The sequence below is a fragment of the Oryx dammah genome, unplaced genomic scaffold (assembly GCF_014754425.2).
Source record: "Oryx dammah isolate SB20612 unplaced genomic scaffold, SCBI_Odam_1.1 HiC_scaffold_12, whole genome shotgun sequence".
NCBI classification, from domain to species: domain Eukaryota; kingdom Metazoa; phylum Chordata; class Mammalia; order Artiodactyla; family Bovidae; genus Oryx; species Oryx dammah.
In genome coordinates this window covers 46,128,599-46,196,882 of record NW_024070196.1, presented here as the reverse complement: position 1 = coordinate 46,196,882, position 68,284 = coordinate 46,128,599, and the positions used below count along the sequence as shown (strand labels likewise).

Here is a 68,284-nt window from a genome sequence, read left to right as displayed (position 1 = left end):
ACACACACACACACACACACACACACACACACACACACACACACACAGGATACAGCTCTAAGTATATGGAGAGAAAGAGATAGAATGAGATTCTGGAGAATAAAGGAGAGGAAGAGAGAGATACTAAAGAAGGATTGTCTTACACAGAAGTAGCTTTTCAGTTCAGTTCAGTTCAGTTCAGTCACTCAGTTGTGTCCAACTCCTTGCTACCCCATGAATCGCAGCATGCCAGGCCTCCCTGTCCACCACCAACTCCCGGAGTTCACTCAGACTCACGTCCGTCGAGTCGGTGATGTCAGCCACCCATCTCATCCTCTGTCGTCCCCTTTTCCTCCTGCTCCCAATCCCTCCCAGCATCAGTCTTTTCCAATGAGTCAACTCTTCGCATGAGGTGGCCAAAGTGTTGGAGTTTCAGCTCCAACATCAGGCCTTCCAAAGAGCACTCAGGACTGATCTCCTTTAGAATGGACTGGCTGGATCTCCTTAGAGTCCAAGGGACTCTCAAGAGTCTTCTCCAACACCAAAGTTCAAAACCATCAATTCTTCGGTGCTCAGCTTTCTTCACAGTCCAACTCTCACATCCATACATGACCACAGGAAAAACCATAGCCTTGACTAGACCGACCTTTGTTGGCAAAGTAAATGTCTCTGCTTTTCAATATGCTATCTAGGTTGGTCATATTTTTCCTTCCAGGGAGTAAGCGTCTTTTAATTTCATAGCTGCAGTCACCATCTGCAGTGATTTTGGAGCCCAAGAAAATAAAGTCTGACACTGTTTCCACTGTTTGCCCATCTATTTCCCATGAAGTGATGGGACCAGATGCCATGATCTTCGTTTAGTAAGTGAATTGTGTACCTTTTTCTGGATGCCAATAAACATAGGCCTGCACATAAATTTTAACAGCTCTGTAAATTACTACCATCCATGGCTTAATTCACTCAAACATTCTCCACCATTTTCCACAGAGCCAGTATTTCAACAACATTTGTTCTTTGTTGTTTTTAGGTAGAAGTTGATTCACACTGAGTTCTTCTTGGAGGTAATGACTAGAAGTCAGATTGAGTGGAATAATCAATTATTTCATGCTTAGCTCTTATCAACTTAGGGTGTAAGAATCATTCCCTTAATTTATTATATCAAATCTCCTCAAGGAACAAGAAGGATTGGCATGGAAAAGAAATGAACCTGATCTAAAAGAGAAGAGTAGCTCGTATTCACCCGTGGTGGATTCATGTCGATGTATGGCAGGGCCAATACAGTATTGTAAAGTAGAATAAAGTAAAAATGAAATTTAAAAAATAAATAAATAAATAAAAAGCATAAAATTCCAAACAAAAATAAATAAATAAATAAATATTGAATATAAAATAAATAAATAAATAAAAGAGAAGAGTAATGAGGTCAGATTTGGAAAGCCCTCTAAGATCCTAACAGGAGTTGAATATATAAGTATGGTAAATATAGAGTGTACATCTATGAAATTAGTATATTTTGCTTGTGTTCATAATATTGTCAATCACCTGCTTCATTATGGTCTCACATCCCTCAAAAGTGTTTCATTTTTTTAATAGTTCAGTTGGTAAAGAATCCGCCTGCAATGAGGGAGACCTGGGTTCAATCCCTGGGTTGAGAAGATCCCCTGGAGAAGGGAAAGTCTACCCACTCCAGTATTCTGGTCTGGAGAATTCCATGGACTGTATAGTCCATGGGGTCATAGTCAGACAGGACTGAGTGACTTCCACTTTCACTTCTTTCAAACCCAAATCAAGTAACAGTCAAGGAACGCACGAGTAACATTAATTACTTTATGTGAATTTACACATTGTCATTTCTGTGTATTAATAGATTCATACAGAACATAACACCCATCAAGTATTACATTGAGATTTGTGTGAGCATGGTTACAATATCTTGATGTTCTGTGCACTGAAATATGTGTGTTTATTTAAGCAGAGAAATACAAACATGTGTGCTGGCTTTTTTGCTTAAAAGGGTGGATCACTTAGCAATTAAGAGCATGCACTTTAGGCTCAAAGAGACCTGGACTCAAAAATCTCCAATTGTCTCTATGGACAAATTGTTTCTTCATCTGAAAAGTAGAGATAATAACAGGGCTTAGCTGGCAGGGGTGTGGTGAGAAGTAAATGAATCCTATTCCTAAGCCACTTAGCAAGTGCCTGATACAAAGCAAACGTTCAATAAAAAATTCTATATTATCAGAACGGTGATGATGCAAACAATGAAGGCATAGTTTAAGTGGAAGTTAATGATAAATGTTGGACACGCTGAGGGATTCAGGTGAGCAGTGACATAGTCCATCCTGTATGACCTAAGTTAACTAAATACTGGAGTGATTCACCATCATTCTTTTAGATGGAAAAACTAAACTTTATAAAGATGTCAGTTTCCTCTAAATAAATACATCAGTGTCATACATCACCAATCACAACAGGACTTTTCCTGGAGCTTAATGCTCTTAATAGCATCTTCACAAGTTATGACAGTCTTTTAATGGGAATTTTGGGTCTACCAGATACAGTGCCAAACATTTGTCTACATTCTCTCATTTTATCTCCATAACAGCTTAACTGGGGTCTCCTATCATTTGCACATTGAAAGTGTATAATTCAATGGCTTTGAGTATCTTCAGAGCTGTGAGGTCACCACAGTTTTAGAACATTTTCATTACCCACCCCCAAAAGGAACCCTGCGTACATTAACAGTTGCTTCTAATTTTACCTCAATTTATTTTCCTACGCAATAAATAATCTAATTTCTATCACTATAGATTCACATATTCTGGGCACTCCTATACATAGAATCCTATAATGTTTTGTCCTTTGTCTTCCTTCATTTAGCATCATGTTTTCGAGGTATACCCAACAAAGTAGCATGTGTCAGCACTTCATCCCTTATATTTCCAAACAATATTCCATTGTATGGAGAGACCACATTTTGTTTATCCATGCATCGGTTGATGGATATTTGAGTTGTTTCCATGTTTTTAGTTTTGTAAATAATGCTGTTGTAAGTGTTCCCATATACGTTTTTGCGCAGGTGTGTTCTCATTTCTCTTGGGTATAAATCTAAGTGTAGAATTGCTGGGTCATGGGTGCCTCCATGTTTAACCTATTGAAGAAATTTTAGACTATTTTTCAAAGCAGCTGCACCATTTACATTCCTGTCAGCAGTGTATGAAGGAATCTATTTCTTCACATCCTCCTGAACACTTGTTTTTTTATTATAATTCCCCAGTGAGTGTGAAGTGGTATCTATCTCATGTGGACTTGATTTGAATTTTCTTGATGTCTAATAACATTGAGTATCTTTTCATATGCTTTTTGGCTCTTTCTAAATTTTCTTTCTCTATGTCTTCTTTGTCCATTTCTAATAAGGCTATTTGTCTTTTTTATTATTGAGTTATCAGAGCTCTTTATATATTCTAGATACCATTCCCTAATCAAAAATATGATTTATACATATCTTACCTTGCTCTGTGATTTGTCTTTTCACTTTCTTGACAGTGTCCTTTGAAGCTCATTTTTTTTTAAATTGATGAAGTTCAATTTACCTCTTTCAAATTGTGTTTGTATTTTGGGTGTCATAGTTAAGAACCCATGGCTTACTCCAAAGTCAGGAAGATTTACTTCTATGTTTTTTCCTGAGATTTTTATAGTTTTAGATCTTACATTTAGATCTTTAATCCATTTTGAGTTAATTTTTGTAAGCTATGTAAGATAGGGTTTAGTTTCATTCATTTGCATGTGGATATTCATTTATCCTAACACTGTTTGTTGAAGAGATATTCTTTCCTCATTGAATTATTGTGCCAAACTTCTGAAAAAATAGTTGACTATATAGGTAAGGGTTTATTGCTGAATTTTCAGTTCTATTTCACTGATCAATGTCTATCATAACACAATTACTACAGCTTTGTTCAGTTCAGTTCAGTTCAGTCTCTCAGTCATGTCCGACTCTTTGAGACCCCATGAACTGCAGCACGCCAGGCCCCCCTGTCCATCACCAACTCCTGGAGTTTACCCAAACTCATGTTCATTGAGTCAGTGATGCCATCAAACCATCTTATCCTCCATCATCCCCTTCTCCTCCTGCCCTCAATCTTTCCCAGCATCAGGGTCTTTTCAAATGAGTCAGCTCTTCGCATCAGGTGGCCAAAGTACTGGAGCTTCAGCTTCAGCATCAGTCCTTCTAATGAACACCCACGGCTGATCTCCTTCAGAATGGACAGGTTGGATCTCCTTGCAGTCCAAGAGACTCTCAAGAGGCTTCTCCAACACCACAGTTCAAAAGCATCGATTCTTCAGCACTCAGCTTTCTTTATAGTCCAACTCTCACATCCATATATGACTACTGGAAAAACCATAGCCTTGGCTAGACGGACCTTAGTCGGCAAAGTAATGTCTCTGCTTTTTAACATGCTGTCTAGGTTGGTCATAACTTTCCTTCCAAGGAATAAGCGTCTTTTAATTTCATGGCTGCAGTCACCATCTGCAGCAATTTTGGAGCCCAGAAAAATAAAGTCAGCCACTGTTTCCATTGTTTCCCCATCTATTTGCCATGAAGTGATGGGACCGGATGCCATGATCTTCGTTTTCTGAATGTTGAGCTTTAAGCCAACTTTTTCACTCTCCTCTTTCACTTTCATCAAGAGGCTCTTTAGTTCCTCTCCACTTTCTGCCATCAGGGTGGTGTCATCTGCATATCTGAGGTTATTGATATTTCTCTAGGCAATCTTGATTCCAGCTTGTGCTTCATCCAGCCCAGCATTTCTCATGATGTACTCTGCATATAAGTTAAATAAGCAGGGTGACAATATACAGCCTTGACATATTCCTTTTCCTATTTGGAACCAGTCTGTTATTCCATGTCCAGTTCTAACTGTTGCTTCCTGACCTGCATACAGATTTCTCAAGAGGCAGGTCAGGTTGTAGTAAAATTCAAAATCAGGAATTATAAGTCCATCAACTTTGCTCCTCATTTTCAAGACTGTTCTGCCCATTTGGGAGTCTCTTATATTTTCATGTATGTTTAAGAGCTATCTTGTCAACTTTTGCAAAGAAGCCAGGTGGAATTTTAATAGGGATCATTTTAAATGTCTAGATCAGTCAGGGGGTATTTTCACCTTAACAATATAAGTCTTCTGAACCATGAACATTGCATACTATTCCTTTTCTTAGATCTTCTTTCAAATATGAAAATATTGAATATTTTTAAATAGTCAAAGTGAAGTGAAAGAAAATAGTGAAAGTGTTACTCGGTGATTTGTGTCCAACTGTTTGTGACCCCATTGACTGTAGCCTGCCAGGCTCCTCTGTCCATGGGATTTCCCAGGCAAGAATACTGGAGGAGGTAACCATTCCCTTCTCCAGGGGATCTTCCCCGCTGAGGGATTGAACCTGGGTCTCCTGCATTGCAGGCAGATTCTCTACCATCTGAGCCACCAGGGAAGCCCCAAAGTATGTATTTTATACTTCTTTTGTTAGGTAATTCCTAATTATTTTATCCTTTTTGATGCTATGTAAACAGAATTGTTTTTAAATTTTATTTATGGTTTATTCATTGTTGGTGTATAGCAATACAACTAATTTTTGTATATTGATATTGTATCACCTGACTATACTGAACCTCTTTATTAGTTCTAATAGTTTTCCCTGGATTCCTTAGGGTTTTCTGTATACAAAATTGCAGCATCTGAAAATAGAAGAAGTCTTATTACTTTATTTCCAGTTTGAATGCCTTTCCCCTCCATTTTCTTGCCTAATTATCCTGACTAGAACTTCTAACACAATGTTGAATAGAAGTGGCAAGAGCAGACATTCCTGTCTTGTTCCTGATCCTAGGAGGAGAGCAGTCTTTTACTTTACATATATTAGCTGTGGGTTTTTTCATGGATTCCCTTTATCAGATTGAAGAAGGTCCTTTCCATTGCCAGTCTGTCAAGTGTTCTATCATGAAAGAATGTTGAATTCTGTCAAATCCTTTTTCTGCATATATTAAAATGACCATATGGTTTTGGTCCTTTAATCTATGGATATGGTATGTTACATTAATTGATTTGTGGATGTTAAATCTACCTTGCATCCCTGGGATAAATCCCACTTGGTCATGGTGTATAATCTTTTTTATATGCCCTGGATTCAGTTTGCTAGTATTGGGGATTTTTGTACCTATTTCATAAAGTATATTGGTCTGTAGTTTTTTTGTGATAGCTTTGACTGATTTTGCTAGCTTTGTAAAAACCAAAACAAAACAAAATCCCCAAAACTTTAGCAAATGATCCTGTCTATTTTTTTCAAGTCTGTGAATAATTTATATTAATTCTTCTTTAGGTATGTGGTTCAACTCATCAGATATCAAAAATACATTTAAAAAACCCAATAACAATTAGAACAGTTTAGCACTGACACAGTTTTATATATAGCTTATTAGAAGAGATTCAGTGATCTGGAATGCACACATACACATATATATTCATAAATGATTGTAGTGTTGGAGCAGATATTGTTCCTGGCTTAACCAGCATCCAATACCTTCTTCTTACTGCCAAACAGAACCTGACTTTGTTCAACACTGTATGCACCTCCACACCTCCCCCATTCAGCTCGGGAAGTGAGGCTGTATCTTAGGGATACATCACATGATTGGTTCATAAAAGGACATGTCACACTTTCTGGCCAATGAGATGTGAAGAAAGTTGCCACTACCTCTGAACCAATGGGTCTTCAAGGCTGCACAACCACAGTTGTCTCAAGTCCTCCTCAAATTATCATCTTGGAATTTCCCTTAACTATTATTCTGTAATAGTTAAGGTACTTTCTCAGTATATTCCTTTATTGATTTGGTGAAACACATTCTACAGTTGCTTCCTGAGAAAAGGAAGTAAATTATTGATTCTCTGCATTTCTCAAGTATCTTCTTTTCACCCTTTGACTTGATCAATAGAGAGAGTAAGCAGAACATTTTAGGTTGGAAACCACTTTCCTTTGAGATGTTGAAGATACTCTTCCCTGACTTCTAGCTTTCAGTGTTGAGGTTGAATCATCTGATGTTGTTTTGATAAGCAGTCCTGGAGACATGACTCTTTTTCTGCCTTGTAGTTACTTTCCTTTTTGTCCCTGATGTTATTTACTTTTGCATCTTACTACTTGGGAGATTTAACATCTTATTGGCCATTTTAATGTTCCTTTTCAAAATGTTTATTCATATCCTTTTCTTGCTCATCTATGGTATAGGTTGTTGCTCCAAAACATCATTTGGTCTTGTATTTTATTTATGATACACTTTGCTGAACAAAATCTTAGATCTTTAAATATCTTTATATACACGCACATATATACTCTGTACATACACACACACACACATATACATATATATTGTGCTGTGCTAAGTTACTCAGTGGTGTCTGACTCTTTGCGACCCCATGGACTGTAGCCTGTCAGGCTCCTCTGTCCATTGGGATTCTCCAGGCAAGGATACTGGAGTGGGTTGCCTTGCTCTTCTCCTGGGGAATCTTCCCAACCCAGGGATCGAACCCAGGTCTCCTGCACTGCAGGCAGATTCTTTACCATCTGAGCCATCAGGGAAGCCTATATATGTTAGGTAGGTAGAAAAGTAATTTTGACTTTGCATGGTTGAACGTTGCTGTTTGATAATGGAATACATACTTAGATAAATGTGGTTACTTATACATCATTTTAATGTTCATTTCTTGCCTTATTCTTTTGCTAAGGCCTTCTTACTTGCTGTTCATTTTATATTTAGACTAGGAAAATGATGTTAGACAAAAGGAAAATTCAAGTGATTTTCTTATTTGAGTTGAAAATGGGTCATAAAACACCGGCGACAACTCGCAATATCAACAACGCATTCGGCTCAGGAACTGCTAACAAATACACAGTGCACTGGTGGTTCAAGAGGCTTTGCAAAGGAGACGAGAACCTTGAAGCTGGGGAGTCTAGTGGGTGGCCATTGGAACTTGACAGTGACCAGTTGGGAGGATCATCAAAGCTGATCCTCTTACAACTACATGAGAAGTTGCCAAAGAACTCAACATGGACCATTCTCTGGTCATCTGGCATTAGAAGCAAATGGGAAAAGTGAAAAAGCTTGATAAGTAGGTGCCTCATGAGCTGACCACAGATCAAAAATATCGTCATTTTAAAGTGTTGTCTTATTAAAAAAATAAAAAAATATAAAAAAGAAAAAAGAAAGAAAGTGTTGTCTTTTCTTATTCTGTGCAACAATGATGAACTATTTCTCGACTGAATTGTGACGTGCGACGAAAAGTGGATTTTATGTGACAACCATTGACAACCAGCTCAATGACTGAACCAAGAAGCTCCAAAACACTTCCCAAAGCCAAACCTGCACCAAAAAGCGTCATGGTTACTGTTTGGTGGTCTGCTGTCAGCTTGATCCACTATATATTTCCGGATCCTGTTCTTCTGAGAAGAACGCTCAGCAAATTGATGAGACGCACCAAAAACTGCAGTGCCTGCAGCCAGTGTGGGTCAACAGAATGGGCCTAATTCTTCTCCATGGCAAAGCTCGCAAGTCACACAACCAACACTTCAAAAGTTGAATGAATTGGGCTATTAAGCTTTGCCTCACCTGACTCCTACCAACTGACTCCCACTTCTTCAAGCATCTTGACAATTTTTTGCAGGGAAAATGCTTCCATAACCAGCAAGAGGCAAAAAATGCTTTCCAAGCATTTGTCAAATCCTCAAGCACGGATTTTTAACCTACATGAATAAATCAACTTATTTCTCATTGACAAAAATGTGTTGAATGTAATGGTTCCTATTTTGATTAATAAAGATATGTTTGGAGCCTAGTTATAATAATTTAAAATTCATGGTCCTAAACCACAATTACATTTGCACCAACCTAATATATTTCCTGGGTTTTCTAAGTTATAAAGACCTCCTGAGCCCTTAGGCTGCAACTTAAGAGTCTCCTAAATTTTCTTCAAATATTTGTGTTTATTTTTTACATGCAAATCTTTAATTCATCAGGAATTTGAATTTGTCTACATTGTGAGTTAAATACACAATGAGGTATTACACTGATTGTGCCACTCATTTATTTAAAAATCTTTTTTCTTCTTATTCAACTGAAAAATCACCTTTGCTCTATCAGATTTCATTTATACTGAGATCTATTTCTATTGATCATTCTTCCCCAATGGTCTATTTGTCAATTCCAATGTCAATACCATTTTGTTTGGAATCAATTTTTCATACTTGGTGAGAAAAGCTAATATCTTGTTATTATTTTCCTTTCTTTATGAGGGCTGTTCTAATTTATCCTCTGATATAAATAATATGATCACTTAAAAAATCTCCCCAATAAAAGATTTAATTGGAATACTTTCAATTTATGAATTAATTTAGAAGAAATTACATTTAAAATGGTTGGAATTTCCCTGCTGATCCAGTGGTTAAGAATACACCTTCCAATGCAGGGGACATGGGTTCTAACCCTAGTCCGGGAAGATCCCACATGTCACAGGGCAAGTAAGCTCATGTGCCACAACTAGAGCAGTCTGCACTGCAACTAATGAACTTGTGCAGTCTAGACCCCGTGCTGTGCAATAAGAGAAAGCCATGTTGCGACTAGAGAGAAGCCCCCACATGCCACAGCTAGAGAAAAAGTCCATGTGCTGCAAAGGAGGAGCCCACATGCCACAACGAAGACCCAGAGCAGCCAAATAGTCTTTCCATCTTAGAATGTGATATGGCCTCCCATTTATTCAGGTCTTATTTTATGCCCTTCAGTGTGATTTTACAGTTTCTGCGTCTAAGTCCTATGTGCCCAGTCCCCAGTTAGTCACTCGGTCATGTCAGATTCTTTGTGACCCCATGAACTGCAACCTGCCAGGTTCCTCTGTCCATGGAATTCTCCAGGCAGGAAAACTGGAGTGGGTAGCCATTCTCTTCTCTAGGGGATCTTCCTGACCCAGGAATTGAACCCATGTCGCCTAAATCGCAGGCAGATTCTTTATCATCTTTATCTATCATCGAGCCACCAGGGAAGGCCCTACACTTTTTTGCTAAATGATAATACCCAGTGCTAGAGAGGATGCAGTGAAACTTACATCTACTTGGCTGGCAGCAACAGAAAGTAGCCCAATCAACAGTAGCTCTTTATAAAGAGCAAGTTTACAATATACAAAGGGTCCTAAAAAGTGAACATTTTCCTGGGAGAGAATACATGCATTAGAGAATTTATCCTCAATACATTTCCAGGAGAAAGAAAAAGCTATAGGTTAGGTGTGGCATTGTTTACAATGTTGAAAACTTAGAATCAGTACAAAAATGAATTCAAAAGGAGACAGTTTTTCAGCTTATGGCAAACTCACTTAATAGCATAGGTCCTTAAAGTGGCATATGAAATGTATGTAACAAGATTGCTACATAATAAGAGGGAAAATGGGATAGAAAGTTGAATGCATAGGGACTTCCCTGGCTGTCCAATGATTAAGACTTTGCCTTCCAATGCAGGGGGTGGGGATTTGATCCCTGGTTGGGGAGCTAAGATGCCACATGCCTTGCAGACAAGCGACCAAAACATAAATCGGAAGCAGCATTGTGACAAATTCAATAAAGACTTTAAAAATGGTCCACATTTTTAAAAAATCTTTAAAAAATTGAATATGTAGGCTACAACTGAAAGAAATATGCTTAGTCACTTCAGTCGTGTCTGACTCTTTGCAACGCTATGAATCATAGCCCGCCAGGCTCTTCTGTTCATGAGATTCTCCAGACAAGAATACTGGAGTGGGTTACCATTCACTTCTCCAGGGTATCTTCCTGACCCAGAGATCTATATGTATATAAATGTAGGAGAAAGAACAGATGACAATGCACCAAAATGTTTCAAAGCAATATTGGTTTCTTGAGATGATAGATGAGCTTTTTCTTCTATTTCCCACACTTTGAAAATTTTCATTATTTATTTTGACAAAGAGTTGGACATGACTGAGCAACTAACACTGCTATTAAAAAGAAAAAGCATTAAATGTTACTAATAAGGATTAGGGCTTCCCAAATGGCTCTGTGGTAAAGAACCCACCTGCCAGTGCAGGGGATATGGGTTTGATTCCTGAGTCAGGAAGATCCTCTGGAGAAGAAAATGGCAACCCACACCAGTATTCTTGCCTGGAGAAGAGTCTGGCAGGCTACAGTCCATGGGGTCGTAGAAGAGTCAGACATGACTTAGTGACTAAACAACAACAATAATCAGGATTAAATGGAAGAGCAGTGGGCTTGAGTTAGGAGGGATGAAGGAATTTTGGAATATTTTCTTTAAAAAGCAATTTGACTAATTTTAAATATATGTAGCAACAAGGGTAAACTGCTAATGATGAGTTTACAAACAGAGGCTCACCTTAAACAGATAAAATTAATGTACTAGTAACAGTTTATATGCAATATATTATGCAGTTTGAGAACAGCTTTCTCTCTTAAGTAGGTTAAATCTGTCTCTGTAATCTTGCTTGCACCATTGCTTTACATCTGACCCCCTCTTTAAAGTACAAAGATAAACTTGAACCCAATTAAGATTGCATTATCCCTGGTTCTTGTTAACAAAATTTAACACAGCAAAAATTTCTCATGCATCATCACTTATCAAATGATTAAGGTTTTGTGTTCATTAAAACAAAACCAAAGTAACTGTAACTTTGTCTGCCTTCAACACAGGTTCACAGACCCCCATTCTCAGTCCTACACTAAGATTTATTGTGCACCTTCTAAAGCGACTTAGCAGCAGCAGCAGCAGCAGCAGCAGCAGCACACTATATGAGGAATAGTTTTAGGTATTTTATGTATTTCATTTAATTTTCTTGACAATCCTATGAGGCTGGAATTTTGGGTTCCAATATAATAATGAGACACTGGGTATTAGAGAGCTGTGACTTGCTCAGGGTCACACACCCATAGATGTGTATTCCATCATTTACTCATTCAGGAGATGTTAACTGAGCCACTGTTTTTGTTTTGTTTTGTTTTCTTAAGTATAGTTGATTTACAATGTGTTAGTTTCAGCAAAGTTAGTTTCACACAGCAAAGTGATTCAGTTATGAGTGAATGTTAGTCACTCAGGCGTATCTTTTGTGACCTCCATGGACTGTAGCCCGCCAGGCTCCTCTGTCCATGGAATTCTCCAGGCAAGAATATTGGAGTGGGCAGCCATTCCCTTCTCCAGGGGATCTTTCCAACCCAAGGATTGAACCCACATTCCCTGCATATGTGTGTGTGTGTGTGTCTATGTGTGTGTGTGTGTGTATATACATTCTTTTTCAGATTAATCTCCATTATAGATTATTAAAAATACTCAATTATTTCCCCATGCTATACAGTAAGTTCTTGTTTATCTATTTTATGTATACTAGTCTGTATCTGTTAATCCCAAACTCTTATTAATTTATCCCTCTCCCCTTTCCCTGTAGTAACCGTGACTTGTTTTTGTACGTTTGAGTCTACTTCTGTCTTATAAATAAGTTAATTCATATTGTTGCTTTAGATTCCATATAAAAGTGATATTATATGATATTTGTCTTTCTCTATCTAATGTATTTCACTTAGTCTGATAACCTCTAGGTCGATTCATGTTCCTGCAAATGACATTATTTCATTCTTTTTTATTGAGCAACTATTAATATTTTTGTGAGGTTCTAACAGTGGCAGCAAGAAGTGAGAGCATAAGAGGGCTTAGCTATCCCCATAATCTATCAGCTATGACTAGGTCAGTCCACGTACATATAAGACTTAGTCACAGCAGTGTGCTTGCCATGCAAACAGGCTTCCAGACGTGGACGCCAGGCCCCTTCCCCTCCATGTGTTCCACCACCTCTTCTAAATAGAAATTCTATCGACATCACTGGTATAGATTAGTGCTTAGGCTGCAAAAATACCTAGTGTGGTCAGTCTAGTCCACAGCCAGAGTCTAGAATTCACTAGCGTCCAAAACATTCTGATGATGTTTAGGAGATTACACGCACATTCATGTACATATACATATGTCTTTCTAAAACTGAGTCCACAACTTCTAGATTTCCAAAGATTGCGAACTCCTGATTTCACACACTTACTCCATGGTCTGTCTAACGCTAAAGTCCAAGCTCTGCTCACCATACTGTACAAACTGTCTCAAAGGTATATTTTCAGAGTAATACTCTATGATCCTTCTGACTAATTTAGGAAGAAAATCCTCATCACCTACAATTCTTTACAATAGACCAGTGAAATTTCATGTCATGTAGTTCAATCTAATTGATCCTGATTTTTGTAGCAAACAAAACAGCAAGTGTTTGGCTTTTGCTCTTTGAATTAAAGAACTGAAGTGAAGATGGATGAAATTTCAAAGATGCCAATACATAAATAATTAATAGTACAGGTGGGGTTGGCCCATTCATGACCCAACTCATTTCTGCCACTGCTATGGGTCAGTTCATAAGCTTGACTAATATTTATACTGGTTAACAGCCTAGAGTAGATCAACTATATTATTAAACATAGGGAAAAACTGAAGATTTTACCAACCAATTTAATTCTGTATATGTGATTTTATTAGTCATTCGAAACAATCTGAACTGTTTTTTGAATATTTTTTCAAAGTACAATACTCTATAATGTGTGGCTTCCATGTACTACAGACGCTGAAATGTGACAATTTTTACCAACGTACAAAATAACCTGGATATCAATACAGGTGGAGGTTCATCTCTGTTCAGAATAGAGGCTAATAAATGATGGGTAAATATAACAAGAGCATATATTTTAGGGTATTTCTTTACCTCAAAATAGTTACCCTTGTAGTTTACCAAGGTAGTAACATGTTTGTCAAAATGGAAGTTTTCCCAAATAAATTGTGAATTTTATTTCTGCTTCAAAACTCACTCAAAATCATAACTTGGATCCTCACACTCGATCTTTTCTACTAACATCAGAATCAATTAGAAAGCCTCCTAAAATTTGAGATCACTGTAATCTACAGGCAAAGTTCAATTCTATGGAATCTTTGTTCAGGTTTGGAGCCAGGAGTCTGTACATGTAAGCTTCTCAGGAGGTTCTGACTCACATCCTGGGGTGGAAACATCTTGATGTAGGGTGTCTTGGGCTGTAAGAACAACCTGAACTTCCTGATTCAACTGGCTTGAGCCCCGAAGAAGAGTTGCCCCTGGGTTACCTTGCTTAGAGTCACAGCAGGTCTGGACATCACCTACTTCAATGCCCCAAGGCAGGATAGATCAACTCTTCATTTTTTTTCTTTATTTTAGTGACCCCAGCCAACAGCCTCTCCTGGGTATTTGGCCAGAATTGTCTCACATGTCAACATCTAGAAGCATCCACTGGTAAAGATTTTGGGGCCATCACAAACAGTTAAGACTAATTTAAAGTGAACCCTAAGTTCTTGGGGGAGGGGTTATGGGTTATGACGGTAACAATGTGGGCCCTTGGGATCCCTGAAGTGAAGGTGCTCAGTTGTGTCCGATTCTTTGCGACCCCATGGACTGTAGCCCACCAGGCTCCTCCATCCATGGAATTTTCCAAGCAAGAGAACTAGAATGGGTTGCCATTTCCTTTTCCAGGGGATCTTCCCAACCCGGGGATGGAACTCGGGTCTCCTGCATTGCAGGCAGACGCTTTACCGTCTGAGCCACCAATAGCATTTCATCTAAGTCAGGAGCAACACAGCCAGTGGTTACTGCCACTTCCAAACAAAACAGCATGGTACAAAACAAAAAATGCACGGCTATTAGCAAAAGACAGAAGAAAAAAAAATTCAGAGAGTAGGGTCCGCTATTTGAAGGAGAATTAAACACACACGTGAGAGAATGAAAAAGCCGATCATAAGTGACTTACACTCTTCACCTGATTTCTGAAAGGCATACAAGGATGGAAATGAGTGAACTGTTGTTTCTAATCTAAAAGCTATTTGTTTATTTGGCTATGTTGGGTCTTAGCTGCTGCAGGCATCAATCTTTGTGCTGTGCGTAAGTGCAAGGGCTCTGGAGTTGCCCAGCAGCGTGTGGAATCTTAGTTTCTCCACCAGAGATCAAAGCTGATCCCCCACATTGCAGAGCACATTCTTAACCACTGGGCCACCAGGGAAGTTCCTGAATAAAGTGTTTGTGCTGCATACCAAGGTGCTTCAGTCATGTTCAGCTCTTTGTGACCTCATGGACTATAGCCCACAAGGCTCCTCTGTCCAGGATTTTCCCAGCAAGAATACTGGAGTGGGTTGCCATGCCCTTCTCCAAGGGATCTTCCTGACCCAGGGATCGAACCCACATCTCCTATCTCCTGCATTGGCAGGCAAGTTCTTTACCACTAGTGCCATCATAAGCTGAACACTGTCAACTGGCTTATTTATTCAAGAAACATTTTCTGAGTTCCTACTCATGTGAGGACTGTGCGATGTGAAGCTTTGTGAGATGGGGATTCTGTCCTCCATGAGCTTTCAAAATAATGAAAGAAACTAACATCCATGCACTTCACTGATAATAGTGAGTGTGATCCTGGATATACAACAGAGAGGAAGGGTTTCGAAAGGAGGGTGCTAATCCACAGGGAGAAAAATTAGGGAAAGAAAACTCGGAGGGCTGCCTCAGAGCTGTTTTGAAGTTCATTGCTGCGGGAACTCAGAGTTGGCTTGTGGGAGACAAGTAGGGAGAGAAAGAGCTGGACAAGCAGCAGAAGGCAGGCACTCCAGGTTGCAGACACGGACCTCAACTCACCTCCCAGTAGCCTCCAACCAATTTTGATCATGCACCTGTAACAGCAAAATTTGGAACGTGTATATTCAATACTTGTGTATTATTATACATATAGTAAGTTTCCTACATATGAACGAGTTCTGTTTCAAAGAGCACATCCATAAATCTAATTTGTTTGTAAGTCCAACAAATTTAGCCTAGGTATCCAACTAACACAATTGGCTATATAGTACTGTACTGTTATAGGTCTATAATAATTTTCACACAAATAATACATGAAAACAAACACAAAAAATAAACAGAACATTTTTAGTCTTATTGTACAAGACCTTGAAAAGTACATTAGTACAGTAGAACAGCTGGCATACACAGGCTGGCATCCAGTGAACAAGTAAGAAGAGTTACTGACTGGGGGAGGGAGAGGAGATGGGAGATAGTAGAGCGGAAGGATTGTCAGCAACAGGAGATGGAGGGTAAGCTGCACTCATATCCTGGGCTTGAAATAAAGATACTGCACTACTGTACTCTATATGGAACTTGTAAAGTACACAAAAGCATAACCACTTATAGAAGTTGCACGCATGTGACAATGTATGCCAGACACATAAACTAACTAAAGTGATTGGACTTGTGAATGCACATGAACATCTTTGAAAGCTCAAAACTTCAAAGTTCGCATATAGGGGAATTACTGTATTTACCATGTGCTGTGCTGAGCTTTTTTCATGATGTTCAGTTCAGTTCAGTTCAGTCGCTCAGTCATGTCTGACTTCTTGTGACCCCATGGACCGCAGCACTCCAGGCCTCTCTGTCCATCACCAACTCCCGGAGTTCACTCAGACTCACGTCCATCGAGTCAGTGATGCCATCCAGCCATCTCATCTTCTGTCGTCCCCTTCTCCTCCTGCCCTCAGTCCCTCCCTTTTCAAATGAGTCAGCTCTTCGCATCAGGTGCCTAAAGTATTGGAGTTTCAGCTTCAGCATCAGTCCTTCCAATGAACACCCAGGACTGATCTCCTTTAGGATGGACTGGTTGAATCTCCTTGCAGTCCAAGGGACTCTCAACAGTCTTCTCCAACACCACAGTTCAAAAGCATCAATTCTTCGGCACTCAGCTTTCTTTATAGTTCAACTCTCACATTCATACATGACCACTAGAAAAACCACAGCCTTGACTAGATGGACCTTTGTTGGCAAAGTAATGTCTCTGCTTTTTAATATGCTATCTAGGTTGGTCATAACTTTCCTTCCAAGGAGTAAGCGTCTTTTAATTTCATGGCTGCAGTCACCATCTGCAGTGATTTTGGAGCCCAGAAAAATAAATTCAGCCACTGTTTCCATTGTTTCTCCATCTATTTGCCATGAAGTAATGGGACTGGATGCCATGATCCTAGTTTTCTGAATGTTGAACTTTAAGCCAACTTTTTCACTCTCCTCTTTCACTTTCATCAAGAGGCTCTTTAGTTCCTCTTCACTTTCTGCCATAAGGGTGGTGTCATCTGCATATCTGAGGTTACTGATATTTCTCTAGGCAATCTTGATTCCAGCTTGTGCTTCTTCCAGCCCAGTGTTTCTCATGATGTACTCTGTATATAAGTTAAATAAGCAGGATGACAATATACAGCCTTGACGTACTCCTTTTCCTATTTGAAACCAGTCTTTTGTTCTACGTCCAGTTCTAAATGTTGCTTCCTGACCTGCATATAGGTTTCTCAAGAGGCAGGTCAGGTGGTCTGGTATTCCCATCTCTTTCAGAATTTTCCACAGTTTATTGTGATCCACACAGTCAAAGGCTTTGGCATAGTCAATAAAGCAGAAATAGATGTTTTTCTGGAACTCTCTTGCTTTTTTGATGATCCAACAGATGTTGGCATTTTGATCTCTGTTTTCTTTACCTTTTCTAAAATGAGCTTGAACGTCTGGAAGTTCACAGTTCATGTACTGTTGAAACCTGGCTTGGAGAATTTTGAGCATTACTTTACTAGCGTGTGAGATGAGTGCAATTGTGCAGTAGTTTGAGCATTCTTTGGCACTGTGCCCTTCTTTGGGATTGGAATGAAAACTGCAGAGTACATTATGCATTATATGCAGAGTACATCATGAGAAACACTGGACTGGATGAAGCACAAGCTGGAATCAAGATTGCTGGGGGAAATATGAATGACCTCAGATACGCAGATGACACCACCCTTATGGCAGAAAGTGAAGAAAAACTAAAGAACCTCTTGATGAAAGTGAAAACGGAGAGTGAAAAAGTTGGCTTAAAACTCAACATTTGGAAAACTAAGATCATGGCATCTGGTCCCATCACCTCATGGCAAGTAGATGGGCAAACAGTGAAAACTTTATTTTGAGGGGTTCCAAAATCTGCAGATGGTGACTGCAGCCGTGAAATTAAAAGATGTTTACTCCTTGGAAGAAATTTTATGACCAACCTAGACAGCATAGTGAAAAGCAAAGACATTATTTTGCCAACAAAGATCCATCTAGTTAAGGCTATGGTTTTTCCAGTAGTCATGTATGAATGTGAGAGTTGGACTATAAAGAAAGCTGAGCGCCGAAGAATTGATGCTTTTGAAATGTGGTGTTGGAGAAGACTCTTGAGAGTCCCTGGGACTCCAAGGAGATCCAACCAGTCCATCCTAAAGGAAATCAGTCCTGAATATTCATTGGAAGGACTGATGCTGAAGCTGAAACTCTAATACTTTGGCCACCTGATGGGAAGAACTGACTCCTTAGAAAAGACCCTGATGCTGGGAAAAAATGAGGGCAGGAGGAGAAGGGGACAACAGAGGATGAGATAGTTTGGTGGCATCACTGACTCAATGGACATGAGTTTGAGTAAACTCCAGGAGCTGGTGATGGACAGGGAAGCCTAGCATGCTGCAGTCCATGGGGTCATAAAGAGCTGGACCCGACTGAGTGACTGGACAACCGAACTGTGCTGTGCTTAGTTGTTCAGTCATGTTCGACTCTTTGCGACCTCGTGGACTGTAGCCCGCCATAGGGGTTCTCCAGGCAAGAATACTGGAGTGGGTTGCATGCCCTCTTCCAGGAGATCTTCCCAATCTAGGGAGTGAACCCAGGTCTCCCACATTGCAGGCAGATTCTTTACCATCTGAGCCACCAGGGAAGCCCAGGAATACTAGAGTGGGTAGCCTATCCCTTCTCCAGGGGATCTTACCAACCCAGGAATTGAACTGGGGTTTCCTGCATTGCACATGGATTCTTTACCAGCTGAGCTACAGGGAAGCCCGGTATTTACCATATACCACTGTATTATGCACATGATAAAACACACTACAAAATGAAAATTCAAAATAAAAATTTGGGTGCAGTATACTCCAAAACGAAGATCTTTCATTTTATTTTATTTTATTATTTTTTTTTTAGATCTTTCATTTTAAACATGAAGTTTTTATCTACTAAAAGCTATTTGTCCCTGAAATAATTAATAATAATAATAATATTTTTAGGAGAGCAATGTGACTGTCAGATCTAAACAATTCAGCATTTAGGACTGCAAAGCGCTTGTACCATGAATAGAGATGTCAGCTCTATGACACCCTTGTTGTTTGCTTATGTTTGCTTTTTTTTGTTGTTGTTTTTTTTCTCTCCCACCCATAGTTTCTATAATCTTTTCAAGCTGCTTTTGCATTTCATGAGGTTTGCTTCGGAGAGAGTTAGATCTTGTTACACGAATCACTGCACACTGGGCCACAGGCAAGCTGCAGCCCATCACAATAGTCTGACAACAGGTGGGAGGTAGGACGTCCCTTACCCTCTGTACATGGGTGTCTCACGCATAGACACAGACATCCCAGAAGGCACCCACTGTCATCTACAGCTTTAATATTATTAAAGGCTAATTTCTCTTATTTAAAAAAGCAACTAATTAGAGTAGAAGCTCTTTCCTTACCTCCTACAGCTGTCTTGTACATCCTGCTTACAAGAGCACTGCCAAAGCAACTGAAGACAGGGTTCGTTAGGGAGAGTACTGCTACAGGAAGCTACCAATACAAAGCTTGGGAGCCAAACATAAGCTCAACAGAGACTTAAGGCCCTTTAAGCTGAAAAGAACATTTAACATCATGGTACCCCAAAAGACAGAGGAAGGTGGTAAGCTTAACATCTTAGCCCAGTGGTTAATACAATGTTTCTTACACTATCTGGTGGATTTGGTTAAACATACATTTCTAGCCCCACTCCCAGAGTTCCTGATTCAATGGCTCTAGAGTGAGATCCAAGAAGTTGTATTTCCAATGGTTTTCCAGCGAAGCTGATGCTGCTGACCTGGAGACCACACTTTGAGAACCTTGATCCATTGACCTTTAGGAGATGGGCAGAAGAAACTCTCATGAATCATATGTAGAAGGACCAACTTGCATAGAGGAAGAAAACCCAGATCATAGGAAGCAAGACCGGACGTTGTTGGGATGGACGGAACCAGCATCACTCTCAATAGGTGCCGAGAAGACAGGTAGGTCTAACAGGTGTCCACTGGATTTGGAAACAAGGAAGGTTCTAGTATCATGGAGGTCTCTTAGAGCAGCCATTGCTAAACTTTTTGGCACCTGGGCATGGTTTTGTAGAAGATGATATTTCCATGGCCTGGCATGGTGCTGGTGGGTGGGATGGTTTCTGGATGATTTGAGGCCATTACATTTATTGTGCACTTTAGCCCATCTATTATTATTAACACATTGTGATACTATGGTGATGAGAGGGATGGGGAGAAGCTGTAAGCACAGATGAAGCTTCACTCACTTGCCCATGCTCACCTCCTGCTGTGCAACCCAGCTCCTAATGCCACAGACCAGTATTGGTCCGTGGTCAGCGCTTGGGGACCACTGTTTTAGAGAATTAAAATCCCACTGTGGGAGGGTAAGAAGTGGATGGGAGGGGAGGGGGCAAAAAGGAACAGTAACCCGTTCTTTCAAAGAGATGCACTTGGAAGGGGAAAGACGAAAGAGCAGCGGTAGTGATTTCTTCTGTTTTGCTTTGCTTTTTAAGATGAGGAAGACTAGACACTGTGGACACGCCAATGCCAAGGAGAAAGCCCTGGCAGAGAGGAGGGCAGAGGATAAAAGCAAGGACTTGTGATAGAGAGAAATCTTTGAGGAAGCGAGAAGAGGGGTACAGAGCACAGGTGAAGGGGTTCAGCTGAATGCAGCTGATGGAAGTGTGGCCCGCAGACGTTCATGGCAATGACCTCACCTTCCTAGGGGCAGCAGAAAGGCCAGTGGGGTAAGGACTACACAGGGGGTTGGTGGAAACTGCGAAGATTCAAGATGGCCTGGAGAGGTGAGGCAGGTGCAGTTAACCAAGAGGAGGAGGCACGTGATGGGCAGAAATGGTGCCCAGCTGAAATCCCAGCTGTTGGTAGAAGGACCACAGAGTAGAGAAGCTGGAGACATGGAGGCAACGGGAGAGAAGTGATTGCCCCAGGGGCTGGCAAAAGTTGGAGCAAAGGGAGGGATTGTAGACTGAATCCATTAATTTGTTATTTAGTCAATGAAGTTTCTTACAAAGCTTGTTGAGGGCTAAGCACCATTGAGTAAAGTGGGAATACCCACGTGGATGTTGGACTTCCCTGGTGCCTCAGATGGTAAAGAATCTGCCTGCAATGTAAGATACTCGAGTTCTATCCCTGGGTCGGGAAGATCCCCTGGAGAAGGAAGTGGCAACTCACTCCAATATTCTTGCCTGGAAAATCCCATGAACAGAGGAGCCTGGTGGGCTACAGTCCGTGGGCTTGCGAAGAGTCAGACACGTCTCTTTAAGCATGCAACTAAGATTAAGCAACGAATACTTTCGCTTTTTTCAAATGTGGATGCAACACATTCCCTGACCTCATGGAGATTATATTCTATCAGGCTGGATGATAATAAATAAACTTGTAACGCCAAGTAACAGAAATGACCTTGACAACTGATAGAACGGGTGTCAGGTGTAAAATGTGTGCAGGCGTGCTAAGTTACTTCAGTCGTGTCCGACTCTCTGCGATCCTATGGACGGTAGCCCAACAGGCTCCTCTGTCCATGGGATTCTCCAGGCGAGAATGGTGCAGTGGGTTGCCATGCCCTCTTCAAGGGGATCTTCCTAACCCAGGGATCAAAGCGGTGTCTCTTACATCTCCTGCACTGGCAGGCAGACTTTTTACCACTAGCGCCACCTGGAAAGACCCACAGGAAGTAGAATACTGTGCCCTAAAAATGCATGGCCACCAGGAACCTCAGATTGTGACTTGACTTGCAAATACGATCTCTAATGAACTCATTAGGCACCTCGAGATTAAATCGTCCTGAATGTAGGGTGAGCTCTAAATCCAGTGACATATGTCCGCATAACGAGAGAAGAGGACACAGGGAGAAACCCAAGGAAGTCAAATGGAGATGGAGGCAGAGATCGAAGCAAGGCAGCCAGAAGCCAGGGAACACCTGGACCTACCAGAGGCTGGCAGAGGCAAAGATGGATTTTCCCCTACGCGTCTTCAGAGAGCATGCCCCTTCTGGCCTTGATTTCAGACTTAAGCCCTCCAGAATTGTGAACCAATAAATTTCTTGGTTTTAAACTACCAAGTCTGTGATAATTTGTTATGGAGCTCTAGGAACTATAAACCAGGGCAAGGACTGAGTGATAGGAGGTGGGTAGAGGGCTCTTTTAGATGGGCTCCCAGGGAAAGGGCCCTGGGAGGAGGCTATATTTGTATAGAAAGCAGTGATGGTCAAGTGGAAGAAGCTTCCAAATTGAGAAACGGGATGTGCAAAGGCCCTGTGGTAACAGATGATGGGCTGGTCTGGAGAGTGACCGTGTAAGGAGGGAAATCCTGTGGATAGGAGCTCAGGGAAGGGCCTTCTGAGGAAGGGACATGTAAACAAGACCTGGATGGGAGAAGAAACCTGGAGGCAGGTGCCCTCATAGAGGGAAGAGCCAGGTTAGAGCCTCAAGCAGGACTGAGCTTGGCATGTGTGTGACCTCAAAGACTAGTGTGGCAGGGGTGCCATTGACTGCAGAGGTGGATGGAGGGGGGCACCCTGTGGGCTGGAGGCTACTGGTACTGATTCTGACCGAAAAACGTGCTGGAATTCACAGCTTTTTTTTTTTTTTTTAACGATTCAGAGGAACTGAAAGCAAAGATGAGACCACCAAGGGGACGGTTTCAGCACCAACACTTCTCAGGCTTAAGTGGCACCAGAATGACATGGACAGTGTTAATGCAGAACCCTGTGCACTGCCCCAAGAGATCGGGGTTTAGCGGGTCTGTGCAGGGCCTGAAAATGTGCATTTTGTACAAACTCACAGGTGAGGCTGCTGCTGCGGGGCCATCGACGGCACTGTGAGAAGAGCTGGTCCAGATCAATGCCTCCTTTTCTAGAGAAGAGAAAACTCTGGAGAGCACAAGTGGTGACCAGGCCACTGCTTAGAACAGAATCGGACCGGTTTTGTAGACCCAAGTCCGTGCTCTCTTTCCCTCACCCTCAAACATCCTGCCTGTGGCCAGACAGTGATATTTGGAGCTCAATGAAAAATCTGTACTTAGGGGACTTCCCTGGTGGTCCAGTGGTTAAGAATTCACCTTGCAATGCAGGTGACTCAGGTTCGATCCCAGGTTGGAGAGCTAAGATCCCACAGGCCTCCGAGCAACTCAGCCCATGCGCTGCAACTCCTGAAGCCTGAGTGCCACAGCTAGAGGGTCCGTACCCTGCAATGGCCTGAATCAGCTCTAACGAGGTGGATGAAACTGGAGCCTATTATACAGAATGAAGTAAGTCAGAAAGAAAAACACCAATACAGTATATTAATGCATATATATGGAGTTTAGAAAAATGGTAATGATGACCCTATATGTGAGACAGCAAAAGAGACACAGATATAAAGGACAGACTGTTGGACTCTGTGGGAGAAGGTGAGGGTGGGATGATTTGAGAGAAAAGCATCAAAACATGTATGCTACCATATGTGAAATAGATGATTAGTCCAAGTTTGACACATGAAACAGGGCACTCAAAGTCGGTGCACTAGGACAACCCTGAGAGATGGGATGGGGAGGGAGGTGGGAGGGGGCTTCAGGATGGAGGACCCATGCACATCCATGGCTTATTCATGTCAATGTATGGCAAAAACCATTACAATATTGAAAAGTAATTAGCCTCCAATTAAAATAAATTAATTAATTTTAAAAAAAGAGCCTGCATGTTGCAAGTAAGATCCAACATGGATAAATAAATATTTTTCAAAATTATGCTTAAATAAACTCGATCCTCACCCATCGCCCTTCCCTTTCAACAAACATGCCCAAGTATTCAGTGTGTGTGTGTGTGCGTGTGTGTGTGTGTGTGTGTATCTTGGGACACACATCCACCTTTCCATTCTGCACCTCTGGTTAGATCAGTATTTAAGGAGATGGGGAGAAGCTGGATAGCTCTGTAGGAAAACAGAAATAGAAAACCAAGGTAAATATGAAGCATGAGATAATGGATTTAGGAAATTACAATTAAGGACTACACGGTAATTTTCTCTGCATTTTTTCTTTTTCAAAGGCTTCATCCATTGCTTTACCTACAAAACCTGGATTAAGATTTTAAAGAGGTTTTATAATCTTGGAATGAAAGGAACTAGGTCAAAATGTGCTCTGATTATTTGGTTTCCAGCTTTAAAATTTTCAGAAGCTGATGGGTTACAGAGTATGATCAAAACTCGTCCACAAGGGATTCTGAACTCTCGATGACTGGACAACTTTCCTTTCCAGCCAGCAGCTCCTACCACCACCTACTAAGACCATGTTACCTAAACTAGTTTCAGGTTAGTTTTGTACCTAAACTAACTTGAGATTTTTTTTTTTCTTCATTGTGTTTCCTTCCACTGGAAAGCTCTTCAGAGCAACTGTCATGAACTCAATGGCCATGGACTGAACAGAAATCCACAAAGGTTCCTGTTTCTCTGTAAAAACATTAGACCCATCCTTTGGTGGATGAAAGGATTAAAAAAAAAAAAAAAAAAGATGGTCTGTTTGTACCACAGAATACTATTCAGCCTTTAAAAGGAAGTAAGCTCTGACACGTGCTACAATGTACATGGATGAACCTTGAAAACAGCTGCTGGGGGAAAGAAGCCAGACACAAAGGACCACGTATGATTCCACTATACGGAATGAACTAACTAGATAAATAGATTGAAACAGAAAGTAGATTTGTGCCAGTCAGGGGTTGGGAAGATGGAGGGGAGGAATGGGGAGTGATTGCTTAATAGGAACGGGACTTAATTTGGGGGTGATGAAAATGTTCCAGAACTAGATAGAGGCGGCGGTTTCCCAGCACTGTGAATGTACAAAATGCCACTCAATTCTTTGCTGAGAAATGGTTAACTTTATGTTATGTGTATTTCCTTTCAGTGAAACAAAACAAGCAGCCACAGTGAATCTAGGACCTCATTCCGCTTGGTGAGGACAGCCTGGGACCCAGAAGTCACTGACCTTTTCAGGTGTGGTGTTTACGCTCCTGCTTGCCGAGCATCGGCTTCTCTTCCTATTTGGTGATCGGTCCACTTCTGCAGTCTAGCTGGCCTGGGCTTAGTATCAACAATAAGAGGACAGAGTATATTGTATTCATAGCAGCTAGCAGGGTGCATTGAGCAGTGAGGACGTTTGGTTTTTATTGTCACTCAACGTCTAGAGCCTGGTCTGTCCCTTCAGTGTTATCACCTGTCCCTCCTCTACGTGTCCCATCACTCCTGCTGGCCCAGCTGCAATTCCCTGCCCAGGCCCTGTCCATGTTTTGCCCGTGGTTCCCTGCAAACTCCATTCAAGGCTTTAACAGCGTAATTTCCCTAAGGCATCTCCCAAACCACCCTCTCTCCAACACTCAGATAATTTTCCCCACCCTATTCACGTTCAGTGTTGGTTTGCCCCTCCTTGACCCAGTTCCTGGAATGAGAATGTACATCCATGTGGTTTCCAGTCTCCAGAGTCAGGCACATATATCATCGCTCCCCAAAACTGATGCCACTGGGGCCCTGATCCTGTGGTCAACACAGGAACTTAAAACAATGTTTCCGTGACCTCTCTTAGTAGCTTTTCTTTCCAAACTGTAGGTAAGATTTGTGAGATGTGATGTTTGAGACATCAGAAGAAAGACGGGTTTTGCCCCCATCCCACTGTATCACAGCTTTTTTAGAAACCAATTACATTGCACATGCAAAGATGCTCTGTGATATTTCAGGCAAACACTGTATCTTCAGAAATTCCAAGGAGGGACTTCCCTGGTGGCGCAATGGTTTAAAAAAACCCACCTTCCAATGCACGGAAAGTGAGTTCAATCCCTGGTCAGGGAACTAAGATTCCACATGCTGTGGAGCAACTAAGCACACGAGCTGCAACTACTGAAGTGGGCACCCTCTTGAATCCATGCGACACAACCAGAGAGTCCCTGCACCACAACAAAGATCCCGTGTGCTGCAACTATGACCCAATGCAGTCAAATAAATATAAATAAATAAGAATAGTTTAAAAACTATTTTTTAAAAAAAGTTCCAAGGCATACCAAGTATATAGAGACTTATACCCTCTAATGTTAGTTTGTGATATTTTTCTACCCTATCTTGAGTTGATGCCCTAAAGATAGATTTCTTGTTCTATTGCTCCATCTGCTGGCAAAATTTCACAGAACAGCTTTCTACTAACATTTTAAGTCTTTCCTAGGAAAGGAGAAGGGCACGACAAAGGATGAGATGGTTGGATGGCATCACCGACTCAATGGACATGGGTTTGGGTGGACTCCGGGAGTTGGTGATGGACACGGAGGCCTGGTGTGCTGCTGTTTATGGGGTTGCAAAGAGTTGGACACGACTGAGCGACTGAACTGAACTGAGTAAAGTTCAAATTCATACTATATTCCAAATTGAGCCATAAAAAAATAAAAGCAAAACCTTTAAAGGCTATTTTCCCCCAAACTACTTCTCACTTCAAGTGCCTTTCTCATGAATTCTTTAACTGTGGGAGATGTCAAGATCACAGATCTTTTTTCAAATTGTTCAAACTCCTCTGAGCATAAGAATCACCTGGTGTCACTTGTTGAAAGAAAATTCCTTGCTTCCAGCCCAGGAAGCAAGATTCCTAGGCTCTTGACTCTAAAGAATCAAGATTACCTGGGAATGTGTGTTTTCAGAACCACCACCACTGCCCCCCAGTGAATTTTTACAATTAAGCTACCATGAGAAACATTGAAATCTAGCCTGTTCCTTTCAGCGCACAGATGAAGCTGTGAGGCTGTGGACTTGGGGAGACTGCAGCCCTCTCCAACCCCATCCCGACTCTGACCGAAGTATACACTCTTAAGAAGGAATAAGAAAATGTTTATTGTATAAGAGTCCCATTAAAGCCAGTCCCTAGAAGCACTCCCCTTTGTTTTTGTTCAATTAAGTCATGTCCAACTCTTTGCGACCCCATGGACTGCAACATGCCAGGCTTCCCTGTCCTTCACTATCTCCCAGAGTTTGCTCAAACTCGTATCCATTGAGTCAGTGATGCCATCCAACCATCTAATCCTCTGTTGCCTCCTTCTCCTCCTGCCCTCAATCTTTCTAGGGTCTTTTCCAGTGAGTCGGCTCTTCAAATCAGGTGGTCAAAATATTGGAGCTTCAGCATAAGTCCTTCCACTGAATATTCAGGGTTGATTTCCTTAAAGATGGACTGGTTTGATCTTGCTGTCCAAGGGACTCTCACAAGTCCCTCTACACCCCACTATAAGGAAGTTACTGAATTGTTACTGGACTTAACTAGTCACATGGGCACCATCCGCCTCACTTTCCAGCCTGACAAATAATCCCACTCTATTTTACAATATGTAGTTCTAACTGTTTTGGTTTTGTCCAGTGAGGAAATGAATTTCTACTGAGGTCATGGAGTTCACTGTCTCTGCTGTCAATGCAGACATTGGTCCAGTTATATGAACATGTTCTGCAATTTGTCAGACATGTAAATTAGTGGGTCCCACCTATGGACCTACAGATCCGGAAGCTCTAGTGGTGGGAGCAGTGCGATCTGTGGTTTTAACCAGCCCTCCAGGTGACCCTGATGCAGAACAAGTTTGAGAACCACTCTCCTTCGTGGGAACATGCATGCACTCAGCACCCAAGTTGTTGATCCGAAAAGTTATATGTGTAGGTACACAGCCAGCCACCTGGCGTTCCAGCTCGAGAATGCAGTTTTATCTCTTTAGAGGCAAAATTCAAATCTCATTTGTTTATTTGATAAATGAAATACCCTATTTTAACAGACCAACCCAAGAGTAAATTTCTTCTTTTTTTTAACAGCAGGGCGCTCAAAACACACCTGGTTACAATTTCAGTTTCTCAATGGCATGTTGAGTGCACAGCTTGGCTTCATGAGCAGGAATAAATCAAGACCACTGCAATCTTTGCCAACTGCTCATCACAGGTGTTCCAGGTACAACTCAGGCACGGTGTGGGCGGGGTCTGGGCGGAGCTTGTCTGGCCCAGCCTCCCTCTGCACCCTGCCGAAACTGCCATTCCCTGGCAGCCAATCAGTACCTAGCACGGGCCGCTGCCCGCCATGCCGTTAGCTCGGTTGCCACGTGCCGAGCAATTTACTGCTTGAAGTCAGTGTCCATCCGCCCTGAAAAAAGAGGACCCTTCCCATTTCCATTGGCCCCCAGGCCCTTCAATCGCCCAGAGGGGACATCGAAGTAAGAGCAAACCCAGCAGCTCTGCGGAGTCGAGAGGCACAGGGTTCCGTTTGGGCCGGCATCGTGACTCAAAGTCCCAAGTTCCGGCGCGGAGGAATCTGATGTGAGAAAACCGTTGGCTGTGCCGCGGTAACTGTTAGTGGGGCCCAAGCGTCCGCTAGCTTGGGGAGGTTGCGAGTGCGTAGTTGCAGACCAGCACCGCACGGTTGTTAGCCTCGGGCTCCAGCCTGCGTGCCTGTGGTGGGGCAACCTCCACCGCGGTCGGTTAGCCTGTGCTGAGTCCTGTATTGAGGTGTCCTCTGCCGTCAGTGGGCGCGGGTGGGGGCGGGGAAGCGAGCGGGATTGGGAGGATTGGGGACCGCGGCGGGCAGCCTTGGGGCGCGGGAGGATCGGCTGCATGTTTGAGGTGGACACTAGTGTCTTTGCCCCTGGGGTGGGTACCACTTGACCTGGATGTCCTTTGTAGCTGGTGTGGTGCCTTTGAGCACCAGCTCGGTTTCTCACCTCCAGGTGATGGGAGTGGCTTGTGGTCCAGCCTGGGGGATGTTGAAGTGGGGAGGAGACAGCTGAGTCCAGCTCGTATGCAGTGGACCCGGGTATGGGGTCGACCCGCGCGGTCTTGCTTTGACGCTGTGGGTAGCGCACTCCAGGACCCTCAGGCTCAGCGATCATCGGAACCACCTGCAGTGAACAGGGTTTCTCTCTGGGGACTGGGAGTGGGACCCCCCATTCCAATTTGCATTTCAATCGGGTGCTGGGTGTTGGCAGTCCAGGAGCACGCTGAGAACTACTGAAGTAATTTTTTTTTAAATCCCTTATTGGGATGGCAGTTCAGCTTATTATTAGGTTTTTACAACATATGCACATAGACACTGCTGGGTTGCCATGCTTTGGGCTTAGGTGCAAAGGACTAGACTGATCAGCAGCCGTGTCTAGAGGAGCTCTTGAAATGTGTGTGAGAGGGAGGAGGAACTGCCTACCCATGAGATGTGGTAGTTGCTGTAATACACATACAAACAACTTGGTACAAGAAGGTGGAAGAGATGGCCTTTGGGCTGATCCTTAAAGGATAATCTGAATTCTTCCATTTCAGTGAGGAGAGTAAGGTGCTTTAGCAAAGGATGTGTGCGCCCTGGGACAGAGTGCATCAAGGAATTTATCATAGCTGGTGCGTGGAGGAAAGTAGTGTTTGCTGGAGTCTAAAGCAGAGATCTCCAGATTTGATTCAGTTGACCATCAGTAAGAGACTTGGGCATATATGCCTGTGTGCTCCATGCGTGAGTCACATATGTATGTATGCGTACATGCTTAGCTGCTCAATCGTGTCAGTCTCTGACCCTATGGACTGTAGCCCATCAGGTTCTTCTGCCGGGATTATCTCGGCTAGAATACTGAAGTGCGTTGCCATTTCGTCTTCTAGGGGATTTTCCTGACCCAGGGATCAAACCCACGTCTCCTGGGGCTCCTGCATTGGCAGGTGAATTCTTCACCGCTGAGCCACCTGGGAAGGCCCAAGTTATGTATGTATAACAATTGTCATAATAACATAATGTAAATTCAGAATACTTTATAATGGCATTAAAATTAGTTCTAATATGCTGGTTTCTCAGCAGATTATATTGTGTAACCTGCTTTGGAAATTGCTGATTAGATCATTAAAGTTTTTACAGGCGTGTGAGCTAATGTATTTTTAGTCCTTTAGTGTTTGATAAAGAGGTCTTTAAAAGTGTAGTGTCATTAAATTTGTCTTCCTAGGAAGATTTCCATGGAACAAAAATGTTTAGAAGCTGAGAAAACTCAGAAAAGGCTTATCCTGACTTAAAGCGGAGTGATTTAATTGTAAATAGTGTCATAATCTGCCCCTCTTTAGAACCTTAGGTAGTCTCTTTGTGAATTGAATGTCAAATCCAAGCTCATTACCCTTCAGTCACAATGGGTGTCTTTTAGTCCTGCAGACAAGCCAAGCTCTCAACACATAGTCACGAGCTATTCACTCTTGTCTAAAGAGTGGCCCCACTGCTGCTGCTAAGTCACTTCAGTCGTGTCTGACTCTGTGTGACCCCACAGGCAGCCCACCAGGCTCCCCCATCCCTGGGATTCTCCAGGCAAGAACACTGGAGTGGGTTGCCATTTCCTTCTCCAATGCATGAAAGTGAAAAGTGACAGTGAAGTCGCTCAGTTGTGTCCGATCCTCAGCGACCCCATGGACTGCAGCCCACCAGGCTCCTCTGTCCATGGGATTTTCCAGGCAAGAGTACTGGAGTGGGGTGTCATTGCTTTCTCCGAGTAGTCCCACCCAACCTTCCAATTCCGAGTCCTCCTGCATCTCAGTTTAAATGTTAGCTTTGTTGCAGACAGACCTCTTCAGTATGTAAATTAGTTCCTGCTGTCCTCTTTGTAAGAATATTCTTTGTTCCTCGTTAAACTTAAATATTTGTAGCTATGATTTTTTTTCTGCTGTTTCCACAAAGGCTCACGTGTGTTGAACGCTCATGGTACGCCAGGCACTTTGTGCTCTATGTGTGTGCGCATTGAGTTGTTCTCAGTTGACCTGTGTGGTATAGGTTGTTATTGGCTATTTTACAAATAAAGACACGAGTCACAGGTTATGTGATTTGCTTCACAGGTTATGTGAAGAAGAGCCAGTCTGGCTCTGATAGTAACCTGATGATACTGCTTTCTACCCTATAGTTGGGAGTGACTTGGTGGAGAACCTTTTATACATGTTAATATATTTGATGCCTGACAGATCCTGGGTTACATTAGGTACTCATCTACAGGGTGCTGTTGAAAAAATGTGGGGAATTGTTGATCATGTGTGGTAGGAGCAGTAAAGGAGTAGTTTGGAGATGAATGACTCTGTTTCCTTGGAGACAGAGTGGATGCCACTCATCAAGAATGAAATTATGGGACATAAATGATGTGGTTAAAAAAAAAAAAAGCTACATGCAATTGTGGAATGATCCAGGAAGACACAGTAGTGTATGTATGTATAATAATTACTTAAAGGGCCTGGCATAAAGCTTACTATAAGAGCCCTCTTTCATAGATTACATATCTAGATGTGAAAGAACTATTCACCAATATCTTAAGACTTTCTATAATTAATTCAATTGAAAGATGACATATTACATAAAAATAAGTCTTCTACTTCAGTGCTCTCACCTAGCACAGGAGCACTGAAGCTTTGCTGAAGGTGGGGATATTGTCTTAAGAGGCAATATTGGATAGTGCCTTCAGAGGCTAGGAAACTCTGTGATTACCCAGGAGCTTATTTTAGAATCTTAACCAAATCAGTTTAAAGATAGCATTGTAGAAACACTCAAATATAATTGCAAACACTGAATATTGTCTTCATGATTATTTCCTCTTAAGAAAAAGGAAAATGACTGGGAGAGCCAGAGCAAGAGCAAGAGGAAGGGCTCGTGGTCAGGAGATGGTGCAGCATGTGGGCGCCTCTGCGGTGAGTGTGCCACTCTTTTCTAACTGCAGGGAGAGTCCTTGAGAAACAAACTGGCTAAGCCTTCATCAGCTTAGGCTGTCAAATTTAAAATCTGAGTCCTGTGAAGGAAGTAGGAACTGAACAAGGAAAATCGTGTTCTATGTCCTGAGGGTGTTGGAAGCTGGTTCTTGACTTCACTTGGTAACCCTTCTTGAAGAAATTTCTTCATAAGATATTTGATTACTAATTTAGATCAGTTTTGGTTGAATGCTTTAGATTTGTTTGACTAGTTATTTCCTCTGATGTCTGTGACCTCTTGACACAAAAAGAATGCTGTTCTTTATTTGCATATAACTGCAGAGTCAGCAGCCTGGTTACATCCAGCCTCGACCTCAGCAGCCGCCAGCAGAGGGGGAATTAGTTGGCCGTGGACGACAGAGAGGGACAGTAGGAGCGACAGCGAAGTCACAAGGTGAAGGGAGAGGGAAAGGGCTTCTGCGTGTGTGTCTGTGCGCTTGTAGCAATAGATGGGGAGCAGTTACCAAAATTCTGTTTAAAGAAAAAGGAGTCCCAGCATCTCCCTCAGGCTGTGCAGCCTGCCATTGATTGCAGTGCCTCAGGATTTCTTTTCTTAGCAACAAAAAAGAGCAAACACTAGAGCCCCACACGAGCTTTTACAAAGCAGGTAAATTCTAAACTGATTATAAATGTGCTTATTATGCATTAATCAATTTAGAACATTCTCTTGGCTTCTTTAGTGGTTTTATCAAAGCTGTACCAACTTTAGTGTTTGTAACTTTGACTTAATAAAATATATTTTCACGTGTGTAGTATTGGTTCATCCTGTTTCTCAGACGGAGAAACTGAGGTCAAAGTTGTGACAGCCAGTAGAGTCAGAATGCCGGTTCTGATTCCAAAAATTGTGCTTTTTCCCTGCATTGTTGCAAAAGCTAATTTTTTCTGGATGCTTGGTATAAGATTTTAATAGTTACTAAGTTTGGTTTTAGAATTGGAAAAAAAACCAAACTCATATATATACATAGAGAATTAATGTAGTAACAGTGGCTTTTAAAACCCTGGGATTGGCATGGGAAATGGGCAATAAAAGTGTTGATACAAATGGAAAACTTGAGAACAAAGTTGGTTCCTTACTTTATGCCTTGCACCACAATATGACCAAATATTTAGTCATCACAGATGAAACCCATGAAATTTAGAAAACATGGATAAATCTAAAATGAACTTGAAGTGGTACGAATTGAACTGTGACAGATACTGGCAGTGTCAAGAGACAACCTGGAAACTTACTGAAATTAGAGAACAGCTCATCTTTCTGATGCACAGAGCAGTCTTGTGAATCTGTGATGGGAAAGGGGACAAAGGAAAGCGCAAATCATTGAAAAGTGCAAAGGGCAGTGAAAATGCTAAGCCTTACCATTAAGTTGAAATTGAACTGGAGCATTTTTTAATCCGGTTATTCTCCATTTTATTTTTTGCCAGTTTTGGCTATTTAAAAACTGGAACTTGTGTTCCATGTAGGATTGTACCAACTTTTGGATGGCGTTTGTAATGTGTAGCAGCATTACACTTTTAGTAGCAGTTATGTTCGTGGTAATTTATCCAGACACTGAATAAGTACATGATTGTGTATGACTGTTAACTACATTCAGGATCCCAACACTGTAAAAACCTATTCAGTAAGGGTAAAACCCGCTGTACTTTAATAACAATGGAGTACCAATTAGCCATTTTCAAGAATGTAAAAACTTGACTGAAATGAAAACAAGTTGTAAAACAGCTTTGTATTTTCAGTAAATATGTGTTATTGTTGGTCAGTTGCTAAGTCGTGTCTGACTCTTTTTGATCCCATGGACTATAGCCCGCAGGCTCTTCAGTCAACAGGATTTTTCAGGCAAGAATACTGGAGTGGGTTGCTGTTTCATGGATTGAACCTGCTTTTCCTGTGTTTCCTGCATTGCAGGCAGATTCTTTTATCGCTGAGCCATTGGGGAAGCTCCAGTGGGCTACATGATGTTTTTAATTTTTAAGGTCCTTGATTACAGTTCATTCATGGGAATCTCCGACTCAGTGGACATGGGTTTGGGTGGACTCCAGGAGTTGGTGATGGACAGGGAGGCCTGGCGTGCTGCGGTTCATGGGGTTGCAGAGTCGGACATGACTGAGCGACTGAACTGAACTGATTGAATCACTTTCCCTGGATGAACTGATTGAATCACTTTCCTCAATCTTTTTTTAAACAATTACCCATTTAATCCAAAAAGTGAACAGAGAGATATAATCTGTTCTATTAGAATAAATATGTCACATTAAATTATAAATGTTTCTGATAATAGAAACATAAGGTTGCATGAGTTTCAAATATATAAGCCAAGTAAGAATTCTATATATCCAGCATTATAGCAGGATATATATCCTCCAAATAAATACCTTTAATGTGCTATATTTTTAAAATACCTTTTGAAATTATCTGATCTGGCAAGATAGTTGGAAAATCTTCAGAGGCCAAAAATGACAAGACTAAATCCAGAGTGGGAATCAAGTGCTGAAACCAGTGACTCCAAAAACCACCTCCAGGTCACTTGCTTTATTATATTTTCCCTAAACATTCTCTGTATTGATCTTCACTAATACTTTTTTTTAACAATGACTCATGAATTTAAATTTAATTCTATGAAACTCAGTTCCCTACCTATATAATGGTATATGCTTTTAAAGATAAGGACCATTGTGAGGACTCAGTGATACTCAGGGTAATGTAAAGCCCTCTTTTACCGTCTTTCCCTGCTCTTGTGAGTATTACATCTGAGAAGTGCTTCTCACAGTAAGCATTCAAGTATCCACTGTGTTTTAGAAATTAAAATGACAGCCTTAACAGATTTATCACTAATGAGACATTAAGACCGAAGTTTTCACTCTGTAAAGTGGGATATGTTGACATGAGAGAACTCTTACACAATAGCATGTCCTGATTTGTGTTTTTAATAAATCATTCTGGCAGCTGCATGAAAGGGGAACAAAGTTTCCAGTTATATCCCTTTTTAAAAAACTTATTTATTTAATTAGAGGCTAATTACAATATTGTGGTTTTTACCATACATTGACATGAATCAAGCTCTATACAGTCAGCAAAAACAAGATTGGGAGCTGACTGTTGCTCAGATCATGACCTCCTTATTGCCAAATTCAGACTTAAATTGAAGAAAGTAGGGAAAACCACTAGACTGTTCAGGTATGACCTAAATCAAATCCCTTATGATTATACAGTGGAAGTGAGAAATAGATTTAAGGGACTAGATCTGATAGATAGAGTGCCTGATGAACTATGGACTGAGGTTCGTGACATTGTACAGGAGACAGGAATCAAGATCATCCCCATGGAAAAGAAATGCAAAAAAGCAAAATGGCTGTCTGGGGAGGCCTTACAAATAGCTGTGAAAAGAAGAGAAGCAAAAAGCCAAGGAGAAAAGGAAAGATATAAGCATCTGAATGCAGAGTTCCAAAGAATAGCAAGAAGAGATAAGAAAGCCTTCCTCAGTGATCATTGCAAAGAAATAGAGGAAAACAACAGAATGGGGAAGACTAGAGGTCTCTTCAAGAAAACCAGAGATACCAAGGGAACATTTCATGCAAAGATGGGCTTGATAAAGGACAGAAATGGTATGGACCTAACAGAAGCAGAAGATATTAAGAAGAGGTGGCAGAAATACACAGAAGAACTGTACAAAAAAGATCTTCATGACCTAGATAATCACGATGGTATAATCACTCACCTAGAGCCAGACATCCTGGAATGTGAAGTCAAGTGGGCCGTAGAAAGCATCATTACGAACAAAGCTAGTGGAGGTGATGGAACTCCAGTTGAGCTATTTCAAATCCTGAAAGATGATGCTGTGAAAGTGCTGCACTCAATATGCCAACAAATTTGGAAAACCCAGCAGTGGCCATCGGACCAGTTTTCATTCCAATCCCAAAGAAAGGCAATGCCAAAGAATGCTCAAACTACTGCACAGTTGCACTCATCTCACACGCTAGTAAAGTGATGCTCAAAATTCTCCAAGCCAGGCTTCAGCAATACATGAACTATGAACTTCCAGATGTTCAAGCTGGTTTTAGAAAAGGCAGAGATCAAATTGCCAACATCTGCTGGATCATGGAAAAAGCAAGAGCGTTCCAGAAAAACATCTATTTCTGCTTTATTGACTATGTCAAAGCTTTTGACTGTGTGGATCACAAGAAACTGGAAAATTCTGAAAGAGATGGGAATACCAGACCACCTGACCTGCCTCTTGAGAAACCTATATGCAGGTCAGGAAGCAACAGTTAGAACTGGACATGGAACAACAGACTAGTTCCAAATAGGAAAAGGAATACGTCAAAGCTGTATATTGTCACCCTGCTTATTTAACTTATATGCTGAGTACATCATGAGAAACGCTGGGCTGGAAGAAGCACAAGCTGGAATCAAGATTGCTGGGAGAAATATCAATAACCTCAGATATGCAGATGACACCACCCTTATGGCAGAAAGTGAAGAGGAACTAAAGAGCCTCTTGATGAAAGTGAAAGAGGAGAGTGAAAAAGTTGGCTTAAAGCTCAACATTCAGAAAACGAAGATCATGGCATCTGGTCCCATCACTTCATGGGAAATAGATGGGGAAACAGTGTCAGACTTTATTTTTGGGGGCCCCCAAATCACTGCAGATGGTGACTGCAGCCATGAAATAAAAAGACGCTTACTCCTTGGAAGGAAAGTTATGACCAACCTAGACAGCATATTGAAAAGCAGAGACATTACTTTGCCAACAAAGGTCCGTCTAGTCAAGGCTGTGGTTTTTCCAGTGGTCATGTATGGATGAGAGAGTTGGACTGTGAAGGCTGAGCACCAAAGAATTGATGCTTTTGAACTGTGGTGTTGGAGAAGACTCTTGAGAGTCCCTTGGACTGCAAGGAGATCGAACCTGTCCATTCTGAAGGAGATCAACCCTGGGATTTCTTTGGAAGGAATGATGCTAAAGCTGAAGCTCCAGTACTTTGGCCACCTCATGTGAAGAGTTGACTCATTGGAAAAGACTGATGCTGGGAGGGATTGGGGGCAGGAGGAAAAGGGGACGACAGAGGATGAGATGGCTGGATGGCATCACCGACTCGATGGACGTGAGTTTGAGTGAACTCTGGAAGTTGGTGATGAACAAGGAGGCCTGGCGTGCTGCGGTTCATGGGGTCACAGAGTCAGACACAGCTGTGCAACTGAACTGAACTGAACTGACATGAATCAGCGATGGGTGCACATGTACCTCCCCGTCCAAAACCCCTTCCCACATCCTTCCACATCCCATCCCTCTGGGTTGTTGTGGTGCCCCGACTTTGAGTGCCCTGTTTCATGCATTGAAGTTGGACTTGTCATCTTTTTCACATATGGTAATATACATGTTTCAATGCTATTCTCTCAAATCATCCCACCCTCACCTTCTCCCACAGAGTCCAAAAATCTGTTCTTTACATCTGTCTCTCACTGTCTTGCATATATGGTTGTTGTTACCATCTTTCTAAATTCCATATATATATGTGTTAATATACTGTATTGGTGTTTTTCTTTCTGACTTACTTCACTGTGTAACAGGTTCCAGTTTCATCCACCTCATTAGAACTTACTCAGATATATTCTTTTTTTATAGCTGAGTAATATTCCATTGTGTATGCGTACTACAACTTTCTTATCCATTCATCTACTGATGGACATCTAGGTTGCTTCCATGTCCCAGCTATTATAAACAGTGCTGTGATGAACATTGGGGTACATGTGTCTCTTTCAATTCTGGTTTCCTCAGTGTGTATGCCCAGCAGTGGGATTGCTGGGTCCTATGGCAGTTCTTTTTCCAGTTTTTTAAGGAATCTCCACACTGTTCTCCATAGTGGCTGTACTAGTTTGCATTCCCACCAACAGTGTAAGAGGGTTCCCTTTTCTCCACCCTCTCCAGCATTTATTGTTTGTAGACTTTTTGAAGGTAGCCATTCTGACTGCAGTGTGATAATACCTCATTGTGGTTTTTATTTGCATTTCTCTGATAATGGGTGATGTTGAGCATCTTTTCATGTGTTTGTTAGCCATCTGTCTTCTTTGGAGAAATGTCTGTTTAGTTCTTTGGCCCATTTTATGATTGGGTCATTTATTTTTCTGGTATTGAACTGCATAAACTGCTTGTATATTTTTGAGATTCTTTGTCAGTTTCATTTCGTGTTATTTTCTTCCATTCTGAAGGCTGCCTTTTCACCTTGCTTATAGTTTCCTTCATTGTGAAGAAGCTTTTAATTGAATTAGTTCCCATTTGTTTATTTTGCTTTTATTTCCATTACTCTGGGAGGAGGGTCATAGAGGATCTTGCTGTGATTTATGTCAGAGAGTGTTGTGCCTCTGTTTTCCTCTAGTTTTATAGTTTCTGGCTTACATTTAGATCTTTAATCCATTTTGAGTTTATTTTTGTCTGTGGTGTTAGAAAGTGTTCCAGTTTCATTCTTTTACAGGTGGTTGACCGGTTTTCCCAGCATCAGTTGTTAAAGAGATTGTCTTTTTTCCAATTGTTAAAAAGATTGTCTTTTTTCCATTGTATATTTTTGCCTCCTTTGTCAAAGATAAGGTGTCCATAGGTGTGTGTGGATTCTTCTCTGGATTCTCTCTTTTGTTCCACTGATCTGTATTTCTGTTTCTGTGCCAGTACCATACTGTGTTGATGGCTGTAGCTTTGTAGTGTAGTCCAGTCAGGCAGGTTGATTGCTCCAGTTCCGTTCTTCTTTCTGCAGCTGTATCCCCATTTAAAACAGCTTTTAGATCGACAGTTAATCAACATTTGACTAAAGTATTAGTCGTAGCAGTACTATATGTGGAGAGGGGAGCAGACTTAATTATTATTTTCAGAAACTTGCAGTTAGATTTTCATATCTATAACTACTAATTTTTCAAGAGAAACTCAAATTTTTCAGGGAAGAATTCAAATTAAGCATTTATGACCAGTTGTTGCTATCAGATTAGATTCAGTATACCTGACCGTTGTTAGTGTGGACACCTTAAGCTGAAAGTCTTTAGTATACAAAGTTCACCAGGGGTTTATTCAGTGGCTGAGTCATGTCTGACTCTTTTGCAACCCCAGGAACTGTAGCTTGCCAGGTTCCTCTGTCCGTATAATTTCCCAGGCAAGGATACTGGAGTGGGTTGCCATTTCCTTCTCCAGGGGATCTTCCTGATCTGTCTCCTGCGTTGGCAGGTGGATTCTTTACCACTGAACCACCAGGGAAGCCCCCAGATACTGAAAGATTTTTAAATGTAGAGACACAGAGAGAACAAACAAATAGACACTAAGGGGGATATAGGGGGCTGGGGCTGGGGGTGGGATAAACTGTGAGATTGAGATTGACATATACACACTACTATGTATAACATAGACAATGAGAAATGAGAACCTACTGTACAGCACTGGGAACTCAGTGCTCTGTGGTGACAAAGGGGGGGATATATGTATATGTATAGCTGATTCACTTTTCTGTACAGCAGAAACTAACACAACATTGTAAAGCAACTAAATTCCAATTAAAACAAAAAACTAAGATAAAAAGACTTAAAAATAGAGCCCCTGAAAATCTTGAGGCACAAGAACCAGCATATTTAGCAGTACTTTTAAAGTGCTTTATAAATGAAGTTCTTACTTAAAACTTACCACACTCCAGTAAAAATCTGTTATAATCAATTTTTCAGGTGTAGAAATTGAAGCTCATATTAAAATAACTTGTTTACAAGATATATCAGGAACCGATATATTTTGTTGAAGCTACATTACTTCTCTTTGAGAAGCTGGCAATTCTAAGCTAATTTTAGCATTTGTGATTAGAAGAGGACTGGTCTCCCTTAGCTTTTTGTTCTCCCAAGTCCGTGACTTCTGTCACTTAGACTTAAGTTTTGCTCAGAATGTCTGCTTGGGCTCCCTCTTGCCATCACATCCAGATTCCAGGCAAGACTGGCAGCTAGGGGCGTGGAGAATATAAAAGCCAGCTATTAATGCCCTTAACGTGCTTTCTCAAAAATTTCATCCAATAATTTCTGCAAAAGTCTCTTAGGCCATCCTTACATGCAAGGAAGGTAGAAATTTTAGTCTGTTAGGTATGTGTGTGCACTCAGTCACTCAGTTGTGTCCAACTCTTCGTGAGCACATGTACTGTGGCCTACCAGGCTCCTCTGTCCACAGAATTTCCCAAGCAAGAATACTGGAGAGGTTGCCATTTCCTGCTTCAGGGGATCTTTGCAACTTAGTCCTCAAACCCTTGCCTCCTGCATTGTCAGGCAGATTCTTTACCACTATGCCACCTGGGAATCCCCTATTAGGTGTGTTACTTCCTAAATAAACTTCTAAAATAAGAATGAAATATTGTTTATTGTGTAGTCAGTCATCTCTGCTACACAAGGTAACATGCATGTTAACTGCAAGCTACAATTTAACACTTGTCTATATAGCTTGTAATTGTTCTTTGGTTCACATCATACTAGTTATATGAAGTGTTCAGTTCAGTTGCTCAGTCGTGTCTGACTCTTTTCGATCCCATGAACCACAGCATGCCAGGCCTCCCTGTCCATCACCAACTCCCCGAGTCCACCCAAACCCATGTCCATTTAGTCGGTGATGCCATCCAACCATCTCATCCTCTGTCGTCCCCTTCTCCTCCTGCCCTCAATCTTTCCCAGCATTAGGGTCTTTTCAAGTGAGTCATCTCTTTGCATCAGGTAGCCAAAGTGTTCAGCTTCAACATCAGTCCTTCCAGTGAACACCCAGGACTGATTTCCTTTAGGATGGACTGGTTGGATCTCCTTGCAGTCCAAGGGACTCTCAAGAGTCTTCTCCAACACCACACTTCGAAAGCATCAATTCTTCAGCACTCAGCCTTCTTCACAGTCCAACTCTCACATCCATACATGACAACTGGAAAAATTTTATACAAATTAAAAGACTTAATAATTTGGATATTTTAACCACAGTTTTTGCAAGTAACTATGTACTGATAGTTAACCTACCCCAGTAGATGTGTATCATGGTCACAGGATTTGCACAGGGTCATCCCATCCATTCTGCTGATTTTTAAGGGAATTGGTGAGGAAATTACATTTTAAACTTCAACATTTTCTAATTCAGGTAGCACATTTAAATTTTATAAACTGCCAGTTCTTACACCTATAATTACATCATAAAAGTTGTGAAAATACTGATATTAAGGCCCTTAGGTGATATTATACCTACAGACAGAAAAATAATTACCCAATCAGCAAATATATTTTTCTAAGTTCTTGAATGAGTCCAGTCATCTTGATCTTGTAAAGGTATATATGTCCTGTGAGGGAGCTGACTTTGCCTAGGGTGGTGACAAGAAGGGCTTCATGGAAGAGGTTCTAGCTGAGAAGTTACTTTTTTCTTTGGTTGGCAGATACCTAAAGCATCCTAGCAGGATTGTTACACACTATGTTTAGCACCACAGGAGCCTTTGGGTTTCATGCCATAGTGTACTTTGGCAATTGCATTGTCATGTTGCGTATTACTTAGACGTATTTTTTTCTGTTATTCTTTTTTTTTTTTTTTTTTTAAAGAACTCCAGATATCTGCTGGATTCCAGGAGTTATCATTAGCAGAGAGAGGGGGTCGTCGTAGAGACTTTCATGATCTTGGTGTGAATACAAGACAGAACCTAGATCATGTGAAAGAATCAAAAACAGGTAGGTTAATCATTAAGAGTAAGTTTCATGAGATTACTTTTCAAGTACACAGGACAGCAAATTGAAGCACTTTTACTTAGGTATTTATTTGTATGATGAATTGCTTGAGTGAAAGAGTATGTTTGTTCAAAGACTGCATGGATACTTTTTCCATTTTCCTCTCCCTTTTGGTTTTGAAATAGGTCATAGATGTTTTCAGCTGCACTGAAATATTTTGATACATATTGCGTAGATCACTTTTCTCTTTTAAAGCTTTTTGCTATAAAGATTTCATTGGTTCAGTTGTAAATTACTCTAGTCCAGGGATAATTGTTTTCTAAATGGATGCTTCCAGTAATTTATGGAAATAAAATAGTAGTCCCCAAAGTCAGATGTCTGAGAACTTGTGTTGTCTGTTGCTCTTAGCCCTTTGCTTACAGAACTGCATCTGCCTTGGCATGACAGTAAAGATTTCAAGGAAGCATACACTTGATATATCATTAATTAAATGTGACTTACTTTTACAGGTTCTTCAGGTATTATCGTAAGGCTAAGCACTAACCATTTCCGATTGACATCCCGTCCCCAGTGGGCCTTATATCAGTATCACATTGACTATAATCCGTTGATGGAAGCCAGAAGACTCCGCTCAGCTCTTCTTTTTCAACATGAGGATTTAATTGGAAGGTGTCATGCTTTTGATGGAACAATATTATTTTTACCTAAAAGACTACAGCACAAGGTTATTTCAGTTGTTGGAATGGGGAGAGGGAAATGGGGATTTCTACCTCAAAGTCAAACTGAAACATTCTAGGGTATCTTTAGAGAAACCCAAGTCCATTAGGCTCCTGTCTGTTAGGATTTATAATGCCCCCAAAGGGTGTTTTGGCATAATTGTATCATTCTCAGATCTACCTGAGTGACTTAATCATTACAATCAAGTAATAATAAAGCACTTAAAATCATTTTCTCATACCCATTCTTTTTTTTTTAAAACTTTTCTCAATTTTCATGAGCTTGATCTTGATGGCTCAGATTGTTGCCTTATTCAACAGGCTTATGTATTGGGCTTATTTTAACAAAAGTTTGGTTTTCCACCACTCTGGCTTCAGGTTACTGAAGTTTTTAGTCAGACTAGAAATGGAGAGCATGTGAGGATAACAATCACCCTGACAAATGAACTCCCACCTACGTCACCAACTTGTTTGCAGTTCTATAATATTATTTTCAGGAGGTATGTTAGTGTTTTTCTTTTAACATTTTAATAAGAAATTTTAAACATAATATAAAGTTGAAAGGCATGTATAGTAAGTACTTGTATACTTAGTACCTAGATTTGACAGTGATTGGTTAAGATCATTGGGTTACTCTTGAATTTTAATCATTTTTAGGTGTGATATACTGATATAAATCTTATTTATTTGCTTTAAGCAAGTGTCACGTCTTTCACTTCCTTATTTGTGTTGAGATTAGATCTTTTAAATCCTATTTGAGCTTATATTAAGAACACACAGTCTCTCAAGAGGTCTGTCACTAACCTTATATTCCTTCTCTCCCACAGTGGGTACCAATTCAGAAAACAGGGCAGGATTTAGGCCTATTCAGATTTATTTCTTCCATCATAGGACATATACTGCATGCTCTATAATTTGCTTTCAGTGTGGATGCCCTTTTTTTCTAAATCCAAAATTAGGACACATGTTTTATGAAGACTGCCCTCTATCCCCCTGCTGAGTGGGAAGCAATCTGGATGAGACTGAAATTGGTATGAGAATAGTGAGACATAATACTGGGGTTTGTAATTTACCCTTTTAAGGTGGTCATAAGATATCTGCTACTGATTAATCTTGATAGATATTTACTTGAATTAATGCAATAGGAGATTTACTTTTTTGTAAATGATGGATTGGCAAACTTTTCTTTTTTTTTTTTTGCAAAGGGCCAGATGTATCTCAACCATTCTACTTTGCTGTTGAAGCAGAAAAGCAGTCATTGAGCATATATGATCATGGCTGTGTTCCAATGATGGACACCTTACTGATGGACACTGAAACTTGAATTTCATATAATTCATGCATCTTTATGCATATTATAGTTTTGATTTTTTTCTAGACCTTTAAAAGCTGTTCAAAAAAATAGCTCTTAGGCCATACAAAAATCAGCAGGTAGGCTGGATTTGGCCCACCTACAAGCCATAGTTTGCCAACCTCTGCTGTAAGCAGTATGCCATTCTAATTGTAGTATGGGATACTTATCAGTAGTCATTATTCTGACTTTTCAAATTCTAGGCTTTTGAAGATCATGAATTTGCAACAAATTGGACGGAATTACTATAACCCAAGTGACCCAATTGATATTCCAAATCATAGGTTTGTATAAATTGGGAAGTTTCTATTTCTTAGGTTTAATCACAGACTTTGAAAGTGATGCTCTATTATGAAATGATCAGATTTATTATGGCTGTTAAATGGTACCCATCACATTAAATGAACATTTAACTTGGTTTGAACAATAAAGGAGACATCCCAGAATACCTGGAGCCTTAAAGATCATGTGATATTTACTAGTCACAGGGAAAAAGCATAGAGTTTTCCAACACAAAGTTTATATTTGCTCTTTAGCTGCTCAGTCGTGTCCTACTCTTTGCAACCCCATAGACTGCAGCACGCGAGGCTTCCTTGTCCATCACCAGCTCCTGGAGCTTGCTCAAACTCATGTCCATTGAGTCGGTAATGCCATCCAACCATCTCATCCTCTGTTGTCCCCCTCTCCTCCTGCCTTCAATTTTCCCAGCATCATGGTCTTTTCCAGTGAATCAGCTCTTCACATCAGGTGGCCAAAGTATCGGAGCTTCAGTTTCAGCATCAGTCCTTACAGTGAATATTCTGGACCGATTTCCTTTAGCGTTGACTGGTTTGATCTCCTTGCAGTCCAAGGGACTCTCAAAAGTCTTTTCCAACACCACAATTCAAAAGCATCAGTTCTTCAGCACTCAGCTTTCTTTATGGTCCATCTCTCACATCCGTACATGCTTACACATCCATACATTCATATATTTGCTCATCACCTAAACTCATCATAAAAACTCATCACCTAATTATGATTGCTTCAAAAGTTACTGCAGTGTGTCAGGATATACACTCAAATGGTTTAGGTTTATTTATAATAATTGTAGATATTTTCAGTTAGACTTTTCAAGTTTTTAGAACAATATAAAAATTTAGTAAAGTTGGTGTATTAATTTAAAGTGGAAATGATAATGTTATTATAAAATAACATTCATTGTTGGAGATCTTAAAAAGATCAGTATTTATCTGAAAAAGATAAAAATAAGTAAATTTACTAAAAGACTTATCCTTTTGACCTAGCTAGTAAAGGTAAAAAACAACTTGTAGCATACAAAGTATATTGGGATATTCATAGGAGTTAGTTCATGGCTTTCATTCCATTGGACAGATTGGTGATTTGGCCTGGCTTCACTACTTCTATTCTTCAGTATGAAAATAACATCATGCTCTGCACTGATGTCAGTCACAAAGTTCTTCGAAGTGAAACTGTTCTAGATTTCATGTTCAACTTGTTTCATCAAACTGAAGAACACAAATTTCAAGAACAAGTGTCTAAGGAACTGATTGGTTTAATTGTTCTCACCAAGTAAGACTTTTAAGAATACAAACTAATTTTACAAATCTTAAGATGTTTTGGCTTTCTAGCCCTAAAATGTTAGCTGGAAAGTAGAGATTAAGATTGAGAGGGGAGAGTAGCACAGAAATGGGAGGGAAACTTACAACCTCTCTCAAGAGTTAAAAGTTTTGGGGGAATATACTCATCTGAAAAGGAGAAAAACCCAATTATTTCTGTCCTTTTTAGTTATAATTTTATTTCTCATATTAATTTGGTTACATCCACATCCATCTAGCATCAGTTCAGGTCAGTTGCTCAATCGTGTCCAACTCTGTAACCCTATAGACTGCAGCACACCAGGCTTCACAGCTTTTAAGAAATTTGTTTCCCTGTTCTTTCTATACTATTGCACATTACCAAATGATTTGAAATTTTATTTTCTAGAAAGTGTATGTTGTCTAGTTTTTTGTTTTTTCTTTAACATTTCTATATGTTTTAATCAAATATTGACAAATCTCAACTGGTCATAGGTATAACAACAAAACATACAGAGTAGATGATATTGACTGGGACCAGAATCCAAAGAGTACCTTTAAAAAAGCAGATGGCTCTGAAGTCAGTTTCTTAGAGTACTATAGGAAGGTAAGACATTAATACTGATTTTTATCTTTTTAATGTGAATGGCTTAGACCTTAGGAGAAATCTGAAATACCTTCAGTACAATTTTCTAATAGCTAATGAATTTTCTAATACATATGGAACAAGTGGCCCTTAAAGCTGTATATAAATATGTTTATCAAGCCAGTCACAGCATAGTTAGCTCATAAGCAAGTGAGAGGTGCTCTTTCCTGGTTCTTTTTCTGAAGTGGATTCAGGATTACATTTGAACTTAACCATGTAGAGGACAAATAGATAATAGATGATAAAAAATACAAGTTAACAGCTTACCATACTGTCTTTCTGTAACTAGCACTTCTTCAAAAACTTCATCTGGCAATGGCAGCTCAAGATCTTTGAACCCTTAGCATCAGTTGTGATAAATCTGCAAATGGGTTAACTCAATCTTTGTCTAACATGTTGACAGAATTCAGACAAACTTGTTTCATGGAGGTTTGATAGTAAGTTCAGTGGTTGATCTTCCAGCACCAGTTTGTAAAAGATGATTCTACCTTTTGGCACAGTGATCGCTAAATTGAAAAAGACACCAGAGGCAAGTAATATTAAGTTTGTACAAAAGTAATTATGGCTTTGGACCATGAATTTCAAGTCATCATCAGTTCAGTTCAGTTGATCAGTCAGTCTGACTCTCTGCGACCCCGTGGACTGCAACACGCCAGGCTTTCCTGTCCATCACCAACTCTTGGAGCTTGCCCAAACTTGTGTCCATCAAGTCGGTGATGCCATTCAACCATCTCATCCTCTGTTGTCCCCTTCCCCCCTGCCTTTAATCTTTCCCAGCACCAGGGTCTTTTCCAGTGAGTCATTTCTTTGCATCAGGTGGCCAAAGTACTAGAACATCAGCATCAGTCCTTCCAATGAATGTTCAGGACTGATTTCCTTTAGGATTGACTGGTTTGATCTCCTTGCTGTTCAAGGGACTCTCAAGAGTCTTCTCCAACAGCATAGTTCAAAAGCATTAATTCTTTGGCACTCAAATTTATTTATGGTCCATCTCTCACATCCATACATGACTATTGGAAAAACCATAGCTTTGACTGAACAGACCTTTGTCAGTAATGTCTCTGCTTTTTAATAGTTTGTCATAGCTTTTCTTCCAAGGAGCAAGTGCCTTTTAATTTCATGGCTGCAGTCACCATCTGCAGTGATTTTGGAGCCCAAGAAAATAAAAGTCTGTCACTGTTTCCATTGTTTCCCCATCTCTTTGCCATGAAGTTATGGGACTGGGTGCCATGATCTTCATTATCTGAATGTTGAGTTTTAAGCCAACCTTTTCACTCTCCTCTTTCACTTTCATCAAGAGGCTCTTTAGTTTGTCTTTGCTTTCTGACATAAAGGTGGTGTCATCTGCATATCTGAGCTTATTGGTATTTCTCCTGGCAATCTTGATTCCAGCTTATGCTTCATCTAGCCCAGCATTTCGCATGATGTACTCTGCATATGCATGGTGACAATATACAGCCTTGACATACTCCTTTCCTGATTTGGAACCAGTCCGTTTTTCCATGTCCAGTTCTAACCGTTGCTTCTGCATATGGATTTCTCAGGAGGAGGGTCAGGTGGTCTGGTATTCCCATCTTTTTCAGAATTTTCCAGTATGTTTGTGAGCCACACAGTCAAAGGCTTTAGTGTCAAGAAAGCAGAATTAGATGTTTTTCTGGGATTCTCTTGCTTTTTCTGTGATCCAGTGGATGTTGGCAGTTTGATCTCTGGTTCCTCTACCTTTTCTAAATCCACCTTGTACGTCTGAAAGTTCTTGGTTCACATACTGTTGAAGCCTAACTTGGAGAATTTTGAGCATTACTTTGCTAGTGTGGAAGATGAGTGCAATTTTGCGGTAATTTAAACATTCTTTGGCATAGCCTTTCTTTGGGATTAGAATGAAAACTGACCTTTTCCAATCCTGTGGCCACTGCTGAGTTTTCCAAATTTGCTGGCATATTGAGTGCAGCACTTTAACAGTATCATCTTTTAGGATTTGAAATAGCTCAGCTGGAATTCCATCACCTCCACTAGCTTTGTTCAAAGTGATGCTTCCTCAGGCCCATTTGACTTTGCACTCCAGGATATCTTGCTCTCGGTGAGTGATCACACCATAATGGTTATCTGGGTCATTAAGATCTTTTTTGTACCGTTCTTCTGTGTATTCTTGCCACCTCTTCTTCTTCCTTTTTTTTTTTTTTTCTGTTTCTATTAGGTCCATACTGTTTCTTTCCTTTATTGTGCCCATCTTTGCATGAAATGTTCCCTTGGTATCTCTAATTTTCTTGAAGAGATCTCTAGTCTTTCATAACTAGGATCCAACACATCTTTATTAACCAAAATAGGGAGCATTCCAACCAACACATTTTTGCCAATGAGAAATAAGTTTGTTTATTCCTATGTGTAAAAATCTGTGCTTCAGGATTAGATAACTCTTGGAAAGCATTTGTTGCCTTCTGCTGGTTGTGGAAGCATTTTGCCTATAGAAAGTTGTCGAGATGCTTGAAAAAGTGGTAGTAAGTTGGCACAAGGTCAGGTGAATATGGCGGATGAGGCAAAAGCTTGTAGCCCAATTGTTTCAACTTTTGAAGCGTTATGTGATGTGAGGTTAGGTATTGTTGTGGAGAAGTGGGCCTGTTTTGTTGACTAATACTGGCTGCAGGCTTGCAGTTTTTGGTGCATCTCATCAATTTGCTGAGCATACCTTTCATATGTAATGTTTTCACTGGGATTCAGAAAACTGTAGTGGATCATATGAGCATCAGATGACCAGAAAAATATTTTTTTGGCGCAAGTTTGTCTTTGGGCAGTGCTTTGGAGCTGCTTCTCTGTCTAACCACTGAGCTGGTTGTCGCCAGTTGTATAAAATCCACTTCTGATATTGTTGCATAGATTAAGAAGACAATTCAAAACTAGTTTTTTGGTTTGTGGTCAGCTTGTGAGGCACCCATTTGTGGAACTTTTTCACCTTTCCAGTTTGCTTCAAATGCAGAATGACCATAGAGTGGTTGGCGCTGAGTCCTGCAGCAGCGTCTGGTATAACTGTAAGAGGGTCAGGTTCAGTGACGCTCTCAGTTGGTCGTTGTCTATTTCCGACGCCCGGCCGCTGTCCTCCTCATCTTCACATCTCTTGTGTCTTTCATAAAACTTCTGCAGTGTACGTTTGTTGGCAGCTCCTGGGCCACATGTACTGTTGTAAGTTGTCTCTGCTGCTTTATGATCCATTTTGAACTAAAAAAAAATATTGCTTGAATTTGCTTTTTGTGTAACATTTCTATGCTGCTGCTGCTAAGTTGCATCAGTCGTGTCCGACTCTGTGCGACCCCAGGGACGGCAGCCCACCAGGCTCCCCTGTCCCTGGGATTCTCCTGGCAAGAACACGAGTGGGTTGCCATTTCCTTCTCCAGTGCATGAAAGTGAAAAGTGAAAGTGAAGTCGCTCAGTTGTGTCCAATCCTCAGTGACCCCGTGGACTGCAGCCCACCAGGCTCTTCCGCCCATGGGATTTTCCAGGCAAGAGTACTGGAGTGGGGTGCCATTGCCTTCTCCAATATTTCTATAGTCTAAAATAAATAGAAGCAGCAAGTAATAAGTCATTAGCAAAAAAACATAAAGCAAGAAATGTACATTAAAATGGATGTATAACCACATTTATTTAAGAATGTATTCCAATATCAAATGGTAAAGTTCAACAGTGTAAAACTGCAGTTACTTTTGCACCAACCTAATGGAACAGCTACTGACTAGAAGAAAAAATAAAATGTTTCTGTAGGAAGGCATCAAATGTTGTAGTGGTCAGAGATGAGCAGATCTGCCTCCTAAATCCTTAGAAGTCACTTCCCATTTGATGTGCTCTGTCAGAAGTGCAGGAACACACATCAATTAAAATTTAAAGCTTGTTTTTGAAGTGCTAAAATTTATATAACTTTTTTCTACTTTCTGTAGATTATTTCTTTTTTCTAATAAGTAGAATAAATGAACTATTATTAGTGTGTATATAAAATGTCAAAAGTATTCATCTGACTGGTGATCTTTGAAATGTCTTTTTGCTGAAAAATCCGTTGCTGCCTGATCTTCAGCTGCTCTCCTCTCCTATTAATGAGAAGATCAGATGCCACTCTGGAGGGAAATGATGCCCTAAGAAGTTGCATTAAGAACTGGTCTTACCCTGGCAAAATGAAAACAGGCCAAGGGTCATCTCAGCTTGATTTCCCCACTGCTGTTTTTAACCTCTGAAAATTCCTTGTGGACTTGAACCATGTTTGACCTAGATTCTTCTGAGTGTCAGAGGTTACTGTGACAAGCATTTTTCTGTAGTTCATTTGAATAATCACGATCAGGGATGGGAAGAGTTGGTATACATCAGCAGCAAATACAGAGAGGACACAGTTGAAAGTTGATTTAAACCTGAAGCAACATTAAGGAAAATTCTCCCCTTCTCTGACTAGTACCAAATCTTACATGCCTGCTTGTTCTTCCACAAGTGACCTTTTAAATGTTGACATACTTCAGGGTTCTGCCTCAGGTCCCCGGTTGCTATATATTTACTGTTTAGGTGATCTCTAGTCTGTGCAAAGACTTCAGATATAATATGTTAACAGTTGGGTGGATTGAAATATGTGAAAGAAATAAGGCATTCTTAAAACTTCTTAGTGGAAATTCAGTCTTAGTAATAAGTGATGGCTTAGATATTATATGAAGAGAATATCTAGGAAATACCCAGGGTGGAAAGAAGGGCCTTTGGAAGAAAAGATCATGGTCAATAACTTTAAAAATCTAATATTAAACAGAAATGAAAGTGCTAGTTCTTCAGATGTAGGGGAAAGTGTTAAAAGAACTGACAGGCTTTCTTTTACGCACTAAGAGTATAAGAGGGAAATCCCACAGCTCTGTAATTAGGAATTATGCATTTTAAGCCCCTTTGGTGAAATAGAGAAATAGGAATACTTATGAAATCACTACCCACCTTGTGTGTATACCCAAGTGAATGGTGTGTAAGCAGGGTGACTGTTAATAGACCCCTAATAAAAAATAGTATGATAAAATAAATAATACAGTAAGTGGAGCAGAGGTCACACATGCATGGTCTACTTAGAATTTTTTTTTTTTTGCCTGGATGATTGTTAAAGAGTTTAGTGTAGGACAGAGTCAATGCAAGCTAAAATTCGTGGTTTCTTACTTCATGATGGTAGGTGGTCAGGACCTTGATTGTATGCCAGGAAGAAGGAATGGGCAGGTGGAGTAGTCTTCTGGAGAGAGCAACACTCATGAAATGGCTGTGATGGTACTACTGTCTTGTATGCTTACTGCAGATGTGATTTTATTTGAGAATAAAGTTAGAGCTAAATTAACCAGGATAGCAATGCTAGAAGAGGATACAGGAAATGATAGGTCTTCAGGAGACAGGGCCAGAAGCGCTTAGTGAAGGGAACCCAAGAGGTCTGCTGTGGTCTAGAATGGTAGCGCTGACCTGGAGGCCAGAGGCCTGTCTCACACATGTTAGATCCTAGACATCAACATGTTTGATCTCTTTACATATTGTAAATCTAATCTTAGACAGTGATTACATGTGGGCAATCTTAAAAGATGGGGAACCTTAATACTGCTCAGTTGAAATTCAAGTGCAAAGTAAACTTTCAGCTTTCCCTGATTAACACTGTTCCGTAGAGTACACACATTTTCCCTCCCCCTTTATTAGCGTGAGGCTTCTTTCATGAGCTCATCCTTACTATGAGTAGTTTTAGAGGAATTACGCTGTTGTGAAGACCTGGAGTTACACAGACTACTGTTTCTGAACCAAGAAGTCAAAAAAAATGAAGTAAATAGAAATGTAACAAAAAGTCAAAACTTAGAGCCTTACCATCCTTGACCATTTAAGTTTTTAGGAGAAAAGATGAGTCTATATAATCACAACCTATTTTAGTAGGACCAGAAAGACAGTATGTTTTACTTGGAAACAGATACTAGCCTTGCTATTAGCATATATGCTTAGTTTCAAAAAGTGAAACTTTATTCTGATCTGTCCTTAATTCCTTTTTCCAAAAAAAAAAAAAAAAAAGTGAAACTTTTTTTGTCCCTTAACATGTTACTAAAGGCATTTACTGTGAACAGCGATATCTTTCTTCCCTTAAATAGCAATATAACCAAGAAATCACTGACTTGAAACAGCCAGTTTTGGTGAGTCAGCCTAAACGAAGGAGAGGCCCTGGCGGCACATTACCAGGCCCAGCCATGCTTATCCCTGAGCTCTGCTACCTCACAGGTATGCTGACTTGCCTTCATCGGATGAAGCCACTGAGTAGTTCCTCTTCAGTTCTAGAAGCCATTAAACATTCCTTTACTGCACCCATCCTCCCCACCACTAGCCCGACCCTTAAAACTGGTTTGTCTCCTGGGAGTTCTTTCACTCATCACCACCCTACATTCCATATAGTTAGATACAATTCTTGTTTCTTTAACTGTATAGTTTTATTCTGTTTAAAGGTTTAACTGATAAAATGCGTAATGATTTTAATGTGATGAAAGACTTGGCTGTTCATACAAGACTAACTCCAGAGCAAAGGCAGCGGGAAGTAGGAAGACTGATTGATTATATTCATAAGTAAGTCATCTATGCTTTACTGGGGTATGTTTTCAGTTCTTTATTTTATGTGGGTTTGGAGGAGTGACTTTCTTGGGGGAATGACAGAAAGTAATTTTGTTTTTTATGTGTATTTTCAGTATTCAGGGTGGGTTCTTTGTGTTTCTAAGTGAGGCTGCTATTTGTCAGGGGATAATTAGCTCAGTTGGTGAAGAATCACCTGCAGTGCAGGAGATCTGGGTTCAGTTCCTGGGTCGGGAAGATCTGCTGGAGAAGGGATAGGCTACCCACTCAAGTATTCTTGGGCTTCCCTTGTGGCTCAGCTGGTAAAGAATCTGCCCGCAATGCGGGAGACCTGGGTTCGATCCCTGGGTTGGGAAGATCCCCTGGAGAAGGCAAAGGCTATGCACTCCAGTATTCTGGCCTGGAGAATTCCACGGACTGTACATGGGGTTGTAAAGAGTCAGACATGACTGAGTGACTTTCACGTTAAGTTAAACCATGGTATTTCTAATTCTGTTAGAAAAAGAGAATAAAATAGAAAGTGAAATTGTTACAGCATTGTGTTTACTTTGAGGAGGAGATAGTTTGGGCAGCAGAATTTTAAATGAAAGGATATTGTGAAGGGAAACATAGACATAATAAGAGAAAAACATTTCTGTGTTTCCTAGCATTCTCACCAGTATTTCAATCCTGAAAGAAACATTGACATTTGTTATAGGTTGCAGTGGGTCTCTGTTTGCTTGTGTATGTTATTAGTTTTTGCTGTTTCCTTACATTTAGTGATAAGCAATATGTTAAATTTACAGAGATGATAATGTGCAGAGGGAGCTTCGAGACTGGGGTTTGAGCTTTGACTCCAACTTACTGTCCTTCTCAGGAAGAATTTTGCAAGCAGAAAAGATTCATCAAGGTGGAAAAACAGTAAGGCAGTTCTTAAAAGTTGTCAGTGAAATCAGGTTTGGTTCAGATTCACAATAAAGCAAGCACGAATAACCTAATTCCATGCCGGTATAGTCCTTTCCTCTTTTCCGTGACCCACATCCTCTCTTTGTCCACCTATCTGAATACAGGAGGAGGAAATGTGGGAACACTCAAGAAGGCGAAGCCTGTAGCTTGTCTTCAAAACCATCTGTGAGACTAAGATAACAGGTGGCTTAATTTTTTAAATAACCTGAATTTTTTAAATTGAGGTATAGAAGTCTCTTAAGCATCTAATTGGGTTGATATTTTGTCTGCCACTACAGTGAACTTTTACTTGGAAAACTCCCTGTTTATTTAGCTTCATTTTTTCCTGGACCATTTGTTTGTTAGGGATATATATATTTGCACACATACACACATATATGGAGATATATATATATATATATATATATATATATATGAACTATTGTGATACCTTTTATATCTTATCTCTAGGAAAGGAAAGCAAGTATTCTAAAATATGTTTTTGTGTAATTGAAACACTACAAGTACCAAACTTTTAAAAATCTCTTTATAAAAAGCTGTGTTGTTCTGTTTTCGAAATGTTCTACAGATAACAACCTAATCATGTAGCTTAATATTTTAATTACTATTGCTTTATTGTCCTTTGTAGTAAATATATAGTCTTGTATAAGAGTTGCTCTGGAGGTGGGTAGGACATGTAAAAAGCAGGCTTTTCCTTCTGTGATAGATAGAGGGCATTGTACTTTGAGTTACGTGTTAGCTTTCTGCCTTACTATCAGATGTTTTCATAGCTTGCCTTCAGTATCTGACACCTCAGTCATAAAGTCACTTAACTTTCAAGGCCTTGTTTTTTTATATCTTTATCATAAGGTGAATAGTACCTATCCTTGTAAGATTTTATAAAAGATTAAGAAAAGGGCTACAGCTTAAGATACTATTACAGGCAGGTGAGCACTTGAGTGGCAGCTGTTAACATGAGTGTATTTTAAATAAAATTGCTGTAATCCTTTGAATACATTTTTCTTTTTCCTTACTCAGAGCATTTTGTTTATGACTGCTGTTCAGATTTAAAAGTAGTACTTTGAGATTTACACTATCCATGGTAGAATTATTGAAGAATTTTTGGCTTTATCCCTGAGAACTTACAATGGAATTTACAATGTCTCTGAACTTTCTTCTAGTTTGATTACAATCCACAATTTGCAGATTGGTCAAAAGAAACAAGAGGTGCACCATTAATTAGTGTTAAGCCACTAGATAACTGGTTGTTGATCTATACGCGAAGAAATTACGAAGCAGCCAATTCGTTGATACAAAATCTATTTAAAGTTACACCAGCCATGGGCATACAAATGAAAAAAGCAATAATGTAAGTTTATCAAGTCGTTTCTACTCTGAAAATTGACTCATAGTCATTTGGAAGGTGGGAACTTAAACTGTTAAAAGCTATTAAAAACATTAAATTATCTTAAAGATCTGATCAAGTTCCTTGTACGGTGGACACAGAAATGTGTTCGAGTCACTAAGAATGAGCGGGACAAAAAAAGGACTATTTCTCAAACAATTGCCGTTGAGTGTGTTAGAATTCCCTTTGACTACATGGCTACTCCTGGTGTTCTGTTTCATATTTCACCCAGAAGTGTTGCTTGTGTTACAATCTGTGGGAACCTTTTAACACATAGTACATTTTTTTGGTTAACTTTTTCTGAATGTTGAATTACGTATTTCCATTCTAGGATTGAAGTGGATGATAGAACTGAAGCCTATTTAAGAGTCTTACAGCAAAAGGTTACGTCAGATACCCAGATAGTAAGTAGCTAGTTGATATGTAGGCAGTTGACCTGGAATCAGTTGTTGTAAATGGGACATTGGTAAACCTTCGAACTTGAGTTCAGTGTTAAAAATGTTATAATTAGGTTCCCAAACCAGTCACAAAATACGTATTTTACTTTCCTAAGATAGCTCAGTTAATGCCGGCTTTAGTTGGGTGCCTAGGAGCTTGTGTGCTGCAGATGGTAAGGAAGGGATGGAAGAAAACAAAGCCATCTTAAATTTACCCAGACTCAAATGCTCTAATTCTAGAAAGTTACAGAGAGGGAGTAGGGAAGAGAAAAGGCACAAGGGTAGAAATCAGTACTTGTCCAGCACATGTGGTAAATTAGTATATTTGTAGTTACACTTAGTATAATTAATAAGATGGCAAAGACAGATTTAATGAAAAACAATATACCTGTATTGCTTTAAGCCTAAGAGATGAGTTGCTTGCTTCTAATGGATTCCTTTTAGTCCTTTGTCTCATACTTAAATGCCACAGGCAGAGTACTATTAAGTTGTCTTGAATAATAGAGATACCAAGGGTAGGGAAATTATTTTATTGGGGGCTATGGTAAGAAAAATAAAAATCTGGGACTATAAATTGGGGAATACAGCAGTAAGTTAGAGTTGGATTCAGCTGCAGAACTTGAATCCTCAGAATTTGGGCAAATATAGGTGGCTTAGTTGCTTGGTTAATTTTCCAGCCTTTTTATAATGTAATTGACATTTAACATTGTGTGAGTTTAAAATGCACATTGTGATGATTTGATATATTGTGAAATGATGACCACAGCACTTTAGTTAATATCTCCATCATGTCACGTAATTGCAATTCTTCTTTGTATATGTGGTAATAACCTTTAAGATCCACTCTGTTAGCAGCTTTCAAGTATATAATGTATGTATAACTGTGATCACCATGCTATACACTAGATTCTCAAAACTTACTTTTTAACTGGAAATGTGTATCCTTTGTCTAACCCCATTTGGGACAGGCATCTGTTTAGATCAGTCATTTCAGTTTCCCCAGAATTGCCCATGAACTTCTAGGAAATTTCATAGTTTGATCATACTCCCAAGCCAGAGCTTTGAGAGTTTTAAAAGCTGTGATTCTAGGTAGGGCATGAGTAAATGAAAATTGTAAGCATTTTAGAAAAGCTTTTATTTGTCCACCTGTAAGTTATCACTAACTTATTTTGCCCTATTCCCTACTTCTAAATTTTTCCAAGCTGGTAACAGACCATGTTTAACTAACTTCTCAAGTTTTAATGATACTCGGTTTTAAATTGTTTGCTTAACTTGATTTCATGCTTAGTATATATTACTTAGTTGAATGTAATGAGCATTATGGGCATCCCTGATGGCTCAGCGTTAAAGAACCTGCTGCAGTGCAAGAGACACAAGAGGCACAGGAAGAGCCCCTGGAGGAGGAAATGGCAACCCACTCCAGTGTATTCTTGCCTGAAAAATTCCACGGACAGAGGATCCTGGCGGGCTACAATCGAAAGGGTTGCAAAGAGTCGGACATGACTGAGCACCCAGTTACTCTCAGTGAGCATTATATAAATGTTAATGTCATACTTACTAGTCCGTGGCAGAGATGGATAGTAAAGTATGAATATCAGTAAATGATTATGTGTTTATGAATCACAGGTGGGTTTAGTTTCCTCTCTTCTCCTTTGAATTTCATTATCAGTTTCCTAATTCTTTGTAATGAGGACATTTTGTTTCTTTTTAGGTTGTTTGTCTGTTATCAAGTAATCGGAAAGATAAATATGATGCTATTAAAAAATACTTATGTACAGATTGCCCTACTCCAAGTCAGTGTGTGGTGGCCCGAACCCTAGGCAAACAACAGACTGTCATGGCCATTGCTACCAAGATTGCGCTGCAGATGAACTGCAAGATGGGAGGAGAGCTCTGGAGGGTTGATATGCCTGTAAGTTTGATTTAATTGCTAGATATAAGTTTTGTTATTTTAAAAAATGCATTTTTATTGTATTGGCATTCCATTGTATCTAAAATTACGATGTTCTTGTTAAAGCTGAAGCTAGCGATGATAGTTGGCATTGATTGTTACCATGATACCACAGCTGGACGGAGGTCAATTGCAGGATTTGTGGCAAGCATCAATGAAGGGATGACTCGGTAAGTGGGCTTTGATAGCCGTAGATTAAGTGCTGAACGTAGGCAAACAGGACATGAGTGCAGGGGCCAGTGTCTGGGGAGTACCAGAATTGTGTTAATTTTTTAACTTGGTTTCTTTTACATTTAGTTCAGTTCAGTCACTTAGTCGTGTCCGACTCTTTGCGACCCCATGAATCGCAGCATGCCAGGCCTCCCTGTCCATCACCAACTCCCAGATTTCACTCAGACTCACGTCCATCGAGTCTGTGATGCCATCCAGCCATCTCATCCTCTGTCGTCCCCTTCTCCTCCTGCCCCCAATCCCTCCCAGAATCAGAGTCTTTTCCAATGAGTCAGTTCTTTGCATGAGGTGGCCAAAGAACTGGAGTTTCAGCTTTAGCATCATTCCTTCCAAAGAAATCCCAGGGCTGATCTCCTTCAGAATGGACTGGTTGGATCTCCTTGCAGTCCAAGGGACTCTCAAGAGTCTTCTCCAACACCACAGTTCAAAAGCATCAATTCTTCAGCACTCAGCCTTCTTCACAGTCCAACTCTCACATCCATACATGACCACAGGAAAAACCATAGCCTTGACTAGACGGACCTTTGTTAGCAAAGTAATGTCTCTGCTTGTGAATATGCTATCTAGGTTGGTCATAACTTTCCTTCCAAGGAATAAGCGTCTTTTAATTTCATGGCTGCAGTCACCATCTGCAGGTATTTTGGAGCCCCCCAAAATAAAGTCAGCCACGTTTCCACTGTTTCCCCATCTATTTCCCATGAAGTGATGGGACCAGATGCCATGATCTTCGTTTTCTGAATGTTGGGCTTTAAGCCAGCTTTTTCACTCTCCACTTTCACTTTCATCAAGAGGCTTTTTAGTTCTTCTTCACTTTGTGCCATAAGGAGTGTCATCTGCATATCTGAGGTGATTGATATTTCTTCCGGCAGTCTTGATTCTAGCTTGTGCTTCTTCCAGCCCAGCATTTACTGGATCTTTTTTACATTAGATCCAATAAAATAACTAGGAAATAAACCAGTTATTAGCTACTCTAACCATTTTTAATGTCCTTCACTGGCCCTTAATCTGTAGTGGTCAGGCTACGTTGTAAGTTATTTTATTATTTGTATTTGGTGAGAGGATGCATCTCTTTAAATGTGACAATCTCTAAAAGCTTCTTTAATAAATTTATTATTTTGAATGTCATTTCAAGTTTCCATGTTAACTTTATTTTGGAAAACCCACTCAAGTTTACCCAGTCACTTGTATATCAACATAGTGAAATTATTTTTCAGTGCTTTTCTTAGAACTAATAGAATTGCCAAGAATAGGAAGAATGAAAATTGAAGCATATATGTGTTGGCATTACTGGTACTTGGGCGTATTTCAAGGTATTTTATCTTTTAGAAGAGTGTCTTTTACCAGGAGTATAGTATTAGTATGCTTCTGTGTATATTGAGGTGTAAACCTAGGAGGCATATCTGGCTATTACAACTTACGTTTTATTTCCTCCTCGGGGATGGAATTATGGGATTGATTTATAATGGAAAAAAAAAAGCTTTGTCTGTGAGCGATTTCCTGTATTTTGTTACCTCCATTTAAGTTTTCATCAAGGAAGTTAAAGATAATAAATTGCATAGATATAGAAAAATTCAAAAGTAAAAAAATTCTGTGTGGCTGTATTCTCACCTCAGCCATTTTTTCTCTGAATAGCTGGTTCTCTCGCTGTGTGTTTCAAGACAGAGGACAAGAGCTAGTAGACGGGCTGAAGGTGTGCTTGCAAGGTAAGCCACCTGTTGTGTGTCAGTCTGGCCTCCAAACTCCAGTCTTCAAGAAGCTATCTTAAAGCTGTGATTCTGGGAAAACAAAAACCAAACAAACAAAAAAACCTGTGCCTGGAGTTTGGTAGAAGCACACATTTTTCATTCTGTGTTAATGTATTTAAAACTTTTCTGGCTTTCTTTCAGCTGCTCTAAGGGCTTGGAATAGCTGCAATGAATACATGCCTAGTCGAATTATTGTGTATCGGGATGGCGTAGGAGACGGTCAGCTCAAAACATTGGTGAACTATGAAGTACCACAGTTTTTGGATTGCCTGAAATCTGTTGGTAGAGGTTACAAGTAAGCATATGACATGTAAAGTGTTTCCTTTTTATAAAACTGCATTTTGTATCTTTGAAAATAACATCACAAGGTGGAAAGGTAAGTGAGAACCTAACTTTATAGGCACAATAGGACTTGAGGTAATGGAAGGGGTTGGGGGGTGGGTGTCTCATGGAGACTGTTTGTAGAGGAGAGGCTAGAAATGTAGAGTGGAAGTTCCTTCAAGGAATGACACATGGAAACACCTTCACTGACCAGCTGCTGCCACTTTTCTCTCCTACAGCCTTGAAGTATGAGGGTCTGATTATCCCAATGCAGCCATAGGCGTCTGCAGCATTGGTTGAAATAAATCTTCCAGATAGTCTTAACGTACTCTTTCTCTACCTCCTTTTACAACAAATACTTGTTTAATTTCTTTGAACTCAGCTGGACTGGTTTTTGATGGGTAGATGATGGGCATGTGTTTGGTGTCCTAGGAGGAGACCGTTAACCTCTGTCCTTTGAGGCAGTCTTCACAGCCAAGGGAAGCTGTACTCATAACTGAATGCTACTCGGGCTCTCCTTTGAGACCTACATTGGTTTTTGCTTTGCTCTCCTACCAAGGTCATTTGTTGGTTCTCTCTGGCAGTAAATTGCATGCCATCTCAAGATAGCTGTTCTAATAAGTTACATTGTTTAACTTTTTGCTGTTTTCTTTCTCATACTGTAAGCGAGTTGAGATCAGGGACTGTTGAATATGCAGGGCTCGGTGCATAATATATTTTGTGGAGTTGATTTTTAAAGATGCTTAGAATATCCAGGAGGTATGTTTGTATGTGCTTGCACATGCATATTGTTCAGTTTCTAGATCATGTTTGATGCTTTGTGACCCTATCGACTGCAGCACACCAGCCTTCCCTGTCTTTGACTATATCCTAGAGTTTACTCAAACTCATGTCAGTTGAGTTGATGATGCCATCCAACCATCTCATTCTCTGTCACCCCCTTCTCTTCTTGCCCTCAGTCTTTCCCAGCATCAGGGTCGTTTCCAATAAGTTGGCTCTTCGAATCAAGTGGCTGGAGTATTGGAGCTTCAATTTCAGCACCAGTCCTTCCAATGAATATTCAGGGTTGATTCCCTTGGATTGATTGACTTGATCTCCTTGCTGTGTCCATGGGACTCTCAAGAATCTTCTCCAGCACCACTGTTTGAAAGCATCAATTCTTTGGCACTCAGCCTTTTTTAAAAAATAAATACAAATTTATTTATTTTAATTGGAGGTTAATTACTTTATAATATCATATTGGTTTTGCCATACATCAACATGAATCCGCCACAGGTATACATGTGTTCCCCATCCTGAACCCCCCTCCCTCCTCCCTCCCCAACTCTCACATCCATACATGACTACTGGAAAAACCATAGCTTTGAATATATGGACCTTTGTCAGCAAAGTAATGTCTCTGCTTTTTAATATGTTTTCTAGGTTTGTCATAGCTTTGCTTCCAAGGAGCAAGCGACTTAGTTTTGTGACTGCAGTCACCATCCACAGTGATTTTGGAGCCCAAGAAAATAAAATCTGACACTATTTCCACATCTTTTTGCCATGAAGTGATGGGAGTGGATTCTATGATCTTTATTTTTTGAATGTTGATTTTTAAGTCAGATTTTTCACTCTCCTCTTTCACCTTCATCTAAAAACTCTTCAGTTCCTCTTCACTTTCTACCATTAAAGTGGTATCATCTACATATCTGAGGTTGGTTGTATTTCTCCCGGCAATCTAAATTCCAGCTTGGGAGTCATCCAGCCCAGTATTTCTCATGATGTAAACTGCATATAAGTTCAATAAGCAGGGTGAACAATATACAGCCTTGATGTATTCTTTCCCAGTTTGGAACCAGTCTGTTTTCCCATGTCCAGTTCTAACTGTTGCTTCTTGACCTGCATACAGGTTTCTCAGGAGGTAGGTAAGGTGGTCTGATATTCCCGTATCTTTAAGACTGTTCCACAGTTTGTTTTGATCCACACAGTCAAAGGTTTTTGCATAGTCAATGAAGCAGAAGTAGATTTTTTTTCTTTAATTCCCTTGCTTTTTCTTTAAGCCAGAGGATCTCTGGATCCAGTTTGATCTCTGGTTCCTCTACCTTTTCTAAATGCAGCTTGTACATCTGAAAGTTCTCAGTTCATGTACTGTTGAAGCCTAGCTTGAAGGATTTTGAGCATAATCTTGCTAGCATGTGAAATGAGTGCAGTTGTATGGTAATTTGAATATTCCTTGTCATTGCCTTTCTTTGGGATTGGAATAAAAACTGACCTTTTCCAGTCCCGTGGTCACTGCTGAGTTTTTCAAATTTGCTGGCATGTTGAGTGGAGCACTTTCACAGCATCATCTTGTAGGACCGAAATAGCTCTGGAATTCCATCACCTCCATGAGCTTTGTTCACAGTAATGCTTCCTAAGGCCCAGTTTACTTCACACTCCAAGATGTCTGGCTCTAGGTGAGTGACTACACCATCATGGTTATCTGGGTCATTAAGAGCTTTTTGTACAGCTCTTCTGTGTATTCTTGTCACCTCTTCTTAATATCTGCTTCTGCTTCATGCATATTTAAAGACTGATTATTTTGCCAAACCTTTTCAGCAGCATTTGTTATCATTATAGAAAATGAGGGTCTTGAAAGTCGTTTGACAGTATCTGGGCTCCATATGATTTATGTGGCCCATGGGATGAGCATTAAGGACTTATTTCTAGCTAAACTGAAGGGGGCTTCCAAGTCTTTTTTGGCCGATTTCTGAAAGAACCCCTCTGAGTGTTAAACGTTTCTTAAAATGTGATCATTATGCCAGTAAGTTCTCAGAGCAAGTCAGGGATGTTTTTATCTCTTTTGAAGTAATTGAGTTTCAGATTAAAATGCCAATAGCATTTAAAAATATTTTTTAAAAGAAAGTTAATGTTCTTTCCTATCCTCTTAAAATTCTTAATGCTTATATTTTTCATTGGTATTTTGTTCTACTTTGTAAAGTTTTGTAAGTTTTAATTTGTTTTCTCCCTTAGAAAAAGAAAAGTTGCAGGGAGGGAGGATTTAAATTGATTGCCTGTGCTGGTGCATAACAGGCCACTGCATGCAGTAGATTTCACATCGTCAATTGTGCTGTTATTTGGGGGCTGCGGAAATTAGTGAGCAAGACAACATGTCTTAGAATTAGTTAGGTTGATCCCAGCTTCGCCTTCATCTGTGAAACGGGATGCACCTCACCAAGGCTGCTGAAAGAAATGCCAGAATGTTCAGTGTACTTCATAAAATACCCAGTAGGCGCTCAATATATAGAAGGTACTTCATCTAAAAAAAGTTTAGAGTTGCATATAAAGTAAAATAATATCCAAGAATTACCCCTTACTTTTAAGACACAGAGTTTGGATTTTAACATTTGCTGTTATCTTATTTGTTTGTTATCAATATTTGTTTTTGAATTGAAATGTTGATAATTAGCTTTTTATAAAGATGTGTCATGGATTAGCTGATTTACGATGTTTGGTTAAGAACAAATCAAAAAGTCACTTCAACATACTTGTGACTTTCTTTCTATCACCACATTTGCAAAATCATTTCTTGAGATGTCCCAGGACTAAAATCTACTTTGTCTTTTGGTTCCTGAGACAGTGGCTTTGTAATAGGCAGATCTCTTATTGCTGGGCAGCAGTGGCTCTACACGTGGAAATAGTGATATTTCTAAAAATGTTCTCTGTTTACTGAAGTAAAATCATCTTCCTACCCCTTGTTTATTTGCTTACTGCTACCATGAAGTAGCACAAGTTAGGTTTAGCAATGAGTGAAAGTTCCAAATTTGGAATCTTCTGGACCATCAGTCTAGACAGTATACTGTGAACTACCTACCTGAGTCAAACATTACCAGGCAGGTCCATATGGCATGTGAGGTCCTCTGCTTTCCAGTTTTTAGAATAAAGTATATTTGTGCTCTTAAGGAACTAATTTTGTAGCTAGAAAAAGAGCAGAGGAAAGTTAAGGTATTGAAAATCATAATTTTTATCAAATGCTTATTATATGATAGCACTAAGTGCTTAATATGTTATAATGCATTTATTCCCAAGTGCACATGTGTATACAGTGTGACTGTATCAGGCAATGAATTTGAAATGAACCTTTAAGGGATGGTTGGAAAGGGTATTCAAGCTCAGTATGACCTGCCAGTTAAAGGGCTGTCCTCAGGAGAGCCAAGAAGCTTGTTAGAGGCAGTGAATCTATTGTGACACAGAGCTGAAAGCTCACTAGGGGAGAGGAGTCGTCTTGACACAGGAAAGAAGCCACCGGAATGGGGTTGGGAAGGGACAGGGTGACAGAGAATGTTCTTGTATTGCTAAGGATAAACTGAGGAGTGATTGAATGTGAGAGACAGACAGACACAGAGATCCCCTGATACATTGTCAACCAGTCATTCTGAAAAGCAGATTAGATTTTGAGACTACTCAAATTAGCTTACTTGTCAAAGATTGTACTTTCCATGGGCTTCCCAGGTGGTACCTGCTAGTGGTAGAGAATCTGCCTGCTGCTGCAGGAGATGCAAGAGACGTGGGTTTGATCCCTGGGTGGGGAAGGTCCCCGGAGGAGGAAATGGCGCCCTATTCCAGCATTCTTGCCTGGAGAATCCCACGGACAGAGGAGCCTGTTAGGCTGCAGTCCATGGGGCCTCAGAGTCAGACACGACTGAGCACACTTACTTTCCATGTAGTAGGAAATGTCCACTGAAAAGAGTCTCAGACTGTGAACTTTAAAGCCATGCTGGGTTTAACATTTTAGTGTGCTAGGTATGTTATATGCTCGGTTTAATAATTAAAAAACTACATAACCTTGCCATTTTATTCTCTACTCACAGTTTATTCCTGGTCCTAACTCCAGGTCCTTACAAGTTGTGGAATCTTCCTTCACAACTTGGATAAATAATATACCCAAGAGGGAGATGCATTTCTTTTTTAATGGAGTGTATGAATGTATGAATGATTCCATGCCCTGAAAGTATGACTGACTAAATGTAGCTACGTTCATCACCATCTTAAGCCCAAGACTAACAGTCATTGTGGTGAAGAAACGTGTCAACGCCAGATTTTTTGCTCAGTCTGGAGGAAGACTTCAGAATCCACTTCCTGGAACAGTTATTGATGTAGAGGTTACAAGACCAGAATGGTAAGTTCTTTATTAGATGAAGATTGGTTTCTGCTTTGTCTTTTAGCATAACCTCTATGCTTTATTACCTTTTACCATATTTACTTTTTACTTCTTATACTTTATTTCTTATAAATACTAATACTTGTCATTAGTTTTCCCTAATAATGCCTATGATGTATGAACTTAGTGTCTGACATGGTGAGCAGAGGTTTCTGTGCAGTTTCTCTCTGAGGGAAGAGGGTTATCATTTATGACCTTAGTTATACGTACAGAGTTTAAGAACTGCTGCTGTAGATTGCTGTGGCTTTTTTTTTTTTCTTAACATACGTAACCTCATCCATAGATTCTTGTTTTCCAATCAAAATTTTTAGATCCATAATATACTTGGTTATCCACGGGTTAGAAAATTCCATCTAAAGACACAGTTGCAGATGAGAAAAGTGACTTCTGAGTAAACACTGGGGACTCCTAGGTGGCACAGTGGTAGAAGTCTACCTGCCAATGCAAGATACACAAGAGAGATGGGTTTGCTGTCTGGGTCAGGGAGATCCCCTGGAGCAGAAAATGGCAACCCGCTCCAGTATTCTTGCCTAGAAAACTGCATGGTCAGAGGAGCCTGGCAGGCCACAGTCCATGGGGTCACAAAGAGTCAGACATGACTGAGCGACTAAGCACGCATGAGTAAACACTGTGTACCTGTGAGCTGCACTCTGCCATGAGAAAGCCACCTAGAACATTCAGGGGCAAATGGTCATGCTCTCAAAACACAGCAGTTCAACTGCAAAGTCATGAAACTTGGGTCCTCAAGTTTCATTTTGTGGGGGATGGTGTTCAGTGCCCTAAGTCACGTTCCTGATGGCAAGCGATTGGTCAGTCCACGGTAACACCCTCCTCACGAGAGTAAATAGGACAGTTTCTGTTTTTATACATAAATTTGTGGAGCCTTTAAAAAAGGGCAGCTTTAATTAAGGTAAAGTGTCAGCCTAAGGGGCAAAGTTTAAATGTGTAGCACGTCTCCTGCAGGTAAATGAGGCATTACTATACTTAAATTTATGTAGACAAATGATAATACAGATTTTAGATCTACTTAGTCCTGTTAGCTGACAGCATATAGAAATATTTATTTCAAGATTCTTTGTCTTAGATTGTGTCTTTTTCTCAGGCAGGCAATAGTTGTCAGAAGGATTCTAACCTGTTGGGGAAAATCACTGAGGGAGGACAAAATGGCTAAGATAATTGACAGTTTCATTTCCTGTAGGACTCTCTTTAATCATTCAGAATGACCTCACGATGCTTTCTAACATTACTGCTACTCTGACAACCAAAGCTTAGGTATAACATTGACCGGAAGACAACTTTTTAAAACAATTAGAGTAAAATCCAAGTTGGATTTTAAAGTATCAAAAAATTTGATTACTTTTTACTTAATGTTCTTTAAAACTTAATAGCTACTAGTCTACTCAAATATTTGGAGAAGTCTACTTTGAATGATAAGGTGCTTGAGTTGGGAACTAAGGTTTTGATTCTAGTTCTGTTATGATTTCGCTGTTCTTTCGGGCACATCATTTAGTGTTTCTGAAAGCCTCATTTTTCCAGATGACTATAATTTGTTGTAGGTCATTTGTCTCATTTTAAGGGACATAATCAATTTCTTAATATCTTTATCAGGCTGGATTATAGCATCTCTGAATTGATACTTAATTGGTACCTCAAAAAAAAACAAAAAAACAAAAACTGACATCTGTTCCTTTATGTTTGCACTACTTGGTTCTTGATTCTAGACCCTGTTCCCGCTCAGCTGTCTCCCTCGAATGTGGAGTGGAAACAGTGGCCTGTTGTACAACGTGCACTGTCATAATTAGCAGCTGGGTCCAACATTCGTTAATGCCCTTAGGCATCAATGATAGGTATTTAAAATATAAAAAAAGTAGTATCTTAAACCTCTTTCACACATAAGCATTCCCAAATGGTTCATGAATAGCAAGTTCTGAATTCAAGGAAGCACACGTTTGGAAAAGATTAGGTTACATTAGTATACAGGATCTTTCCACTGTAAGAAACTTGAATCATCTTAACTTTAGCTTTAAAAAAGATAAGCCTCATACCCATGTGGTTTTTTTCTTATGTAATTCCAGGTATGATTTTTTTATCGTGAGCCAGGCAGTGAGAAGTGGTAGTGTTTCTCCCACACATTATAATGTCATCTATGACAGCAGTGGCCTGAAGCCAGACCACATACAGAGGTTAACTTACAAGCTGTGTCACGTCTATTACAACTGGCCAGTAAGTATTTTTTATTAATTCATATTTATCCACATCAGTGAGATTCACTTTTCAAAATGTAATTGCTGTGTTTTCAAAGGCTTTTACTGTTAATACTGAGATTTGTAATTTAGAGAAGTTACTTTTAAAGTAATAGAACCTTTTCTTTTTTCTTTCACTAAAGGGTGTCATTCGTGTTCCTGCTCCCTGCCAGTATGCCCACAAACTGGCTTTCCTTGTTGGCCAGAGTATTCATAAAGAACCAAATCTGTCACTGTCAAATCGTCTTTACTACCTCTAACCTACAGAAGACAACAAGATGTGACTGCGTTTTTCTTCTTGAAATTATATCTTCGGGATTTTTTTTTTAAGCTCTTATTTTTTTAACTGTTATCTTTCTAGATGAAACTTGGGAAGGAAACTAGGAAATCTAGGGTCATTTCTAACTTTGCTATTAATTGACTTATTTTATAGGTAAAAATTAGGATTTACTCTTTTATCTTGTTCTCATAAATGTGAGGAATTTTGTTTTGAAAAAGTGTAGAGAAGATGCTTTGTACTATAAGCAGAATCTCTTAAACTATTTGAAAAGTAGGGATTTACTTGAAAATGTTCTCAGGAGTGAGCAAGTCCTACTTGTAAAGCTACAGTGGCCTTGTTTTTGAAATACTTAGTTTGAATTTAAAGGAGAGAAAAGGAATAAAGTGGAGGGCTCACTACAATCATAAGGTAGGATTTTACTTGAGTATCTAATGATCTCATTTTACAGGAAAAGCTGCCATTAAATAACCTATACAAGGTATAGGAAAAGTGTGAGAGTATAGAGAAGTATGCTTATTTTTTATTTCATTTTGGGGGCTAGGTATTATGGGGGTTAAAAAAGATAGTTGAAAATTCTAAATTTCTGTCCAAAGAAACATTTTAATACTGTTTAATAAAAGAGACCAGTAGTCTATATTAACATTACTATTTTTTTTTTTTGCAACTGGGACATAATTCCATTTGTTATAAAATAAAATTATGATTGTCATCTTATTTGAATAACTGGAGTTTTTATTTTTACTGAAAGCATATGCATTTTCTTTCTATGTATTATATATTTAAACTGCTGAAGAATACACTCAAAGGATATGATTCCATTTATTAAAGCTCATTAGTGTCACTTAATGAATCTGAAACTGAAAACTCAGTTTCAGAGTAAAACTCTGTCAGGAAATGCTGTAACCTCAAACTTAACAATGTAAGACCAGAAACCCATAACTGGAAAGAAACTGCAGACTAAGAAGTCTGTGTATTGTGAAGTTGATAATTGTAATTATTCACATCTGTATATGTATAGGAATTTTCAAGGAATTTTGCAAA

The 68,284-nt window shown here is 40.0% G+C and overlaps 1 protein-coding gene across 1 annotated transcript; it reads left to right on the top strand.

The window, feature by feature from the left end:
- Nucleotides 1-31,835: 31,835 nt before the first annotated feature.
- PIWIL1 (piwi like RNA-mediated gene silencing 1) lies at nt 31,836-67,998 on the top strand. Its single transcript, XM_040251597.1, has 20 exons — nt 31,836-31,913; nt 32,253-32,364; nt 41,536-41,661; nt 42,168-42,382; nt 42,753-42,874; nt 43,929-44,009; nt 45,097-45,294; nt 45,795-45,906; nt 52,059-52,185; nt 52,407-52,524; nt 53,313-53,427; nt 54,633-54,820; nt 55,188-55,260; nt 57,005-57,205; nt 57,311-57,414; nt 59,108-59,178; nt 59,362-59,515; nt 64,553-64,678; nt 66,796-66,943; nt 67,107-67,998. Exons 1-20 carry the CDS (start codon nt 31,836-31,838, stop codon nt 67,221-67,223), a joined length of 2,586 nt encoding a protein of 861 aa, XP_040107531.1. The 3' UTR covers nt 67,224-67,998.
- Nucleotides 67,999-68,284: the final 286 nt, after the last annotated feature.

What these genes read in the sequence shown, in the direction of transcription:
- PIWIL1 (XM_040251597.1), top strand. Translation starts at nt 31,836, where the DNA reads ATGACTGGGAGAGCCAGAGCAAGAGCAAGAGGAAGGGCTCGTGGTCAG. An exon ending in TCTTAGAGTACTATAGGAAG is followed by an intron (nt 45,907 to 52,058) that starts GTAAGACATTAA and finishes TCCCTTAAATAG; the next exon opens with CAATATAACCAAGAAATCAC. An exon ending in CTGATTGATTATATTCATAA is followed by an intron (nt 52,525 to 53,312) that starts GTAAGTCATCTA and finishes TTAAATTTACAG; the next exon opens with AGATGATAATGTGCAGAGGG.